At 47.8% G+C, this 62,835-nt stretch overlaps 1 long non-coding RNA gene across 1 annotated transcript; it reads right to left on the bottom strand.

Annotated features, from left to right (window-relative positions):
- Window positions 1-3,300: 3,300 nt before the first annotated feature.
- Window positions 3,301-33,520, bottom strand: LOC139277489 (uncharacterized). Its single transcript, XR_011596091.1, has 3 exons — window positions 33,440-33,520; window positions 17,455-17,586; window positions 3,301-3,458 (listed from the first exon to the last, which is right to left on the bottom strand). It is a non-coding gene; the product is annotated as an uncharacterized lncRNA (long non-coding RNA).
- Window positions 33,521-62,835: the final 29,315 nt, after the last annotated feature.

Raw genomic sequence — 62,835 nt, 5'->3', positions numbered from 1 at the left:
AAAGGGTTGACGATGGATAGGCAATGGCAAACATTTATAGATCACATGGATGAACTTCAACAATTGTACATCCCTGGCTGGAGTAAAAATGAAACAGGGAAGGTGGCTCAACCATGGCTAACAAGGGAAATTAAGGATAGTGTTAGATCCAAGGAAAAGGCATATAAATTGGCCAAAAAAAGCAGCAAACCTGAGGACTGGGAGAAATTTAGAATTCAGCAGAGGAGGACAAAGGGTTTGATTAGGAGGAGGAAAATAGAGTACGAGAGGAAGCTTGCCGGGAACATAAAAACTGACTTCACATATCTATCGAAGCTTTTGCAGAGAAAAAGATTAGTGAAGACAAACGTAGGTCGCTTTCAGTCGGACTCAGGTGAATTTATAATGGGGAACAAATAAATGGCAGACCAATTGAACAAATACTTTGGTTCTGTCTTCACGAAGGAAGACACCTTCCGGATGTACTAGGGGACCGAGGGTCTAGAGAGAAGGAGGAACTGAAGGATATCCTTATTAGGCGGGAAATTGTGTTGGGGATAAATCCCAGGGGCCTGATTGTCTGCATCCCAGAGTACTTAAGGAAGTGGCCCTCGAAATAGTGGATGCATTGGTGCTCATTTTCCAACAGTCTATCATCTTGGGATCAGTTCCTATGGACTGGAGGGTAGCTAATGTAACACCACTTTTTTTAAAAAGGAGGAAGAAAACAAAACAGCTAATTGTAGATCGGTTAGCCTGACATCAATAGTGGAGAAAATGTTGGAATCAATTATTAAGAATGAAATAGCAGCGCATTTGGAAAGCAGTGCAAGGATCGGTCCAAGTCAGCATGGATTTATGAAGGGAAAATCATGCTTGACAAATCTTCTGGAATTTTTTGAGGATGTAACTAGTAGAGTGGACGAGGGAGAACTAGTGGATGTGGTATATTTGGACTTTCAAAAGGCTTTTGGCAAGGTCCCACATAAGAGATTGGTGTGCAAAATCAAAGCACATGGTATTGGAGGTAATATACTGGCGTGGATAGAGCATTGGTTGGCAGACAGGAAGCAGAGAGTAGGGATAAACGGGTCCTTTTCGGAATGGAAGGCAGTGACTAGTGGAGTGCCGCAGGGCTCAGTGCTGGGACCCAGCTTTTTACAATATACATTAATGATTTGGATGAAGGAATTGAATGTAATATCTCCAAGTTTGCAGATGACACTAAACTGGGTGGCAGTATGAGCTGTGAGGAGGATGCTCAGAGGCTGCAGGGTGATTTGGACAGGTTAGGTGAGTGGCCTGACCAATACCCTATACAACTGTAGCAAGCCTTCCCTGCTTTTATACTCGATCCCCTTTGCAATAAAGCCAAGATTCCATTGGTCTTCCTGATCACTTGCTGTACCTGCATACTAACCTTGTGTGTTTCATGCACAAGTACCCCAAGTTCTCGCTGTACTGCGGCACTTTGCAATCTTTCTCCATTTAAATAATAACTTGCTCTTTGATTTTTTCTGCCAAAGTGCATGACCTCACACTTTCCAACATTATACTCCATCTGCCAAATTTTTGCCCACTCACTTAGCCTGTCTGTCCTTTTGCAAATTTTGTGTGTCTTCCTCACACATTGCTTTTCCTACCATCTTTGTATCATCGGCAAACTTGGCTACGTTACTCTCAGTCCCTACCTCCAAGTCGTTGATATAGATTAGTTGGGGTCCCATCACTGATCTCTGTGGCATCCTACTGGCTACTGTTTGCCAACCCGAGAATTAACCATTTATCCCTACTCTCTGTTTTCTGTTCGTTAGCCAATCCTCTATCCATGCTAATATATTATCCCCAAACCTGTGATCTTTTATCTTGTGCAGTAACCTTTTAAGTGGCACCTTGTCAAATGCCTCTGGAAGTCCAAATACACTTCATCCACTGGTTCCCCTTTATCCACCCTGTTCATTACATCCTCAAAGAATTCTAGCAAATTTATCAAACATGATTCCCCCTTCATAAATCCATGCGGACTCTGCTTGACCGAATTTCGCTTTTCCAAATGTCCTGCTACTGCTTCTTTAATAATGGACTCCAAAATCTTCCCAACCACAGATGTTAGGCTAATTGGTCTATAGTTTCCTGCTTTATGTCTGCCTCCTTTTTTAAATAGGGGCGTTAGATTGGGTCGACTAGGCCTATATTAACTAGAGTTTAGAAGAATGAGAGGAGATCTCATTGAAACATATATAAAATTCTGACTGGGTTGGATAGACTGGATGCGGGGAGGATGTTTCCCCTGGCTGGGAAGTCTAGAACAAGGGGTCACAGTCTCAGGATACGGGGTAGGAAATTTAGGACAGAGATGAGGAGAAATTTTTTCACTCAGAGGGTGGTGAACCTGTGGAATTCTCTACCACGGAAGGCTGTGGAGGCCAAGTCACTGAACATATTTAAGAGGGAGATATAGATTTCTCGAAACAAAAGGCATCAAGGGGTATGGGAAAAAAGCGGAAAAATGGTGTTGAGATAGAGGATCAGCCATGATCATATTGAATGGTGGTGCAGACTAGAAGGCTGAATGGTCTACGACTGCTCCTATTTTCTATATTTTCCATCGTCTGTCCTTTAATTGTGCATATAATTTCTCCACAATTTGAGGGAATGTTATTCATGCAGGCAGGTGAGGAATGCCCTTTGTTTGGGTCGTAGCATGGAGTAGGTGTCTGTGCCCTTTTCAACTGACTTACTGTTGTTCTTCCCAAAAAGCTATGTTAAAGGACATTAAATCCAGCTATGAAAAAAATCATAAAATGGATTATTAAAATTATTTGTATATATTAATTATTCAACAGATGCTGCAATTCTACCACCAATATTAGATTAAAACATACGCCTCTTTTAAATGAGTCATGATGATTAAAACCACAAGCATATGCATAATGGCTAAATTAGATTTTAGGTTAGTGCTTCCAGTAATCCACAGTAAACTTGTAGAGAGGCACTGTGGCATTTTTTTAAGTTCATATTAGTATAAAAGCATAGGAAACCAAAAGCTAATTGCTTTATATATTTTATCTACAAATTCCACCCCTCCTCCAAGAAGAAATACTTAAAACTGCTATCCAAAAGCAATTGACTTAGCAACTTGTTTCTTTTCGATTATAAAATCACCAAAACATTTATGGTTTAGCTATACGAATTAAGATGACTATTAGAAATACTTTAGCTTTTTCTCACGCAGTTAAACAAACTGAAAAGTAAACTTCTATTGAACCAGTAGCTATTTATATTTTCAAACAAAAGAGCTGACAGAATACCTTTTGGCTTATTGCTGCATGTTTCATCTGCACCCCACCAATCAAAGCAATCCATCCATGGCAAGGGATGTTGGAAGGAAGCAAATAAATAGTACACACTGTAGCATATAATGCAGTTGTAGTAGAGGGACACAACTGCTGACGTAAAGACCATAGCGACACCCACACCTTAAAATGCATGGAGAAAAAAGGAGCTTAGGTTAGAGTATTAGAAGTAAATTATTTAATGACAGCAAATCTTGTCACAAACATTTACCTGGTCAGAAAAATCAATTATTTAGCTCAATGATGATTACTGCCACTTAATTTTTGTCTTCACAATACCTTATATTCAGTTTATGCAATTAATTATTCTTTAAACCAAATATTACAAATTGAAACTTGTGGGGGATAAATTCGGTTGCGCCTCTGTTGCGGCGTTAACCCAGTCAGAGCAGTAAATTTTACGCCGGTAAATGGTTTGCGTCTGCTGTTGCAAAATTCATCAGATGGGCCCGGAGTTTGGAGCGGAGTGCTAAGCGAGGCGTTGCACACCTCTTTTAGGGCACTAGGCCAGCTGAGCAAATGAAAATCCTGAGCTAAACAGCCGGCCTTGGAGTGACCTAAGAGAGGCCTCGGGGGGGAAAGAAAAATGAAAAAAAACACCAAAAACATTCCCAATAAATAACTCATGCCACCATAACATAAATTGCAAAAAAAAAAATTAAAACCAATCACACTTACCTCAGGTTGACATTACTTACCTCACTGCAGCTACTATAGCTTGGCATGCCAGCTTCCACAGACATTCCCACCAGGGCGCGCTACAGGGCACTAAGGGTCAGACGCGATCCATATATCAAGCCTGTGTTGCAACCAGAGGCATTACACACTGCCACTTCCAGGTGGTAATGCCCCCTCGAAATCGGCACCGAATATCCCGGGGGTGTGTTGGAAGCTGGCCGTCCGCCCGAAGAGCTTACCACCACCATTGTCACTCCTCCAGAATGCTAACAGGGGTGGCAGTAGACCAAAAATATAGCCCGATGTTTATAGTGCAAAACTGTTTCTCCTATTTCTAACTATGCTTTCAGGTTTCAATATTTAGAAACTATTTTACTGCAATATATTCACGAGTGTCGTAAATTAGGTTGGTGAGCTGCAGGAAGAAGACAAGAAGCCACATGGGATTATGATATAGTGGCAATAACAAAGTTAAGGGGAGGAATGGGGACTTAACATTCCTGGCTACAATGGTACAGACTAGACATTCCCACAAGGAGAAAAGGACATCCAAAGCTAGAGCTCCCTGGAAAACTAACGATTTTGGCCGGAATTTTCTGGGGTCCGTTTAGGCAGACGGGAATGGAAGCAGGTCGGGTGGGAAATTTGAAAAAAGTCGGAGTGGGTCGGGAAACTGCCGTCATCCTGTCCCCACATGCCTTTCCCTCAGGTGGGTTTGCCAGTATGGGATCTGACCAGCAGAGGCAGGCAACCTAATTGAAATCATTATAAGCTTGTTTTAAGACTGTCTCCCCACCCCCCCACACACCCACTACATTTCAAATTTCCCTAAATGGCCATGGGATTCACGCAGCTCGGGAACCACGTCAGTCAACCTGAGACAGGAGTTGAGTGGCCATTGCTGATTAGTTGACAGCATGAAAGGTAGTATAAAAGCTCCCAGCTGATCACTTTCCTCAGGCAGACACTGTTGCTGACTGCATTCTTAGCACAGAATGAGCTTTCTGCAGGCTGCAAGTCTTTCCAGCAAAGTCTCCATCCAGTGTCACTTCATTGGAAAAACCTCTCTCACCACTGACATATTGCTTCTGTCAATTATGCTTGCCTAGCCATCTATTTCATCAGCATAGGTGTAGTTTATATTGTCTCACCTTGGTCCTCAGAATCTGACCACGATATGCCCCAACACCAGCAGAATTAGGCACACCAGAAGCACCAACACACCACCAACCTTCTTCTCAATGCCCTTAATGCTCCACAGGGACTGAGGGCATCTGTGCAGGGCTGCACAGCACCAGAGGCGATATCCCCAACATAAAGTACACAGGCAGATGATGAGCTTCCTCAACATAACTGCGCAGCAGTGCCAAAGGAGGCTCAGGCTATCGCACCAGGTCGTTGCAGACATTTGCGCATTGCTCGAGCAAGCCCTGCAGCCCAGAGGAGCGGGTGTACATGCCTTACTAGTGAAATGCCCTCAACTTCTTCGCCTCAGGCTCTTTCCAGGGATCTGCAGCAGATATTTGCAGCATCTTGCAGTCGACCACCCACAGATGCATCACATAAGTTAACAATTCCCTTCTTGACAAGTCAGCTAATTATATCAACTTTGCCACTAATGAAGCCAGTGTTGCTGAGCGAGCACTCGGCTTTGCCACTTTGGCTGGCTTCCGACGAGTGCAGGGCGTCATCGACTGCACATATGTAGTCATCAGAGCACCCCATCATAATTCATTAATCTTTGTTAATCGCAAGGGCTTCCACTCCCTCAATGTGCAGCTCATCTGCAACCATAAGATGATCATCATGCATAGGTGGGCCAAATTCACGGCAGCTGCCAAGACTCATTCGTCCTTCACCACTCCACCCTCTCGCAGCTCTTCACACCTCTAAACAGACTTTCCAGCTGGCTGCTTGGAGACAAGGGCTATTCACTGAAAATGTGGCTCATGACATCCTTGAGGAGGCCAAGTATTGAGGCCAAGGAGAGATATAATGGAAGTCACATCACCACCATATGTGTTACAGAGCAGACAATAGGCATGCTCAAAATGCGCATCAGATGCCTTGACAGATCTGGAGGAGCCCTTCAGTATGCACTAGCCAGGTTCTTCAAAATTGTCATGGCCTGCTGCTCCCTGCACAACAGCGAAGATTAGTGATCCATGAGAAGCACAACCTCTTGAGGAGAAGCAGGAGGAGGAACAGGAGCTGGAGGAACCTATAGTGCACATGGCACCAGCACTCGAGCATGTTGCTAGCCAGGAGGTCAAGGATCGCCTCATCATGGCCAGATTTACTTAACTTTATGAAGTAGACCCATATGGCTGCCACATCCTTCACCAGGTTGGCAACACCCCACAGACGCACCATAAAGTATCCCGACAATGACCAATCCATTTATTCACAGTCACCTGGAGGTAATGTTATGTCTGACCTTTCATTCCAACTAACTAAGCCACTTCTAAACGTACACACAATTTTGTCCAAGACTAGAAAGTTTTGAAAATAAGCAAATTTATGGTTCACATCACATTAACTAAAACGTCACATTAACATTGAATAAAACACCCAAGTGGTTACCCTTGTGAATCTACTTGTGTGGCATCTTTCTATTCCACTTGCTTCTGCGTGGTGTGACCCCAATAGCTTCAGCAGAGGTAGAGGCAGCTTGCTCACTTCCCTGCTGTGACTGCTTAGACACTTTTGTCGGTTGTCCTCTGGGTTTTGGAGCCTGTGACGGCACCGCCAAAGTCTGCTCCTCCTGCAACCGTGCAGGGGCTGACTCGGCCATTGCTTTCCGGGGAAACATCTGGGGCTCAAAATGAAGGGAGTCTCCTTTCACCATCTCTCCCAAGAGCCACCCACATTTCCCTGCTATCAAGGAGCTGGAGAGCACCTTGCTGCACATTAGTGAGGCCTTGAGGACCCACATCGACACTGACAACCCTTGGAGAGGAGGTCTATGAGCCTCTGCCATCTATTCTCCATAGCCATCTATGCTCCAGAGAGACCATGTGCTCCTGTGAGTGGTGCATTAGCTGCTCCATGTAGATGGCCATCTTATCCATGGCAGAGCCTACAGTCGCCAATCCCTGTGACACTGTGGTGCTCATGTTGGAGATGGACTCTGAAATGTTCTCTGAACATTTGCAGATATTGCACTTGCAAAACCTGTCAGAACCTCCTGCACTTATTGTGGATGGCACCTCGAGGTTCAGTGTCGACATGCATCTGAGCAGAGCTGGTAGAGTCCTGCGCCCTCCAACGAGGAGTCTCCACTGCTATCGCTGTCTTCACCATCTGCTCTTGCTCACATGTGACGGACCCAGTGACAACACTAATCTATCTTGCATGCGACCCACTGAGGTATGCATCTCTGCGGTGGTGCTGGGTGCACTTCTGTCTGGTGACGGTGTGCCCTCAAAGGCTGGAGGCTCCTCTGAGGAAACATCTTTGTCTTGCTCCTGGACAGTGGTGGGTGACTCTTGATGGGCCTGTGGGAGAGTAAAAAGATGGAGTGAGATATGTCAAATGTAGATTGGGTACATACCATTATTCACATGATAACTATCGAGTGATATATATGTCATGTAGCTGTCTGATTATGCAATTCCATCACCAGGTTGCTGAGATGTCTCCCCCTCTCAGTCTCTGACCTACAGCTGCTCAACCACTCCAGAGACTTCCAATGCAGCCTCCTATGCTGTTGAGGGTCACAAAATAGGGAGGTCCACCTCCATTTCTTTCCTTCTCCCTCCTATTGTGTATACTTTTCTCCTGCAAGGAGGGAAAGAGGTTGAGTGAGAGTGGTGAAATGAGTGTAATGAATGGATAGGTTACATCTTTAGAAGGAGACTATAATGGATTGGGGTGGCAATGCCAAGTGGGCTCGATGAGTCTTGTTAGTTGCTATAATTGCATTCTTCTCTTTTTAGGCAGTCCCTCGTATCGAGGATGACTTGCTTCCACGCCAAAAAGGGACGAGTTCACAGGTGTTTCAATGAAGGAACTAATATTCCAGGTCCCGAACTAATGTTGAAGGGTGAAAGATGCCTGTGCATGGATTTTTTTTTTTTTTTTTTTAAAACATGTGGTGGCTGTTGCACACCAGCCACGACACAGGCTTGACAAAAGCTAGATCTTCGTCCGGTGGCAAGGATTAACCAAGACAACTAGGGACCAGCTCTGCGTACGGACCTAGTGCGCACACATATCACAGTATGGGCTGGCCTGTGCTGCCGCTGGGCCCTCGCCTCTTCTGGGCCCCGAACTCACGCCTCTCCAGGACCTCGATCACGTTGCTCTGCAATCTCTTGCTGCTCCTTCTCTCTGACCTTGCCGCTCCTCCTGAACCTGCCCACGCTCCAATCACCGACCTGGATTATGGTGACGTCCATTATGATTGCATTAGGATGAGGGCGAGTGATAGAGAGGGATGGGTGGACACACAAGGCATGTTGGTGTAAGGATGTGCAGTAGGTTGGGAATGTGATGAAAGGCACAGCAGGATGAAGGTGAATGTGGCTTTGGACTCACCTTTCCTGATCTAACAAGATAATTGAAATTTCTGCAGAATTGCATCCAGGTCCTCCTGATGACATCTCTGCTATTGACCACCTCTGCAATTTGGAGCTGACTTGGTCTGCTGGGGAGGTCCCCTCTAGCCATCATCTAAGCATATGGAGGAAGTCATCAGAGAACCTGGGTGCAGCCCTCTGCCTCTGTAGCCGCAGAGAATACAGAAAGTACAGAGGAGAACTGAAAAAAGAAATAAGTGGGACAAAGAAAGCATATGAGAATAGATTAGCGGGTAACTTAAGAGAACTAAAAGTCTTTTATACACATAAATAGAAAGAATAAAGACGTATATATTCAAAAGGGAGTTAGATGTGGTCCTTTACGGCTAAAGGGATCAAGGGATATGGAGAGAAAGCAGGAATGGGATACTAAAGTTGCATGATCAGTCATGATCATATTGAATGCTGGTGCAGGCGCGAAGGGCCGAATGACCGACTCCTGCACCTATTTTTATGTTTCTATATTGCCTATCACAACCTCAGGACATCACAAAGTGCTTTTTAGCCAAACTAGCAGAGACCCACAAAACATTTGTTTTCAAATTAGTATTTTTATTCCAACAGTACTTATTTAATAAGAAATACGAACAGGAGTAGGCCATACAGCCCCTTGAGCTTGTTCCGCCAGTCAATAAGATGATGGCTGATCTGATCCTGGACTTAGCTCCACTTCCCTGCCCGCTCCCCATAATCTCTTATCCCCTTATCATTTAAGATACTGTCTATTTCGGTCTTAAATATATTCAATGTCGCAGCTTCCACATCTCTGAGGCAACAAATTCCACAGATTTACAACCCACAGGAGAAGAAATTTCTCCTCATCTCAGTTTTAAATGGGTGGCCCCTTATTCTAAGATTGTGCCCTCTAGTTCTAGTTTCCCCCATCAGTGGAAACATCCTCTCTGCACCCACCTTGTCAAGCCCCCTCATAATCTTATACGTTTCGATAAGATCACACCTCATTCTTCTGAATTCCAATGAATAGAGGCCCAACCTACTCAACCTTTCCTCATACTCAACCTCCTCATCCCCAGAATCAATCTAGTGAACCTTCTCTGAACTGCCTCCAAAGCAAGTATATCCTTTTGTAAATATGGAAACCAAAACTGCACGCAGTATTCCAGGTGTGGCCTCACCAATACCTCATATAGCTGTAGTAAGACTTCCCTGCTTTTATACTCCATCCCAAGATACCATTGGCCTTCCTGATCACTTGCTGTACCTGCAAACTATCCTTTTGTGTTTCATGCACAAGTACCCCCAGTCCCGCTGCACTGCGGCACTTTGCAATCTTTCTCCATTTAAATTATAATTTGCTCTTTGATTTTTTCTGCCAAAGTGCATGCCCCCACACTTTCCAACATTATTCTATCGACGGTTATCATCTAAAGAATCAATGATGATGTCATCCCTCCCCCTCCCTCCCGTTCCCACCCTCCCTCTCCCTCCTACCCTCTCTCCCCTCGTTCCTACTCCTCCTACTCTTTCTCTCCCTCCCACCCTCTCGCTCTCCCCTCCCTCTATCTTTCTCTTTCTGACCGCCCACTCCCACCATGCGCTCTTATCAGCTCCGCAGCAACGCCCGGGGAGCCCCCCCTGCCCCATGTCCATTGGCCCCACTGCATCCACTGCTGCCTCCTCATTGGAGCAGACACATCGCTCCCCACCCTGATTGGTTGCAAGGCTGGGTGGGCCCTGAGCGCCCATTGGTCCGTGCAATTGCCACACAGTCCAGATCTTGTGCTACCAGCCCCTGGTCCCGCCCCAGGACAGACAAAAACTGATTATTATTATTAATATAGATGAAGTACTTTTGAAGTGTAATCACTGATGTAATGTAGGAAACACGGCAGTCAGACTGTGCACAACAAGCTCCCACAAATAGCAATGTGATAGTGATCAGATATTCTGTTATTTGTGATGTTGACTGAGGCATACATATTGACCAAGACACTGGGGGTAACTCCCCACTCTTCTTCGGAATAGTACTATGGAATCCTTTCATCGAATAGTACATGTGATCATTGCTGTCCTCCTGAGAGAGTAGACAGAACCCCAGTTTAACATCTCATCTGAAAGGCAGCACCTCTGACAGTGAAGCACTCCCTCAGTACTGTGTCAGTCTGGATTTTTGTGCTCAAGACTCTGGAGTGGCACTTGACCCTACAACCTGCTGACTCAAACTGTGAGAGTGCTACCAACTAAGCTGTAGCTGAAACTTTAAATAATAAAAGGGTAGTCAAAGGGGCCTATTAGGGACCAAAAAAGAGATCTTGTGGAGGCAGAGGGCATGGCTGAGGTACTAAATGAATACTTTGCATCTATCTTCACGAAAGAGGATACTGCCAATATCAGGAAGTAGTAGAGAAATTAGATAGGATAAAAATAGATAAAGAGGAAGTACTTAAAAGGTTGGCAATGCTGAAAGTCACCCAAGATGAGATACATACTAGGTTACTCAGGGAAGCAAGGGTAGAGATTGTGCAGGCTTTGACCACAATCTCCCTATCGTCTTTAGATATGCGAATGGTGCCAGAGGACGGGAGGTTACAAATGTTACAACCCTGTTCAAAAAATGGGAGCGAGATGAATCCGGCAACTACAGGCCAGTCAGCCGAATGTGGGGAAACCTTTTGACACACTAGCCTGGGACAAACTTAATTGGCACTTGGTAAAATATGGGTTAATAAATGAAAATCAGCACAGATTTATTAAAGGCAAATCATGTTTGACTAACTTGATCAAGTTATTTGATGATGTAATGGAAAGGGTTGATGAGGGTAGTGTGGTTGATGTTGTGTGTATGGATTTTTTTTTTTAAAAAGGCGTTTGATAAAGTAGCACATAATAAACTTGTTAGAAAAACTGAAGCCCGTAAGATTAAAGGGGCAGTGGCTACATGGACACAAATTTAACTAAGGGACAGAAAGCAGAAAGTGAATGATTATTTTTCAGAATGGAGAGAAGTGTACATTGGTGACCCCCTCGGGGTCGGTGTTGGATCACTGCTCTTTTTGATATGACCTGGATTTGGGTATACAGCACATAATTTCCAAGTTTGCAGATGACACAAAACTCGGAAATGTAGTAAACAGTGAGGAGGCTAGTAACAGACTTCAGGAGGATTGGTGAAATGGGGCAGATAGTGTGAAATGATTTATTTTGGTAGGAAGAATGTAGAGAGGCAAGATAAACTAAATTGTACAATTTTAAAGGGAATGCAGGAACAGAGAAGCTTGGGGGATGGACGTACACATCTTTGAAGATGGCAGGACAAGTTAAGAAGGCTGTTAAAAAGGCATATCGGCAGAGCGTACAAAAGCAAGGAAGTTATGCCAAATCTTATTACAACATTGGTTAGGCTCCAGCTGGAGTATTGTTTAATTCTAGACTCCACACTTTAGGAAGGATGTCAAGGCCTTAGAGAGTGCAGAGAGATTTGCTAGAATGGTACCAGGGATCCAGTTGTGTGTGGGAGAAAATCAGACAATCTTATACTGTAGCATAGTATGTGAGGGAATCAGACTTCAATTACATGGAGAGACTAAAGAAGTTGGGTTATTCTCTTTAGAGCAGAGATGGTTAAGGTGAGATTTTGATAGAGGTATTCAAAATCCTGAAGGGTTTTAAAAAGTGTAATTTTGTAGCAAGCTGACTTGCTCCAAGGGAAGTATGTGAAGTATGGAAGCATTATCAAACATGATGTCCATTAACAATCATCTTGATTGGTCTTGTGTTTCATTTATAGGGCTGTTGACCAAGAAGTAGGTGATACCACAGAAGCCCAGCCACTGTCTGATATTTCATTATCAAGGCTGTGGACCAACAAGGTATGAGATGTGATAGAGGCTCAATAGATGGAATGCGCGAGGAGGCAGTTCTATTCACAGTTCCCACTTCTACAGCAAGAATTTATGAGTAGCCAACTGATTTCATAGACAACATATTACACTTACAAAAGCAGTAATAGACACACATGCGTATTATTCAGGTTAGCAAAAGTTTGATAAAATTACTACTACAACTGAGCTGAAGAGTATTTGTTCAAAAGCTCAATTAATTTACGTTCATTTTTTGAATAAGAAATCATGAAAATCTCCAGCATTAATAATGTTATTATTTAACACTTCAGTTTGTGGTCAATGTTTCACAATGTTATTTAACAACAATAATGGCAGAAATAATTGTTGAATCTTAGGGACACTTCAAACAAATGAGCAGTAAATTATTCAAAAGCCCTCGTGCTACTTAATGGCATAGGAAATAAAAAAAATCTCCTAAATTGAATATTTAAATAAATCACTACAAAGAACTAACCAACTAATAGATACATTTAATTTTCAGTACCGTCTGCATTAGCGGGCAATGCACACAATTTTTAAAACTGGAATCATAGTTTTCTTTCTGATATCAAAACTAGAATATTCATTATAATGCAAAAGCAAATACATTGGTTCTAATGCCATGAATCCATAAATCAGACTTTCACATTCATTGCTGAATTTAAATTACCGACAATTTCCTGCAATCCAGAGCTGGATCACTGTCCTTACCTGTTGCTGAACTTGTCAAGTGCTTGGTAATACAACTGAATGTGCAAAATGATAATTATTGTGGACAAATCCTGACTAATTTTATTGGCAAAAACCTGACCAAAGAAATTCTGTATGTATCCAGCAGAAAACAGAATTAGCATTTCTAGTTGTTAGAAACATAGAAAATAGGTGCAGGAGTAGGCCATTCGGCCCTTCTAGCCTGCACCGCCATTCAATGAGTTCATGGCTGAACATGCAACTTCAGTACCCCATTCTTGCTTTCTCACCATACCCCTTGATCCCCCTAGTAGTAAGGACTTCATCTAACTCCTTTTTGAATATATTTAGTGAATTGGCCTCAACAACTTTCTGTGGTAGAGAATTCCACAGGTTCACCACTCTCTGGGTGAAGAAATTCCTCCTCATCTCGGTCCTAAATGGCTTACCCCTTATCCTTAGATTGTGTCCCCTGGTTCTGGACTTCCCCAACATTGGGAACATTCTTCCTGCATCTAACCTGTCTAACCCTGTCAGAATTTTAAACGTTTCTATGAGGTCCCCTCTCATTCTTCTGAACTCCAGTAAATACAAGCCCAGTTGATCGAGTCTTTCTTGATAGGTCAGTCCCGCCATCCCGGGAATCAGTCTGATGAACCTTCGCTGCACTCCCTCAATAGCAAGAATGTCCTTCCTCAGGTTAGGCGACCAAAACTGTACACAATACTCCAGGTGTGGCCTCACACCAAGGCCCTGTACAACTGTAGCAACACCTCCCTGCCCCTGTACTCAAATCCCCTCGCTATGAAAGCCAACATGCCATTTGCTTTCTTAACTGCCTGCTGTACCTGCATGCCAACCTTCAATGACTGATGTACCATGACACCCAGGTCTCTTTGCACCTCCCCTTTTCCTAATCTGTCACCATTCAGATAATAGTCTGTCTCTCTGTTTTTACCACCAAAGTGGATAACCTCACATTTATCCACATTATACTTCATCTGCCATGCATTTGCCAACTCACCTAACCTATCCAAGTCGCTCTGCAGCCTCATAGCATCCTCCTCGCAGCTCACACTGCCACCCAACTTAGTGTCATCTGCAAATTTGGAGATACTACATTTAATCCCCTCGTCTAAATCATTAATGTACAGTGTAAACAGCTGGGACCCCAGCACAGAACCTTGCGGTACCCCACTAGTCACTGCCTGCCATTCTGAAAAGTCCCCATTTACTCCTACTCTTTGCTTCCTGTCTGACAACCAGTTCTCAATCCATGTCAGCACACTACCCCCAATCCCATGTGCTTTAACTTTGCACATTAATCTCTTGTGTGGGACCTTGTCGAAAGCCTTCTGAAAGTCCAAATATACCACATCAATGGTTCTCCCTTGTCCACTCTACTGGAAACATCCTCAAAAAATTCCAGAAGATTTGTCAAGCATGATTTCCCTTTCACAAATCCATGCTGACTTGGACCTATCAGGTCACCTCTTTCCAAATGCGCTGCTATGACATCCTTAATAATTGATTCCATCATTTTACCCACTACCGACGTCAGGCTGACCGGTCTATAATTCCCTGTTATCTCTCTCCCTCCTTTTTTTAAAAAAGTGGGGTTACATTGGCTACCCTCCACTCCATCGGAACTGATCCAGAGTCAATGGAATGTTGGAAAATGACTGTCAATGCATCCGCTATTTCCAAGGCCACCTCCTTAAGTACTCTGGGATGCAGGCCATCAGGCCCTGGGGATTTATCGGCCTTCAATCCCATCAATTTCCCCAACACAATTTCCCGACTAATAAGGATTTCCCTCAGTTCCTCCTCCTTACTAGACCCTCCGACCCCTTTTATATCCGGAAGGTTGTTTGTGTCCTCCTTCGTGAATACCGAACCAAAGTACTTGTTCAATTGTTCCGCCATTTCTTTGTTCCCCGTTATGACTTCCCCTGATTCTGACTGCAGGGGACCTACGTTTGTCTTTACTAACCTTTTTCTCTTTACATACCTATAGAAACTTTTGCAATCTGTCTTAATGTTCCCTGCAACCTTCTTCTCGTACTCCATTTTCCCTGCCCTAATCAAACCCTTTGTCCTCCTCTGCTGAGTTCTAAATCTCTCCCAGTCCCCGGGTTCGCTGCTATTTCTAGCTAATTTGTATGCCACTTCCTTGGCTTTAATACTATCCCTGATTTCCCTTGATAGCCACGGTTGAGCCACCTTTCCTTTTTAATTTTTACGCCAGACAGGAATGTACAATTGTTGTAGTTCATCCATGCGGTCTCTAAATGTCTGCCATTGCCCATCCATAGTCAACCCCTTAAGTATCATTCGCCAATCTATCCTAGCCAATTCACGCCTCATACCTTCAAAGTTACCCTTCTTTAAGTTCTGGACCATGGTCTCTGAATTAACTGTTTCATTCTCCATCCTAATGCAGAATGCCACCATATTATGGTCACTCTTCCCCAAGGGGCCTCGCACAACGAGATTGCTAATTAATCCTCTCTCATTACACAACACCCAGTCTAAGATGGCCTCCCCCCTAGTTGGTTCCTCGACATATTGGTCTAGAAAACCATCCCTTATGCATTGCAGGAAATCCTCCTCCACCGTATTGCTTCCAATTTGGTTAACCCAATCTATGTGCATATTAAAGTCACCCATTATAACTGCTGCACCTTTATTGCACGCACCCCTAATTTCATGTTTGATGCCCTCCCCAACATCACTACTACTGTTTGGAGGTCTGTACACAACTCCCACTAACGTTTTTTGTCCTTTGGTGTTCTGCAGCTCTACCGATATAGATTCCACATCATCCAAGCTAATGTCCTTCCGAACTATTGCCTTAATTTCCTCCTTAACCAGCAATGCTACCCCACCTCCTTTTCCTTTTATTCTATCTTTCCTGAATGTTGAATACCCCTGGATGTTGAGTTCCCAGCCCTGATCATCCTGGAGCCACGTCTCCGTAATCCCAATCACATCATATTTGTTAACGTCTATTTGCACAGTTAATTCATCCACCTTATTGCGGATACTCCTTGCATTAAGACACAAATCCTTCAGGCTTGTTTTTTTAACACCCTTTGTCCTTTTAGAATTTTGCTGTACAATGGCCCTTTTTGTTCTTTGCCTTGGGTTTCTCTGCCCTCCACTTTTCCTCATCTCCTTTCTGTCTTTTGCTTTTGCCTCCTTTTTGTTTCCCTCTGGCTCCCTGCATTGGTTCCCATCCCCCTGCCATATTAGTTTAACTCCTCCCCAACAGCACTAGCAAACACTCCCCCGAGGACATTGGTTCCAGTCCTGCCCAGGTGCAGACCGTCCGGTTTGTACTGGTCCCACCTCCCCCAGAACCTGTTCCAATGCCCCAGGAATTTGAATCCCTCCCTGCTGCACCACTGCTCAAGCCACATATTCATCTGCGCTATCCTGCGATTCCTACTCTGACTAGCACGTGGCACTGGTAGCAATCCCGAGATTACTACTTTTGAGGTCCTACTTTTTAATTTAGCTCCAAGTTCCTTAAATTCGTTTCGTAGGACCTCATCCCTTTTTTTACCAATGCCGTTGGTACCAATGTGCACCACGACAACTGGCTTATGTCCCTCCCTTTTTAGAATGTCCTGCACCCGCTCCGAGACATCCTTGACCCTTGCACCAGGGAGGCAACATACCATCCTGGAGTCTCGGTTGCGGCCGCAGAAACGCCTATTTATTCCCCTTACAATTGAATCCCCTATCACTATCGTTCTCCCACTCTTTTTCCTGCCCTCCTGTGCAACAGAGCCAGCCACGGTGCCATGAACTTGGCTGCTGCTGCCCTCCCCTGATGAGTCATCCCCCTCAACAGTACCCAAAGCAGTGTATCTGTTTTGCAGGGGGATGACCACAGGGGACTCCTGCACTACCTTCCTTGCACTGCTCTTCCTGTTGGTCTTCCATTCCCTATCTGGCTGTGGACCCTTTCCCTGCGGTACAACCAACTCGCTACACATGATACTCACGTCATTCTCAGCATCGTGGATGCTCCAGAGTGAATCCACCCTCAGCTCCAACTCCGCAACGCGGACTGTCAGGAACTGGAGGTGGATACACTTCCTGCACACATAGTCGTCAGGGACACTGGAGTCGTCCCTGAGTTCCCACATGGTACAGGAGAAGCATAACACCCGACCGCGCTCTCCTGCCATGACTTAACCCTTAGATACACTTAAATTGGCAACAATTATTCTCATTGAAATAAACAGAAAACAGCAGAATTTAACACTGATGTTTCTAAAAACATAAAATATCTCCCCATGTTGCTACATAAACACCAACCTGTCAGGATTGGCACAGCTTTCCACACTAAAACAGGTCCCGTGCTGCAAAATTGCCCAAGTGAACATTCCAAGAAAAACATTGGCAATCCTGTAAATGCCAGCATGATTACATATGGAATAAGGAAAGCACCTGTACATCATAAAAAAGGTGAAGCAAATCAGATAAATATTGTGTGAATAGGTTTACAATTTTAGAATATAAAATTAGAAATATCATTGCCATATTAACACAACAGTACAAATGTATATTGAAAATGTATTCAACAGCAAAATGATGTCCCACCCCAGCACCACCAGCCACAGAAAGATGCAATTCAGTTGTTTTGTATTTTTACTACTTTTAAAATTTAAACAATCAAGTACTTAAGTTTTACATGACATCTTTGCACTGGAAGATTCTTATAAAGCTGCCAGCACCCAACAAAATGATCTATTTCACCAAAGCCAAGTAATTTATATAGAAATAATGATGGGGCTGTTGCTGGAGGTCAAAGGACAAGCTCTGTTCAGAACTCACTACAAAAGAAATGGCACTAAACATAGCATTACATTTTAAAAGTAGTACCAGTAGTACTGAAACAATGAGAGCTCAAAGTTCACAATTATGTTTTTCTTGCATAATAAAAAGCATCATTAATTCAGTTAAACAGTACAATATGTTCATACCCCTAGGTAGCTTGTGCAGTATCATGGCATACTGTTAAAAATGTAATGTTACTTAATTATAGTGACAAACAATTGCTATATAACTTTCCCCCTCTACATCAAATATTATTATATTCCTACAGATACAGACATCCCCAAACGCATATCCTCCTACCTCCCCCTGGACCATAACCCCACTACCGAACATCAAGCCATCATTTCCCAGACCGTCACCAACCTCACAGTTCCCCAACCCCACACAGCCTGCTTCTACCTCCTTCCCAAGATCCACAAACAGGTCTGCCCTGGTAGACCCATCATATCAGCCTGTTCTTGCCCCACAGAACTGATTTCTTCCTATCTTGACTATTTTTTTTCCCCTTGTCTATTCTCTTCCCATCTACATCCACGACTCCTCCAGCACTTTAACAGTTTCCAGTTTCCTGGCCCCAACCATCTCCTTTTCACTATGGTCATCCAATCCCTCTGCACTTCCATCCCCCACCAGGATGGCCTGAGGGTGCTCTACTTGTTCCTTGAGCAGAGGCCTAACCAGTCCTCATCAACCATCACCCTCCTCTACCTGGCTGAACTTGTTCTCACATTGAACAACTTCTCCTTTAACTCCACTCATTTCCTCCAAATTAAAGGTGTTGATATGGGAACGCACATGGGTCCCAGCTATGCCTGCCTTTTCGTGGAATATGTGAAACATTCTTTGTTCCAGTCCTTAATCGGGTCCCCTCCCTCACCTCTTTTTATGATGCTATGATGACTGTATCGGTGCCATTTCCTGCTCTCGCCCTGAACTAGAAAATTTAATTCACTTTACATCCAATTTCCACCCTTCCCTCTGTGGAAATGTATTTTTATCTAAGCTGATACCACACGGTATTTTTGTGCCCTTTGCATTATATAACAAAATGGAGTCCTGGTCCTTCCAGAAATTTCTGCATAAAGCAATCGGCTTGCATAAACAGCTAAACCTGGCTTGAAATGGCTGATAGCCACCAGACAGCTAGGAGGCAAGTCCTGCTGAGACAAGTACCACCCCATGGTGCTCGCCTATTGTCTATACGACATCAGTTCCACTCCACCCCACCCTTTTCGAAGTACTCAAACCACCAGTCATTATCTCTTGTAGAGACCTCATCCATTTGATGCAAAAAGATAACTGACTAGGAAACTGGACCATCCTGACACAATGCAAGGCAGGTAATAGCTCATTACCATACTCTCATCGAGTAATGGCTGGCTGGCCAACTAATAACCCTGACAAAAGGAAATATCTGGAAACCATGTCAGGACAAGGATGTAGTAATTAACTCTTTATCTGTATTCACTGACTGCGAGACAGAGCCAATACACAGGGAGAGGCCATAACTTGGATTTTACTGTATAAATATCTCGTGAAATTGTACTATCGCGGAGGTGTTCACTTAGCCATTGACTGAGTGTGACCTTTCCCTTGGTAGCAAGTAACTTAAAGAAACTTCTGCCGGAGCTGAAGGTGTCTGAGTCATTTATCGGAGGTCAAGATTTCGACACCTCACCTTCACATGGTCCATCTCCGACTTTTCCCTTCCCTTCTTCGACTTCTCTGTCTCCATTTCTGGGGAAAGACTATTGATAAACATTCACTGTAAGCCCACTGACTCCCACAGCTACCTGGACTACACTTCCTCCCACCCCGCATCCTGCAAGGACACCATTCCATTCTCCCAGTTTCTCCATCTCCGTTGCATCTGCTCTAACAACGCTAGCTTCCATACTAGTGCCTCTGATATGTCTTCCTTTTTCCTCAATCGAGGATTCCCCTCCACCGTGGTTAACATGGCCCTCGACCTTGTCCATTCTATTTCCAGCACCTCTGCTCTCACCCCTTCCCCTAATTCTCAGAACCACGACACGGTTTCCCTTGTCTTCACCTTTCACCCCACAGCCTCTATTTTCAATGGATCATCCTCTGCCATTTCCACTACCTCCAGCGTGATCCCAACACCAATCACATCTTCCTCTCCCCTCTCAGCATTCCAAAGGGACTGTTCTCTCTGCGACACCTTGGTCCATTCTCAGTCACCCCTAGCACCCACTCCCCTTCCCATGGCACCTTCCCGTGCAAGTGCAGCAGATGCAACACCTGCCCTTTTACCTCCTCCCTTCCCACTATCCAGGGCCCCAAATATTCCTTCCAGGTGAAACAGCGATTTACTTGTACTTCTTTCAATTTAGTATACTGTATTCGCTGCTCATGATGTGGTCTCCTCTACATCGGGGAGACCAAACACAGATTGGGTGACCGCTTTGTAGAATACCTTCATTCAGTCCGTAAGCGTGACCCTGAACTTCCGGTCACCTGTCACTTTAATTCTCCATCCACTCCCACTCTGATATCTCCATCCTTGAACTCCTGTACTGTTCGAATGAAGCTTAACGCAAGCTCCAAGAACAGCACCTCATCTTTCATTTAGACACTTTAGAGTCTTCTCGACAACATCGAGTTGAACAACTTCAGACCTTAACCTCTGCCCACATTTTGCTCTGATTTATTTTTTCTCGCTTTGTTTTCCATGGCAGCTGATAATTATCCTGCCATTCACAGCCTATTTAAACTAATCTTTTTCTAACTTCTGCTACTACCATCTCAAGTCAGCCCATCATCCCTTTTGTTTCTCAAATCTCACCTGTCTTCCACCCTATCACAGACCTTCCCTCCCCCTTTCTGTTCTTTCCTCCCCTCCCCCTTTCAGTGCTCCTTAAAAATCTGTTCATTTCGAACATTCCTCAGTTCTGATGAAGGGTCATCGACCCCAAACGTTAACTCTGCTTCTCTCTCTACAGATGCTGCCTGACCCACTGAGATTTCCAGCTTTTTTTTCAGATTCCAGCATCTGCAGTGTTTTGCTTTTGTATCTGCTCACGAAGATGCATGGACACTTTTGAAAGAGACTCCTTTGTTACATTTGGACAGGCTTAGAAAGATAGGAGGAAAGTGCTGGAAAGTAAATAAGTACATAAGTAATAGGAGCAAGAGTAGGCCATTTGGCCCCTCGAGCCTGCTCCGCCATTCAATAAGATCATGGCTGATCTGATCATGGACTCAGTTCCACTTCCCTGCCCGCTCCCTCTAATCCTTTACTCCCTTATCGATCAAAAATCTGTCTATCTCTGCCTTAAATATACTCAATGACACAGCCTCCACAGCTCTCTGGGGCCGAGAATTCCATAGAATTACAACCCTTTGAGAAAAGAAATTTCTCCTCATCTCAGTTTTAAATGGGTGGCCCCTTATTCTCAGACTATGTCCCCTGGTTTTAGTTTCCCCGATGAATGGAAATATCCTCTGTACATCCACCTTGCCGAGCCCCCTCATTATATTATAAGTTTCAAAAAGATCACCTCTCATTCTTCTGAACTCCAATGTGTATAGGCCCAACCAAATTAACCTCTCATGTCAAGCCCATCATCTTGTGGAATCAAGCTAGTGAACCTTCTCTGAACAGCCTCCAATGCAAGTATATCCTTCCTTAAATACGGAGATCAAAACTGTACGCAGTACTCCAGGTGTGGCCTCACCAATACCTTATACAGTTGTATCAGGACTTCTATGCTTTTATACTCTATCCCCTTGCAATAAAGGCCAGCATTCCATTTGCCTTCCTGATTACTTGCTGTACCTGCATACCAACGTTTTGTGTTTTATGCACAAGGACCCCCAGGTCTCTCTGTACTGCAGCACTTCACAATTTTTCTCCATTTGAATAATAATTTGCTTTTCTATTATTTCTGCCAAAGTGGATAACCTCACATTTTCCCACATTATACTCCATCTGCCAAACTCACTTAGCCTGTCTATATCCCTTTGCAGATTTTTTGTGTCCTCCTCACAAATTTGCTTTCCCATCCATCTTTGTATCATCAGCAAAATTGGCTAAATTACACTCGGTCCCTTCATCCAAGTCATTAATATAGATTATAAATAGTTGAGGTCCCAGCACCGATCCCTGTGGCACACACTAATTACTGTTTGCCAACTGGAAAATGACCTATTTATCCCGACTCTCTGTTAGTTAGCCAATCCTCTATCCATGCTAATATATTACCCCCAACCCCGTGAACTTTTATCTTGTGCAGTAACCTCTTATGTGGCACCTTATCGAATGCCTTCTGGAAATCCAAATGCATCACATCCACTGGTTCCCCTTTATCCACCCTACTCGTTACATCCTCAAAGAACTCCAGCAAATTTGTCAAACATGATTTCCCTTTCATAAAACCATGCTGACTGCTTGATTGAATTATGCTTTTCCAAATGTCCTGCTACTGCTTCCTTCATAATGGATTGCAACATTTTCCCAACAATAGATGTTAGCCTAACTGGTCTATAGTCTCCTGCTTTATGTCTGCCTCCTTTTTTAAATAGGGGAGTTACATTTGCGGTTTTCCAATCTGCTGGCACTGTCCCAGAATCCAGGGAATTTTGGTAGATTACAACCAATGCATCCACTATCTCTGCAGCCACTTCTCGTAAGACCCTAGGATGTAAGGCATCAGGTCCAGGCGACTTGTCCGCCTTTAGTCCCATTATTTTACCAAGTACTACTTCATTAGTGATAGTGATTGTATTAAGTTCCTCCCTACCTACAGTCCCTTTATTATCCACCATGAGGATGTTTTTAGTGTCTTCTACCATGAAGACCGATACAAAATATTTGTTCAACGTCTCTGCCATTTTCCTGTTCTCCATTATTAATTCCCCAGTCATCCTCCAGGGGATCAACATTTACTTTAGCCACTCTTCCTTTTTATGTACCTGTAGAAACTGTTACTATCTCTTGCCCCGCATATGCGCTCTCGCTCTCTCTTCCCCCACCCCCCGCCCTTAGGCGTTCTCACTCTCTCTTTCCCTGGCGCATGCTCTCCCTCTTCCCCCTCATCCCACGCACGCTCTCTTTGCCCTCGCATGTGTTCTCGCTCTCTCTTCCCCCACACGCACGCTCTCATTCCCTCTTTCCCGCTTCTCCCCCACTACCCCCGCCATGCGCGCTCTCGGTCTATTCACCCCGCTCCCCAAACCTGTGCGTGCTCTCACTGTTTCTTCCCTCCGCGTACGAGCTCTCTCTTCCTACCCATCCCTTGCACTATTGCCCTCTCCCTCTTTGCCCACACGGCGCGCTCGCTTTCTCTTTCCACCCATACGTGCTCTCCCCGCACGCACATTCTCGCTCTTCCCTCCCACCTCCCCCCGTGCGCTTTCGCTCTCTTTTTCCCCGGCATGCACTCTCTCTTCCCACTCATCACGCGCGCATTCTCTCTCTCTTTGCCCTCGCACACGCTCTCGCTCCCTCTTCCCCCTGCGCGCCGCTCTTGCTCTCTCTTTCTCACCGTGTGTCTCTCGCTCTCTCCACCCACCATCCCTGCACGCTCTTGCTCTCTTCCTCCAGGACGCGCTCGCTCTCTCTTTCCACCGCCCCCCCTTCGCACGCGCTCTCCCTTCCCACTGGCATGTGCTCACTCTCTACCCACCGTGGCACGTGCTCTCATTCACCATTTTCCCCAGCGCATGATCTTGCTGTCTTTTCCCCATGCACGTGGTATCGCTCTCTGTCTTCCTCAGATGCACACTCTTGCTCTTTCTCTCTTCGCCGCGCTCTCGCTCTCTCTTCTGACCTGTGCACATTCTCACTCTCTCTTCCGTCCCCCACGCAGATTCCTTCCCCTCACGCGCACTCTCTCTCCCCTCCGCACGTGCTCTCACTTTTTTTCTCTTCCCACCCATAGCGCGCGTGCTCTCGCCCTTTCGCTCTCTTCCCACCTGTATGCGCTCTCCCTCTCTCCGCGCGTGCTCTTGCTCTCTCCCCTCCCACCCCCACACGCTCTCGCTCTCTCTTCCTCCAACATGCGCTCGCTGTCTCTCTCTTCCTCACCCATCCCCGCGCACATGCTGTCGCTTTCTCTCTCTTTCCACCCATACCGTGTGCGCTCTCACAGTGCTCTCTTTGCCCATGCGCCGCTTTTTCTTTCTCTTTCCATCCATGCACGCTCTCATTCTCTCTCCGCATGCGCACTCTTGCTATCTCTCCTGCGCCCCCCCTCACAAGCTCTCACTCTCTCCCTACCTCCGGCACGCACTCTCTCTCTCTCTCTCTTCCCCATCCCATGCACACTCTCGCTTCCCCTCTCGTCGACTCTCCCACTCTCTTCCCCAACCCCCTCCCCCGCACGCTCTTGCTCTCTATCTCTTGCTCTTGCTCTTCTACCGGCGTGCACTCTCGCTCTCTTCCCCCTCACCCACTTTCTCTCTTTCCCTCTTCCCATTCTGGCATGCGTTCTTGCTCACTGTCTTCCCCCCCCCAGCGCGTACACGTCCTCTTTTCCCCACCGTGCACGGTATTATTCTCTTCCCAACTGCACCCTATCGCTCTCTTCCCCCCGCACCTTCGCACTCTCTCTTTCCCCCACCCCCCCCCCTCATCCTCTCGCTCACTCTTCTGCCCTGCACCCTCCCTGTCTTCCTCATGCACGCGCTCTCGCTCTCTCTTCATCCCCGTGCACTCTTGCTCTGTCTCTCTTCCCCGCCATGTGGTGTCGCTTTCTCTCTTCACCTCCCAGCATGCTCTCATTCACTCGCTCCACTCCCACCCGATCCCACCACCGCACACTTTCGCTCTTTATCCCTCTTCCTCCCTGTGCACTCTCGCTCTCTTCCCTCCCTCCACGCGGTTTCGTTCTCTCTCTTCTGCGCCCCACCCCCACACCACGTGCGCTCTTGCTCCCCCCACACCACGTGCGCTCTTGCTCCCTCTCTTCCCCTCGTACTCTCTCTCCTGCCCCTCCCCCACACACGCGCTCTCAATTTCTTTTCCCCCGCCCCACGCGCTCTTGCTCGCGCTTCCCTGCCACGCAGTCTCGCTCTCTCTTCCGCCCTGCACACTCTCACTCTCCCGCTCTTTGAGCCTGCGTATGCTCTCACTGTCACTTTCACCCGCGCGTGGTCTCACTCTCTCTCCACACCCCGGCACGCGTTCTCACTCTCTCTTTCCCCCCCCCACCAACGTTCTTGTGCTCTCTTCCACGTTGCTCTCACTCTAACTTTTCTTCCCATGCACTCTTGCGCTCTCTTCCCCTCCACGCGCTCGTTGTCTCTCTTCCCCGCATGTTCGCTCTCTTCCTACCCCCGCACGCTATATCTCTTCCCCCCCGCAAGCGCTGTCGCTTTCTTCCCCACCTGCCGCGCACATCCTTGCTCCCTCTTTCCTCCTACTTGCACGCACTCTCACTCTCTTCCCCGTCCCCTCACGTGCACTCACTCCCTTCCCCCCTCACCCAGCATGCGCTCTCGCTCTCCCCTCCCCCCTCTCCCCACCCCCGCAGTGTGCATTCTCGCTCTCTCTCTCTCCACCCCCCCCGCACATTCTTGCTCTCTCTCTCTCTCTCTCTCTCTTCTCCCCTGCGTGTGCTCTTGCTCTCTTCTCGCTCTCTCTTCACCTGCCCCACCCCCTACGCATGAGCTCTTGCTCCCTCTTCCCCCCCCCATGTGAGCTCACCCCCCTTGCGTGCGCATGCTCTCGCTCTCTTCCAACCCCCCCTCCCGTGTGCGCTCTCGCTCTCTCTTGCCCCCACCGCTCTCTTATCCCCTGTGCACTTTTGCTCTCTTTTTCTTCCCCCGCTGCGAGCGCTCTTTCTTCCCCACCGAGCTCTTGCCCCTTCTTCACCTCCTTACGATCTCTCCCTTTCTCCCCCCCCGTGCGCACTCTCTCTCTCTTCGCCCCTCCGTGCTCACTCTTTTTCTTCCTCCCCTTGCGCGCTAATTTTCTCTTCCACGCCCCTCCCATGCACGCCCCCCACCCCCCCGGTATGGTCTCGCTCCCTCTCTCTTGTCCCCCGAATTCTGTCTAGCTCTCCCTCTCTTTCCCCCCGCAGGCGCTCTCATCCTCTTCTCCCCCACTTGTTCTCGCTTTCTCTTTCTCTCCACCCCCACCAGCTCTCGTTCACGCTCTCTTCCCACCACCCCCCTCGCTCTCTTGCTCCCTCTTCCCCGCCGCACACTGTTTCGCTCGCTCCCTCTTCCTTCCCGAGCACACTCACTCTCTTGCGCTCTCCCACACTCGCGCACGTTCTCGCTTTCTATTCCCTTGCGCACTCGCTCTCTCTCTTCCTACCCGCCATGCTCCAGCTCTCGCTCTTCCCCCTGCCCTGCCCTGGTGGTGTCGCATTCTCTCTTGCCCACGCATTCTGTCTAGCTCTCTCTTCCCCCGCCACCCCCCGCCCCCTCCCCCGGACGCACTCACTCTCACTCTCTTTTCCCCCTCGCACGCTCTCACTCTCTCTTTCTCCTCCTCCCCCCACCCTCCGCTTGCTCTCTTGCTCTCTTCCCCGCCGCACACGGTCTCGCGCTCTCTCTTCCTCCCCGCGCTCTCTCTCTCTCTCTTCCCCACCCCTTCGCATGCGCTCTTGCTTTCTCTTCCACCACCCCCCAGCCCCCCATGTATGCTCTTGTTCTCTTTTCCCCGCCGCGTATGGTCTCGCTCTCCCTCTTCCACCCCCGCCCGGTGCGATCTCACTTTCTCTCTCCCCCCCATCCCATGCTCAATCTCTTTCTTCCTCGCTCTCCCGCCCAGTGTGCTCTCTCTTCCCCTCCCCGGCACAGTCTTGCTCTCTCTCTCGCTCCAGCTCTCTCTACCACCTAACCTCTTCCACACATGGTCTCACTCTCTCCCTCTTCCTCCCTGCGCACTCTCGTTCTTCCCCACCGTCTCGCACGCGCTCTCGCTTTCCCCACCACCCACGAGCTCTTTCTCTCTCTTTCCCGCCTCGCATGGTCTCGGCTCTCTGTTCCTCGCCGCACATTCTCTCTCTCTCTCCGCCCCCCACCCCTTCTAACTCTCTCTCTTCCCCCACTCTCTTGCTCTCCCTTCGTCGTGCACTCTCGCTCCCTTTCTCTTCACTGCCCGCAACCGCCCCCCAACCACCGTGCACACGCTCGCTCTCTCTATTCCCTACCCCCCTCGCAAGCTTGCTTTACACCAGCGTGCACTCTCTACCGTCTCCCCACACGTGTTCTCTCATCTCCCCCCCACCCCATGTGCGTTCTCGCTCTCTTCCACCAGCTCTCTTCCTCCTATCGCGCACTCTCGCTCTCTCTCTTCCCCTGCGCATGTACGTGCATTCTTCCCCACCGCGCGCACTCTTGCTCCCTCTTCCCTTCCTGCGTGCTCTCGCTCTCTCGTCCCCCTCTCGCACGCTCTTGCTCTCTCTCCCCAGCCCCCCGCATGCGCTCTGTCTCTCTTCCTCCCGCTCTTGCTCTCTCTTCTCCCACCCCCACGCACTCTCTCTTCCCCCACCCACTTACTCTCGTTCTTTCTTATCCCGCTGCACATGCTCTCTCTCTCTCTCTCTCTACCCTATGCGCACAGTCTCGCTCGCTCGCTTTCTCTTCACCCCATCCGCAGTCTCGCTCTCTCTCCCCAGCCCTTCGCACCCGCTCTCGTTCTCTCTTCCTCCCACTCGCGCTCTTGCTCTCTTCCACCCGCCCCCACCTCCCCGCGCACTCGCTCTTCCCCGCGCGTGCTCTCGCTCTCTCTTCCCCCGTGCACGATCTCGCTTTCTCTCTCTCTTCCTTCTCACGCACTCTCGCTCCCTCTCGATTTCCCCCCCCTCCCCCGTGCATGATCTCACTCGCTCTTCCTCTCCACGCACTCTCGCTCCCTCTCTGTTTCCCCCCCACCGCACACACACTCTTCCCCTACATGCTCTCACCCTCTTTCCACCCTCCACACCGCACTCTCTCTCTCTCTTCCTCGCTTCCCCGTGCGCGCCCTCTCGCTCTTCCGCCCCACTCTGCAACCGCCCCACTCTGCCCCAGCACGGTGTTGTTCTCTCGCCCGCTTCCCCCCATTGTGTCTCAATCTAGCTCTCTCTTCCACCCAATCTCCCCCACGGCATGCTCTCGCTCTCTGTCTTCCCTTCACATGAACTCTCGGTTTCTTCCCACTAGCGCACGCGGTCTTGCTCTCTCTTCCTCCCAGCGCACTCTTGCTCCCTCTCTATTCCTCCTCTACCCCCACACACTCTCGCGCTCTCTTCCCCCTGCCCGCGCTCTCGATCTCTCTCCCCCCACCGGCATGCTCTCATTCACTCTCCCCCAATCCCCCGCCACCCCCGTCGCATGATCTCGCTCTCTCTCTTCCCGCCAAATTTTCACGCTGTGTGTGCTCTCATTCTCTTCCCCCCATGCACGCTCTCACTATCTTTTCCTCCACACATGCGCTCTTGCTCTCTCCTATCCCCGCATCCCACGTGCGCGCTCTCTCTTTCCCCTCCCTTCGCCCGCACTCTCGCTTTCTCTTCCGCCCCATCCCCCGTGTGCTCACGCCCTCGCGCACTTTAGCTTTCTTTTCCCACCCCCAAGCGCGCATTCTCTGGAGCAGAAATTGCCCCTTTCCGTAAGGCATGTTAACACCGGAAATTGGCAGTCACGCTACAGAGTGCAATGGCCGCTAGTTTTTCGTGTAATGGTCACTATTATCAAAATTCCGTTCCTGCAGTATCCCAGCGGTGATCCACTCCCCCGCCTACCGCTCCGCTGCTGCTGATCCATCCTAAGTGCATCACCAGAGTACGCACCGCCGATATTCTCCTCCCCCCACCCCGATGGCGAAATTCCACCACAAAAATCTTCCTCCCGCCGGGTGGTGCCAAAACATGCTTTATTTGTGGCCTTCTGAAATGGTGGTGCGGCTCCCATTAACTGCCGCTGCCATAGAGTTTTTTTTTTATTGACCGACTGCCATGTCGGGCTGATAATTATGCCCCCAGGTTTCGGCCGGGCTGCCAACAGGGTGCCAGGCCGCTGGACGGCCGAAACCCTCCCTTTGGCCCAGTGGGCCAAACTTTTTAAATCGCGCAGGCTCTCCCCTTTAAGTGAAGGGGTGACACCTGGTGACACAGCTACACTGATGACTGACAGCAGCAGCCACTACACCACCGTCACCCCCCAACTTTGGCCCCTCAAGTGTGCTCACTACTGCATATCCGCCTCCATTATGAGCAACTTCCAGTCCACCGGGAAAAAAAAGCCAAAGAGCGGAATTTCGCTCAAGAGACCACTTCAACCACCACGGCAGTAAAAACACTAGAAACAGGGTGCTTGCATCCTGTTTCCAGTGGTGGGCAATTTCTGCCTCTCTCTCTATTTCCCCCCGCCCGTGCTCTTGCTCTCTCTCACATCCACCCCCCTCCCCCCCGCGCGCGCTCTCGCTCTGTCTTCCCCCAGTGTGTGCTCTCGCTCTCTCTCTTCGCCCCCGTGTGCGCCCTCGCTCTCTCTCTTCGCCCTGCGCGCAAGTTCTCGCTCCCTCTTGCCCCATGCGTGCACTCGCTTTCGCTTCCTCTGCACGTGCGCACTCGCTCTCTGTTCCCCTGGCATGCACTCACTCTCTTTCCCCCATCCCGCATACACTCTCTTCCCTTGCACGCGCGCACTCTCATTCCCCGCACCCACCACCTCCCTCCCCCCACATCCCGAGAGTACTCTCTATCTTCCCCCGTACATGCGCTCTCTTCCCCCACACACATGCGCTCGTTCTCTCTTCGCGCCCCCCCCCCCCCCCACACCCTCACTCTTTCCCTCCCATCCCGCGTGCACTCTCTTCGGCCATGTGCAAGCTTTCGCTTTCTCTTCCCCCGTATGCGTGCTCTTGCTCTCTCTTGCTCCCTTCCCCACTCTCGCTCAAGTTCTCTCTTCCCCTCTGAAGGGCTCTAGCTTTCTTTTTGTCCCCGGCCTCTCTTTCCCCGTGCGTGCTCTTCTCCCCTGCGCGCGCTCTCATATTCTTTCTCCCTCATTCTCTCCTTCGTTCTCCCTCCCTCGCCACCCAAGAGGATTGGGAAATTTTTTTAAGCCAGCAGAGAACGACTAAAAAAATGATTAAGAGGGAAGATAGATTATAAAAATAAACCAGCATGAAATATAAAAACAGATAGTAAGAGTTTCTACAGGTACATAAAAAGGAAGAGTGGCTAAAGTAAAGGTTGGTCCCCTGGAGGATGACTGGGGAATTAATAATGGAGAACAGGGAAATGGACGTTGAACAAATATTTTGTATCAGTCTTCATGGTAGAAGACACTAAAAACATCCCCATAGTGGATAATCAAGGGGCTATAGGTAGGGAGGAATCACTATCACTAATGTAGTAGTACTAGGTAAAATAATGGGACTAAAGGCGGACAAGTCCCCTGGACCTGATGCTCTACATCCTAGGGTCTTAAGAGAAGTGGCTGCAGAGATAGTGGATGCATTGGTTGTAATCCACCAAAATTCCCTCGATTCTGGAGCGGTCCCAGCAGATTGGAAAACTGCAAATGTAACTCCCCTATTTAAAAAAGGAGGCAAGCAAAAAGCAGGAAACTATAGACTAGTTAGCTTAACATCTGTCGTTGGAAAAATGCTGGAGTCCATTATTAAGGAAGCAGTAAGCAGGACATTTGGAAAAGCATAGTTCAATCAAGCAGAGTCAGCATGGTTTTATGAAAGGGAAATCATGTTTGACAAATGTGCTGGAGTTCTTTGAGGATGTAACGAGCAGTGTGGATAAGGGGGAACCAGTGGATGTGGTGTATTTGGATTTCCAGAAGGCATTCGATAAGGTGCCACGGTTTTGGTTTCCGATTTAAGGAAGGATATACTTGCATCAGAGGCTGTTCAGAAAAGGTTCACTAGGTTGATTCTGGAGATGAGGGGTTTGACTTATGAGGATAGGTCGAGTTGGTTGGGCCTGTTCAGAAGAATGAGAGGTGAACTTATTGAAACTTATAAGATAATGAGGGGGCTCGACAAGGTAGATGCAGAGAGGTCATTTCCACTCAGGGGAAACTAAAACTCAAGGACATAGTCTTAGAATAAGCGGCTGCCCATTTAAAATTGAGATGAGGAGAAATTTCTTCTCAGAGGGTTCTAAATTTATGGAATTCTATGTCCGAGAGACCTGTGGAGGCTGGGATTTTTGAGCGAATAGGGAGTAAAGGGTTGTGGGGAGCAGGCAGGGAAGTGGAGCTGAGTTCATGATCAGATCAGCAATGATCTTATTGAATAACAGAGCAGGCTCGCGGGGCCAATAGGCCTAATCCTGTTCCTATTTCTTATGTAAGAGAGCGCGAGAGCGCATGTGGATGGGAAGAGATAGAGCAAGAATGTGCGCGGGATGGGGTAAAGAGAGTGCGTGCCAGGGGAAGAGAGAACACGAGGGGGGTGGGAAAGAGAGGGTGAGAGCGCATGCCAGAGGAAAACGGAGCGCGAGAGGGTGCGGGGAGAGAGAAAGAGAGAGCACGTGGGGGAAAAGAGTGTGTGCGGGACGAAGAGAGAATGAGCGAGAGCACACGGGGAGGGGGGGGAAAGAGAGCGTGCGGGAGGGGCAGAGAAGAGAGCACACGGGGGGAAAAATAGAGCGAGTGCGCGGGAGGGAAGAGAAAATGAGTGATAGCGTCTCGGGGGGGGGGGGGGGTTGGGGAAAGAGAGAGAGCGAGACTGGACGATGGGGGAATAAAGACCCTGCGTAAGGTTGTAGAGAGCAAACGAGAGAGTGCGCGGTATGTGGGGTGGGGGGGGGGGGGGAAAGAGACAGAGTGCGTGTCAGAGATAGGGAGAGAGAGCACGAGAGCGTGCGGGGAGGGGGGGAAATAAATAGTGAGAATGTACATGCAGGGAGAGATCAGGGGCCCAGGGAAGGCATGTGTTCGGGGCCAGAGGCCAGGCTTGACTGAGCTCGGTCTTAGTCCAGTGGTAAGGATTACCCAAGACTGCGATATGTGTGGGCACTAGGTCCGTGCAGCAGAGCTGGTCTCCTGTCGTGTTGGGTATCCCTTACTACTGGACCAAGACCTAGCTGTGTCAAGCCTGTGTGGTGGTTGGTGTACAATGGCCACCACGTTAAAAAAATCCACGCACAGCCATCTTCCACCCTTCAGGATGTAGGTCAGGTCCTTCATTCGAAACACCTGCGAACTCATCCTTTTTTGGAATGGAAATAAGTCATCCTTGTTTCGAGGGACTGCTATGAGTGAGTGAGCAGCGAGAGCATGCACGGGTGAGAAGAGAAAGCAAGCGCGTGGGTGAAGAGATGGTAAGATTGGGGGGGGGGGTGGGGGGAAAAAGAGAGAGAGAGAGAGAGAGCGCATGGGGCAGGGAGGGAAGAGAGAGCGAGTGAGTGTGTGCATGGTAGGGAAGAGAGGGAGCAAAAGCACAGGGGTGAAGAGGGAGTGAGAGTGCGTGTGAGGGCAGAGAGAGAGAGCGGGTGCAAGCGGAATTGGTGGGAGGAGAGTGTGCGTGCCAGGGGGAAGAGAGCGAGAGCGCTTGTGGAGGGGGGGGCGGCGGCGGTGGGAGAAAGAGAGCGAGAGCGTGTGTGCGGCGAGAGAGCGACTTTGCGCGTTGGTGGGAAAGGAAAGCCAAAGTGCTACGTGGGCAAAGAGGGCGAGAGCGCGTGCGATATGGGGGAAAGAGAGCGAGAGCACGCATGCATTGGGAGGGGGGGGGGGGGGGGAAGAGGAAGCGAGAGCGAGAATACGTGCAAAGTCATAGTGAGTGAGGATAGTGAGGTGAGTATGCGTGCCAGGGGAAGAGGGAGTGAGAATGCCCAAGTGCGGGGCGGGGGAGGGGAGGTGGTGGAGAGCGCGCAAGCGCGTATGTGAGGCAAGAGAGCGAGAGCACACGCGGGTGGGAAAATGGGAAGAGACAAAGAGCAAGAGTGCATGCGGGATAGGGGAGAGAGTGCACGCCGGGGAATAGAGAACGAGAGCACACACGGGGGTGGGGGGAAAAGGAGGAGTGAGAGCATGCGAGAGGGGAAAAAAAAACATGCACGATGGGGAAGAGAGAAAAACAACATGTACGTGGGGGGGATGGGGAAAGACAAAGCGAGAACATACGAAGGGGGAGGCCAGAGCAAGAGCGCACACCAGGGGAGGAAGAGTTAGATAACCAGAGCGCAGGGTGGGCAGAGGGAAATAGAGAATGAGAGTACGCTTGGGGGTGGGGGGAGAGAGAGCGAGAGTGTGGGTGGAGGGGAATAGGAGAGAGTGAGACCGCATGCTGGGTGGAAGAGCAGAGAACGGGAGCGCATGCGGTGGGGGGAAAGAGAGAGCAAGATCGCACGCGGGGGGAAAGAGAGAAATAGCACGGGAAAGAGAACGTGTGGGGGGAAAGAGAGATCGCAAGTGAGCATTCGGGCGCGAACGAGGCAGGACGCGATCAAGAGGGGGAAGAGAGTACCTCGAGTTTTATAAATACATTTTTAATTTGAAAATAATTCTCTGAGATACTCTTTGCTCATCAAATTTATTACATCACCTCCTCCATTTATGTATGTCAGATAAGGGAATCGCCAGAAGTTGCCCAGTCCCACCGCAAAGCCTATCATTGAAAGTAAGTACTCAGCTTTCGAATACCAGGTAATTCGGCTCGGACTCGCAGAACCTTCAAGGGTTGATTCACCAGGATGCTGGAGAAAGTAAAAATAATTCAAGCAAAGCAGTAAGATTTTTCTACACTATAACTCAAACTACTACCTGTTAGAAATTGGGGCATGTTGAAAATTGAGGAGAGACTAGCTTAGTAAGAACATAAGAAATAGAAACAGGAGAAGGCCGTACGGCCCTTTGAGCCTGCTCCGCCGTTCAATAAGATCATGGCTGATCTGATCATGGACTCAGCTCCACTTACCCGCACACTCCCCATAAACCCTTAGCGTTTAAGAAACTGTCTATTTCTGTCTTAAATTTATTCAATGTCCCAGCTTCGACAGCTCTCTGAGGCAGCGAATTCCATAGATTAACAACTCTCAGGAGAAGAAATTTCTCATCTCGGTTTTAAATGGGCAGCCCCTTATTCTAAGATCATGCCCTCTAGTTCTAGTCTCCATGAGTGGAAACATCCTCTCTGCATCCACCTCGTCAAGGCCCCTCATAATTTTATACGTTTCAATAAGATTACCTCTCATCCTTCTGAAGTCCAATGAGTAGAGGCCCAACCTACTCAACCTTTCCTCATAAGTCAACCTCCTCATCCCCGGAATCAACCTAGTGAACCTTCTTTGAACTGCCTCCAAAGCAAATATATCCTTTCGTAAATATGGAAGCCAAAACTGCACGAAGTATTCCAGGTGTGGCCTCATCTTATATAGCTGCAGTAAGACTTCCCTGCTTTTATATTCCATTCCTTTTGTAATAAAGGCCAAGATACCGTTGGCCTTCCTGATCACTTGCTGTCCCTGCATACTATCCTTTTGTGTTTCATGCACAAGGACCCCAGGTCCCGCTGTACTGCGGCACTTTGCAATCTTTCTCCATTTAAATAATAACTTGCTTTTTGATTTTTTCTGCCAAAGTGCATGACCTCACACTTTCCGACATTATACTCCATCTGCCAAATGTTTGCCCACTCACTTCCCCTGTCTATGTCCCTTTTCAGGTTTATTGTGTCCTCCTCACATATTGCTTTTTCTCCCATCTTTGTATCATCAGCAAACTTGGCTACATTACAATCTATATTAGCGATTTGGAAGAAGGGACTGAGTGGAAGTAGTTGGGTTCCCAGCACTGATCCTTGCGACACCCCAACAGTTACGAGTTGACAACGAGAGAATGTACCATTTATCCCGACTCTCTGTTCTCTGTTAGTTAGCCAATCCTCTATCCATGCTAATATATTACACCCCCAACCCCGTGAACTTTTATCTTGTGCAGTAACCTCTTTCTTATGTGGCACCTGTCATGTATCTTACATTATTATATATAACTTACATTATTATATATAACACGCTATACATGACTGTAATAAGATATGTCCTGTAACCACAGCATACCTTACCACCAGGGGTGCACTTGCAAGAGACAGGTATACAAGGACAGGTCTCAGGCAAGTGCAGCATTCCAGAGCTGTGAAATAAAGGTGCAGGTCCAGAGTGATCTTGACTTCACTACATGCCTCGTGTGAATCTGTACTGAGGGGACAGGACTTTACAGTGGCGACGAGTTCCAGGATTACAGAATCCACAGAATGGCGAACAACGGATCAGATGAAAAGTACAATGCGGTAGACAATTGGGAGGACTTTAGAGAATGGTTACAAAGCTTTGCTGGAGCCTAAGGCTGGTTAGGCGACCATAAGGCAGACAAGAGAAGAGCCCATCTCTTGACCAGCTGTGGCTCGAAAACATACGCTTTAATGATGAAGGATCTGTTGGCACCCGAGAAACCAGAAAGCAAGTCGTTTGAAGAATTAAGCACACTGGTAAGAAACCACCTGAAGCCAGTGAGCAGCCTACACATGGCCAGACACAGGTTCTACAACTACAGACGCTGTGTGGGCCAAAGCATACCCGACTTCGTGGTAGAACTGAGGAGGTTGGCTAGTTTATGTGCATTCTCCGATGAACTGAGGAGAGAAATGTTGACTTTTTCATTGAAGGAATAGGTCACGCAGGCATATTCCGAAAGCTCATAGAGACCAAGAACCTGACCTTAGAGGCAGCAGCACTGGTTGCACAGACATTCTTGGTAGGGGAAGAAGAAATTAGGTTGATTTACAATGCAGGCACAGACAACTGTGCCGACACGCTCAGCAGGCTAACCCTGGCGACCACGGAAGGGTCTGACGAACAAGACTGAGAGATAGTCATGGCAATCAATGCCTTTGAGTCCACAGGTTCGCCCATGACGGCTCGCCAAATCAGAGCCTGGACGGCCAGCGACCCCACGTTACCCTTAGTAAAAAGATGTGTCCTAACCGGTGACTGGGCAGAGGCGCGCGATGCCTGCCCCGAGGAATTAAAACACTTTCACAGGCGCATGCATGAGCTATCACTACAAGCAGACTGCCTAATGTGGGACAGCCGAGTAGTCATGCCTCTGTGAGGCAGAGGCGCATTTGTCCGGGAGCTCCACCGCGAGCACTCGGGGATCATTCTCATGAAGGCCATAGCCAGATCCCACGTCTGGTGGCCTGGTATTGACGCGGACTTGGAGCTCTGCGTCCGAAGGTGCACCATTTGTGCCCAACTCAGCAATGCCCCCAGGGAGGCTCCACTGAGCCCCTGGCCTACCAAACCGTGGTCGCGGGTGCACGTAGACTATGCGGGCCCATTCATGGGCAAAATGTTCCTCGTAGTTGTAGATGCATTTTCAAAGTGGATTAAATGCACCATTTTAAACTCGAGCACAACCTCCACCACTGTGGAGAGCCTCGCAACCATGTTTGCAACGCATGGAATCCCTGACATATTGGTCAGTGACAATGGTCCGTGCTTCACCAGCGCAGAATTCCAACACTTTCTAATTGACCACGGCATAAATCACGTCAAGACGGCACCGTTCAAGCCGGCCTCCAACAGCCAGGCGGAGAGAGCAGTGCAAATCATTAAACAAGGCATGCTTAAAATCCAAGGTCCCACACTGCAGGGTCGCCTGTCGCGACTGCTGCTGGCATACAGATCTCGTCCTCACTCACTGACTGGGATCCCCCCTGCGCAACTGTTGATGAAAAGGACTTTAAAAACAAGGCTCTCATTAATCCTCCCAGACATGCACGAAATCGTTGAGACAAAGCGCCGTAAGCTGACTGAGTACCATGACAGAAATTCAAGGATCAGATGGAATGAGATAGGGTACAAAGTGTTTGTACTAAACTATGGCAGGGGTCCCAAATGGCTTACAGGGACAGTAACGGGCAAGGAAGGAAACAGGCTACTGGTCGTACAAATGGACGATGGCAAAACCTGCCGGAGGCATGTAGACCAAGTCAAAAGCAGATTTACCAACAACACTGCGGAACCAGAGGCAGACTACAATGTGGAACTCGCACCACACCTGGTGGACAGACAGACAGACAGACAGAGGGAACAACCTGAGGAAAGGGCAATCCCAGCAGACAGCCCAGACGAGTCAACAACAATCACACCAATCGAAACAGACAGCCCAGGCAAGATACCAGCAACCACACCCAAAGAAAAACAGACACCAAGGCAAACAACTGAACCACAACTCAGACGCTCCACGCGAGAGCGTAGACACCCGAGAGACTGAACCTATAAAGACAATAAGACCTTGGGGGAGGGTGATGTCATGTATCTTATATTATTATATATAACTGTATCCTAACATGCTATACATGACTGTAATAAGATATGACCTGTAACCACCAGCATACCTTACCACCAGGGGTGCACTTGCAAGAGACAGGTATATAAGGACAGGTCTCAGGCAAATGCAGCATTCCAGAGCTGTGAAATAAAGGTGCAGGTCCAGAGTGACCTTGACTTCACTACATGCCTCGTGTGAATCTGTACTGAGGGGACAGGACTTTACAGCACCTTGTCAATATACTCCAGTAAATTTGTCAAACATGACTTCCCTTTCATAAATCTATGCTGACTATGCCTAACCCAATTTTGCTTTTCTAAATGTCATGCTTCTTTAATAATGGACTTCAACATTTTCCCAACCACAGATGTTAGGCTAACTGGTCTATAGTTTCCTACTTTTTGTCTGCCTCCTTTTTTTAAATAGGGGCGTTACATTTGCAGTTTTCCAATCTGCTGGGACCTCCCCAGAATCCAGGGAATTTTGGTAAATTACAACCAATGTATCCACAATCCCTGCCGCTACTTCTCTTAAGACCCTAGGGAGCAGCGTGCAGAGGCCCGGCCTGGAAATCGGTGCGGTCCCAGCCTGCAAGACCATCAGCAGGCCAGGGCCATTGGAGGGAGTAGCGTGCAGCGGCCTGGCCCGGAAATCGGCACGGTCCCGGCCTACGAGGCCATCAGCCGGCTGGGGCCATTTCAGGGCGTAGCGTGCGGCGGGAGGGCGACGGCTGCGAAGCTGGGTCGCTGATTGCAGTGCGGGCAAGCATAGTTGGAGGGGCAAAGGACGGGCAAGAGTCTATAGAGGGAAGTGATCGGGGCCCAGGAGAGGCGTGAATCTGGGGCCCAGAAGAGGCGAGGACCCAGGGGCAGCACGGGCCAGCCCACACTGTGATATGTGTGCATGCTCGGTCTGTGCAGCAGAGCTGGTTTCCAGTTAGTCTTGGCTAATCCTTGCCACTGGACAAAGACCTAGCTGTGTCAAGCCCATGTCGTGGCTGGTGTGCATCGGCCACCACAAGTTTAAAAAAATCCAAGCACAGGCATCTTCCACCCTTCTCGATGTAGTTCGGGATCTGGAACTTCATTGGAACACCTGTGAACTCATCCCTTTTTTGGCGTGGAAGCAAGTCATCCTCGCTTCAAGGGACTGCCTATGATGATATGATTGTTAGTGTAATCTACCGTGAAGACTGAAACAAATACTATAGGAAACAAACACAAGATGTTTAATAACATGTATTTTCTTTATATATTCACACAGGTAATGACAATAAACCTGTGAAGCAACTTAGCAGAGAGCTTGCTTGGAAATTAGAAGTTAGCTTTGCACGCAAAATAAAATTAGGTCACTGAGACATTAAGAACATGAGAATTAGGAGCAGGAGGAGGCCATTCGGCCCCTTGAGCCTGTTCCGCTGTTAAATAGCTGATCTTTTACCTCAACTCCACTATCCCCATATCCCTCGATATCCAAAAATCTATTAATCTCGGTCTTGAATATAAAAGACTGAGCCTCCACAGCCCTCTGGGATAGGGAATTCCAAAGATTCACTACCCTCAGTGAAAAAAAGTTTCTCCTCATCGCAGTCCTAAATGGTCGACCCCTTATTCTGAGACAGTAACCCCTGATCTCTAGACTACCAGCCAGAGAAAACATCCTTCCTGCATCTACATAAGAAATAGGAACAGGAGTAGGCCATTTGGTCCCTCGATCCTGCTCCACCATTCAATATCATGGCTGATCTGATCCTGGCCTCAACTCCAATTCCCCGCCCACTCCCCATAACCCTCGACACCCTTATTGAAAAATCTATCTATCTCCACCTTAAATATATTCAAAGACCCAGCCTCCACAGCTCTCTGGGGTAGAGAATTCCAAAGATTCGAGTCAGAGAAGAAATTCCTCCTCATTTGTGTTTTAAATGTATGACCCCTTATTCTGAAACTATGCCACCTAGTTCTAGATTTCCCCATGAGGGGAAAGATCCCCCTGTCAAACCCTGTAAGAATTTTCTATGTTTCAATGAGATCACCTGTCTTTCTTCTAAACGCTAGAGAATATAAGCCTACTCTACTCAATCTCTCCTCATAGGACAATCCCCCTATCCCAGGAATCAGTCTGATGAACCTTCGTTGCACTCCCTCAATGGCAAGTATATAATTTCTTAGATAAGGAGATCAAAACTGTACACAATACTCCAGGTTCAGGGGGCAGAAATTGCCCTCCTCTTGAAACGAGGCGCATATACTGCATTTGAGCGTCCATTACTGTCGAGATGGATGGTGTGGTGTTTAAGAAGGAAATTCTGCTTTTTCGGGCCCAAAACGGAGCGGATTGGTAATGACTGATGTTATGGACTGCTTTCAGTGGTGTGGCAGCGGAGTGGGGTTTGGACCGCGAAATTCCGCTTCGAACCATTTGATGCTAACGATGCAGCTACTCCCTGGCCTTCTGAAAGGGTATCTTTTGCAGCTGTATCTTGACTGCGTTGTGACTTGCATCCGAGGAGATGGCTGCAAGGGGAAGTTTGAGAAGAGCCAGCCGCTTCAGCTGTGGAGGGAAAGAGTCGGCTACTCTTCCCTGAAAGTGGTGGGAGACCAAGTCAAACCTGTCATGTATCTTACATGGCCACTGTTGGTACTATATCAAGATGTGCCACCAGAGGGCACACAGCAGTAGGAGACTCTTAGGTCACCTGTACAGGTGTGCCTGGCCTAGTATAAAAGACAGGCCACCAGGTGTGATCCTCACTCTGGAGTGATCCTCACTCTGGAGTTAACTAATAAAGGACTAAGGTCACTACAGTTCAAGTACTACATACTGCCTCGTGGAATCATTGTTAGAGCATCTAAGGACAACAACTGGCGACAAGAATACGAAATTTCACGCGAAAATGGCTACCCTTGGTACATTGCAGCAGTTCGCCGATGGTGATGATTGGGATGCCTTTGTGGAGAGGCCAGAACACTTTTTTTTTTACAGCAAATGACCTGGCAGGAATAGACCCGGCCACGCTGGCTGATAAGCGCCGCGCTATCCTACTGATCAGTTGTGGGCCCAACATCTACGGCCTCGTCAGGGACTTGCTGGCACCAGCAAAGACAACGACCAAGTCGTACAAGGAGCTCGTAACCCTGATTCAGGAGCAACTCAAGCCCAAGGAGAGCATCCACACAGCCAGACAACGGTTCTATACCCACCGACGGCCCGAAGGTCAGGAAATCACAAAGTACGTCGCCGACCTCAGGAGGCTGGCGGCATCGTGCGAGTTCAGCACCCACCTCAACGAAGCGCTGCGGGACATTTTTGTCATTGGCATTGGCCATCAGGGCCTTCTTCATAAGCTGCTGTCGGCGGATACCACAGTCACACTGCAGAAGGCCATCACTGATCCAGGCAGACGTCTCACCCTCAGGACTCAAACACGGCAAGTACTGTGCAGAGAGTGGCGCCGTTCTGGAGCTGGACTGTAGAGCGCGCATCCTCTCAGGGGAGAGAGAGAGAGAGAGAGAGAGAGAGAGAGAGAGAGAGAGAGAGAGAGAGAGAGAGAGAGAGAGAGAGAGCCCCCAAGTCCCTTAACCCACAAGTCCGCCGAGGGGGGCTAACCGAGTAGACTCATGCTGGCGTTGTGAAGGGAATCACAGGGCTCCCCAGTGCCGTTTTAAAGTCTATGTTTGCAAAGACTGCGGCACAAAGGGCCACCTCCAGCAAATGTGTAAGGGAAATAGGACTCTTGTCGACGAGGAGACTGCAGATGGCCATGAATCCAACGTGGATTATGAATCATTAGACAGAGAGGCAGCTCAGCCCCATGATGAGGTATATAGCATGTTTACCGAGTGTTCCCCGTTGAGGATGGAAGTCGAGATAAATGGCATTCCAGTCTTCATGGAAGTGGACACGGGGGCGAGCCAGTCTGTAATGAATCAAGAAGCTTTTGAGCGGCTTTGGGACAATCCGGCTGAACGACCAGAGTTGTCCCCGGTTGAGGCAAAGCTGTGCACCTACACCGATGAACTTATCCCAGTCATTGGTAGTGCGAATGTAAAGGTACTCCATGATGAAGCGGTGCACAAGTTACCTCTGTGGATTATTGCAGGTGATGGACCAACGCTGCTCGGAAGATTTCACCCCTCCAGCGATCGAAGCCCTCTGCACTCAGAGGCAAAGCAAACCTTCACCTGAGGGACCCAGCACCGGAGAGCAGACCAGCACGGCACCCGAGACACAGACCGCTCAGCACGAATGCATGGAGATGATCCAGCTGAGACGACCCAAACGGACCTTCCAGGCTTCAGTGGCAAGACTCAGGAGGGAGAAAATTGGATCCAGCAGCAAACTCCCTACTGTGGTGGCAGAACCCAGGAAGAGGATCACCGCAGTCTACATCGTGGACGAAGAAAAGATGGCGCCCGAACCATGAGGCGATGGCCACGAGGTGTAGTGCTGATGGAGCAACACGTGGCACCAAACGGAGAAGCAGATTGGGGTAAAGCAAGCAAGACTCTTAAAGGAGGCCAGCAACTCGCCACAATTAAAGGGACAGTTTAAGCAATGCAACAAGAATTATAAGTTAGAGAATAAAGGTGCAACAGATTATGTAAAACGTATAACTGACCATGTCAAATGTGTAACGGATGATCGGAATTGTATACATGCAACCAGCGAGGAAAAGTCACGCGATTATGTACAATGTGTAATTGATAATTTGAACTGTGCATATGCAACCAGCAAGGAAAAGTCACGAGATTGTGTTCAGACCCCTAGAGTGTCCATCATAAGCAAGGAAAAGCTGTTCGATGTAGGATTCCCACTGCATGCAGCCAATGCAGCGGGCAGACAGCCGTCGGGTGCACACAGGTCCAGCAGGCTACCCAAGGCTGTAGCCTGCGTCCCGGGGACAGAGTCAGCCACCAAGGAGTGTGGCCACAAGCAGCCAACACACATGACAGATGAAGTATAATGTGGATAAATGTGAAGTTATCCACTTTGGTGGTAAAAACAGAAAGACAGACTATTATCTGAATGGTGACAGATTAGGAAAAGGGAGGTGCAACGAGACCTGGGTGTCATGGTACATCAGTCATTGAAGGTTGGCATGCAGGTACAGCAGGCGGTTAAGAAAGCAAATGGCATGTTGGCCTTCATAGCGAGGGGATTTGAGTACAGGGACAGGGAGGTGTTGCTACAGTTGTACAGGGCCTTGGTGAGGCCACACCTGGAGTATTGTGTACAGTTTTGGTCTCCTAACCTGAGGAAGGACATTCTTGCTATTGAGGGAGTGCAGCGAAGGTTCACCAGACTGATTCCCGGGATGGCGGGACTGACCTATCAAGAAAGACTGGATCAACTGGGCTTGTATTCACTGGAGTTCAGAAGAATGAGAGGGGACCTCATAGAAACGTTTAAAATTCTGATGGGTTTAGACAGGTTAGATGCAGGAAGAATGTTCCCAATGTTGGGGAAGTCCAGAACCAGAGGTCACAGTCGAAGGATAAGTGGTAAGCCATTTAGGACCGAGATGAGGAGAAACTTCTTCACCCAGAGAGTGGTGAACCTGTGGAATTCTCTACCACAGAAAGTAGTTGAGGCCAATTCACTAAATATATTCAAAAAGGAGTTAGATGAAGTCCTCACTACTAGGGGGATCAAGGGGTATGGCGAGAAAGCAGAATGGGGTACTGAAGTTGCATGCTCAGCCATGAATTCATTGAATGGCGGTGCAGGCTAGAAGGGCCGAATGGCCTACTCCTGCACCTATTTTCTATGTTTCTATGACCTGCGAGGCAAGCAACCTCAGCAGGGCAAAGGCACCGGCAGTGATACCATACCCTGGGTTGGCTCCATCGCTCAGGCAACCAACGGCACCAACTGCCATGAGTCTGAAGGCCATACCCCTAGATGTAGAGTCACCCGCCAATGTTTCCCCAAAGGAAACAAGCACCAGCCAGGATTACGAATGTCATATACTCTGTATATACTATGCTGGTACCACTAGAGGGTGCAACTGTGGGAGGTCCAGGCAGGAGCTGTATAAAAGGCTGGTCACCACATTGCTGCCTCACTCTAGGTCACAATAAAGCGACTAAGATCACAGCAGTTCAAGCACAGCACTAGGCCTCGTGGAGTTATTCTACAGATAAGTAGAGACATATTAACTGGCAACGAGAACAGATCACAGACTTACACGCAGAGATGGCTGCCATTGGTAGTTTACAGAGGGTGAAGCCTTTACTTGGGTTTCGCTGGCCAGGTATAGTTTCTACACACACCGCCGCACCGAGGGCCAGGATTTAGCAGAATATGTCGCAGACCTACGAAGACTGGCGGAACCGTGCAAATTTGGCGAACTCCTCAACAATGTGTTGCGGGACGTTTTTGCGACGGGACAGGACGTGAAGCGAATCATCACCCTAAGCCAGGCAATCACGACCTCAATGTTGCGATTCTCCCAGAATCAAAACTCACTGGCAAGTACTGTGCAGAAAATAACTGTTGATCAAAGAATTAGTCCGACTCAGAGTCCGCCAAGGGGTATAAATGTGAATCATTTAACATGCCGGCATCTGTGTCGATTCAGACACTATGTGTGCAAAGGCTGCGGCCAAAAGGACCACCCACAGCGAATGTGCAGAAGAACTGCGACTCAAAATGTGGCAGAGTCGTCGGCAGGAGGTTTCCGATCCAGCAAGGATCATAAAGTACAAGCTGAAGAGGTGACTCAGCCCGAGGAAGCAATGCACGGGGTACACACCTTCACTACCAAAAGTCTCCCCAAAATGATGAAAGTCAAGATAAATGGCATTCTTGTTTCCATGGAGTTGGACACGGGGGCGAGTCAGTCACTTATGAGCCAGAAGGCATTTGAGAAGCTGTGGGGCAGCAAAGAACAAAGACCCAAGCTGAGCCCGATTCAGACAAAGCTGCGCACTTATACCAAGGAACTGATCCCAGTTATCGGCAGTGCGAACGTAAAGGTATCCTGTGATGGAGAGATACACGAATTGCCACTGTGGATTATACCAGGCGATGGGCCAATGCTGCTTGGCAGAAGCTGGATGAGGAAGATTCGGTGGAACTGGGAAGATATTAAAGCACTATCTTCAGTGGATGATGCTTCCTGTGCTCAAGTGCTGTTTGAACCAAGCATCGGCAACTTCACAGGCGCCAAAGTGCAGATCCACTTGGTCCCTGAGGCACAGCCTGTTCATCACAAGGCTCGAGCGGTCCCTTACATGATGAGGGAGAAAGTGGAGATTGAATTGAACAGACTTCAATGCGAGGGAATCATATCACCAGTTGAATTCAACGAGTGGGCCAGCCCGATTGTTCCGGTACTTAAGAGCGATGGTACGGTCAGAATCTGCGGCAACTACAAGGTATTGATCAACCGAGTTTCATTACAGGACCAGTACCTGCTACCTAAAGCCGAATCTCTTTGCGACATTAGCATTCACCAAGCTGGATCTAACCTCTGCTTACATGACCCAGGAGCTGGCTGAGTCGTCGAAAAAAATTAACGTGCATTAACACAGACAAGGAACTGTTTTTGCATCACAGGTGCCCATTCGGGATCTGCTGGGTTGCAGACATCTTCCAAAGGAACATGGAGAGTCTGTTTATTGTGTTCCTAACACAGATGAGACTGCACAAAGGGAGGTTAAAGTAACAGTGACCTCAGTCTTTATTAAGACACTCCAGAGTGAGGAACAGGCCTTAGGGGCCGGCTTATATATAGCGCTCCCAAGGATGCTGGGACCCCTTGGGACTTCAGGGGATGCACTCCCTGGTGGCGGAACATGGGAACGCATGCTTTACAGATACACAACACTGTTGAAATCGGTTCCACGCACCATTGTATTTCAGGATGACATCCTAATCACTGGTCGCGACACCACTGAACACCTGCACAACCTGCAAGAGGCTTTAAGTCGACTAAACAGAGTCAGACTCTGGCTGAAATGATCCAAGTGTGTCTTCCTGCCACCAGAGGTAGAATTTCTGGGGAGGAAGATTGTGGCAGGCGGCATCAGACCCACGGACTCGAATGCAGAGGCCATCAAGAACCCAGACCACGAAATGTAATGGACCTGCGCTCATTCCTGGGACTCCTCAACTATTTCAGTAACTTTCTTCCAACACCTTGCTCGAACCGTTGCACAAGTTGCTACGCAAGGGAGAAGACTGGGTTTGGGAACAAAATCAAGAGGCCACCTTCAACAAGGCCAGAAACTCGCTATGTTCGAATAAGTTGCTTGTATTGTATGACCCAGGCAAACATCTAGTTTTAGCACGTGACGCGTCGTCGTATGGTGTCGTGTGTGTTTTATAGCAAGCAAATGTAGCAGGCAAACTCCAACCGGTTGCATATGCACCTAGAAGTCTATCCAAGGCCGAAAGAGCCTACAGTACGGTCGAGAAGGAGGCCTGTGTCTATGGGGTAAAAAATGCACTAGTATTTGTTCGGACTCGGGTTCGAGTTAGAATCCGACCACAAGCCCCTAATCTCACTGTTTTCGGAAAGCAAAGGCATAAACACCAATGCTTTGTCGCGACATTCTGGTCAGTGACAATGGTCCGTGTTTCACCAGCTCAGAATTCAATGAATTCATGATGTGCAATGGCATCAAGCACGTCAGGTCTGCCCTGCTCAAGACCACATCCAACAGCCAAGTGGAGTGTCCAAACCATAAAGCAGAGCTTGAAATGTGTCACGGAAGGCTCCTTACAAACCCGCCTATTCCAAGTGATCAATTACAGGACACGACCCCACTCGCTTACCGGGGTCCCCCCTGCGGAGTTACTAATGAAACGTGCACTCAAAACCAGGCTCTCCTTAGTCCACCCTGACCACAACGATCAGGTGGAAACCAGGCGTTATCGGCAAAACATGTACCATGATCGCGCGGCTGTATCATGCGACATCACTTTAAAATGACACGGTGTTTGTGCTGAATCACGGTCATGACCCCAAATGGGCCGCTGGCACTGTTTTCCCCAAGGAGGGGAATAGAGTGTCTATTGTCAAACTGCTAAATGGATAAACGTGCAGAATGTATTTGGACCAGACCAAACTGCGATTTACGGGTAACCAGGAACTACCGAGAGAGGACCTTACCTTCAGCTATCCACCTACACACCCCCAATCAGCAACAGACCTAGCTGCCAACCACGAGGATGATCCCACCGTCTCCAACAGTCCAGTCTGACCAACAGCGCTGCAAGACAGCAATGGCCCGACCAACTCACCCATGCCAGAAGTGACACTCGGACGATCAACCAGGGAGCGCAGTGTTCCGGATCGCCTCAACCTGTAACTAACTTGAATCAAAGACTTTGGGGGGGGCGGTGGAGGGGAAATGTTGTCATATATGTATACTCTGTATATACTATGCTGGTACCACTAGAGGGTGCAACTGTGGGAGGCCCAGGCAGGAACTGTATAAAAGGCTGGTCACCACATTATTGTAACCTAGAGTGAGGCAGCAAAGAGACTAAGGTCACAGCTGTTCAAGCACAGCACGAGGCCTCGTGGAGTTATTCTACAGATAAAGAGAGACATATTAACGAACTAAGCGATGCTCAGGCCAGCGAGTCAGCAGTTCCCTGTGCACTGCCAGACAACAGCTCCTCAAGGAGCTACTGGGACTCAGGGCATAAAGAAAGGATGGGGGGGGGGGGTCATAGACATCTGTGAACCTGCCGACTGCAAAGGAGCATGGCAACAGCCCCGAGAGCAGGCTATGCAAGCCAACCGGCTTCCCACTGCCAGCACCGGGCACTGAATTGCCACCAGACTGCAGGGACACCACTCAGCAGCTCTGAAACTAGCCATCCTTACGCACCGATCACCACCTCAACAAGGCATCTAACGCTCTTGTCGCATCACGGAACCACAAAAAAACCCAAAGAAATGCAAAACCCACTCATCTGAACTTGCAGGTGCATGAATGCCAGGAACCTCCGCCACACCAACGTGTTGGGGGGGGGGCGGAGAGTGGAGTGGTCAAGATCTCACAGACACACACACACACACACAACAGCAACCACCAGCAAGCTACTGCACCAATGACCCACCCAAGGTTAAGCCGGCCCGCCAGAGGTCCATCAGACAGAACCCATATAGAGCTAAGCCCAGAGCATAGTTAATGCAGAGGTGATTTGCAGAAGGTTCGGGGAGGGGGGGGGGGGTATGATGTCATGTATCTTACATGGCCACTATTGGTACTATATCAAGGTGTGCCACCAAAGGGCACAACAGTGGGAGACTCTTAGGTTACCTATACAGGTATGCCTGACCTCGTATAAAAGACAGGCCACCAGGTGTGATCCTCACTCTGGAGTTAACTAATAAAGGACTAAGGTCACTACAGTTCAAGTACTACATACTGCCTAGAGTCATTGTTCGAGCATCTTAGGACACAACAGAACCATCTTCACCGAAGCCTGGAGGGAGATTGTGGAGGAGGTTTTGAGTACATCAATTCACCAGCAGACCCCCAACCAACTTATTCGAGTGATGAAAGTAAGTACATCTTCCCCTAATTCTTCACATAATATCTGCCACACTCTCTTTCACCTTATCTTCTTTCTCACCAACATTACATAGCAGCTGAAGTGCCTGTTGATTGCTAGGACTGTATGTGTGCACACTCACAATGGAGGATGCCTTGCATCGGACATTCACAACTGCATGTAATTGACACAGAGGTCAATGTAATCATTGCCGAGGCCTCTTAAAGCAACAAAGGGTTGGTAAGTGGCAGTTTCATGGCCACGGTGGCGCACAACCGTGCTGACTAACAAGCCACTGGTGGGGGCGACTCACAAAATGTGCAGCTCATAGATCTTGAGGAGAAGGTGCAGTGGCTAGTGGGCGTATACATGGTCTCTCTGTGCTGCTAGTTGTTCCGATGGTGCTGGGAGCAGTATGGGTAAGTGAAGGTCTTTTGCAATGCCATCTCCCCCTCAGTGCAATGGCCCATCTGGCTATTGCTTATGCTTCAGTGCAAGCTGCTTGTTGCATGCTGCAATGCGGCTCCTCACCCTCACGCTCCCCTGCTTGCTTTTATGATTCCAGATGAGACCCTGAGTGGGAGCCCTCCGATGGTGCTGGGGGCAGCATGGGTAAGTGAAGGCCTTTGTTCAATGCCATCTCTCCTTCAGTGCAATGGCCTACCTGGCTATTGCTTATGCTTCTGTGCAAGCTGCTTGCTATATTCAAAAGGGAGTTAGATGAAGTCCTTACTACTCGAGGGATCAAGGGGTATGGCGAGAAAGCAGGAAGGGGGTACTGAAGTTGCATGTTCAGCCATGAACTCATTGAATGGCGGTGCAGGCTAGAAGGGCTGAATGGCCTACTCCTGCACCTATTTTCTATGTTTCTATGTTTCTATGATGCAACGCAGCACCTCACCCTCACGGCACTCCATTTATGATTCCAGATGATACCCAGAGTGTCGTAATAAGCGACAGAGACCTTTGACGTGACTGGCAGCAACAGTCAGGAGGAGAAGTTGACACCCTGGATGATCTTGGCGGCATTTCGGATGAGGGAAATGGAGAGGGGGAGAACTCTGCCAGCAACAGTGTGTCACTGCTCCACATCAGCTCAGATACTGGGAGTCTGCAATCGAGTGACATAGAATTAGGAGAGGAGTTTGCACTGGGTGAGCACCAAGGCCTAGCTGGCTGAAGCATGGTGCAGGGCCAAGGGAACCTCGGGTGCCATCTCTCCGGGGTGGGAGGGCGCGACTGCGCAGCCAAGTCCTGCTGAGGAGGACTCAGACGAGCCCATCGATGTTGGGCCTTATGAACAAAGAGTGGAGGCCATGTAATCAGAGCTATTGGCAGCGATGCAAGGTGTGCCCGAGAAGCTGTCATAAATGGTGAGGAGCGTGGAGGAGTCCGCCTCCTGCATTGTGGACAGCTTTGTGCACACCATGGGGACCATCATTGCCAGTATGGAGACGATGGTGGAATCCCAAAGTGATCGTATGGATCCAGCTGCGATGACATGTCTCTTGGCGGGGGTAACAACTGCCATTGCAGCACAGGCGCAAGGGAACAAGCATGGCTGTGTTTCTTTGGACAGGATGGCCGCTGCCCTAGAAGCTCAGAATGCTCTCATGCACTCTGGGCAACAGGCCATGGAGCGTCTGACTGCTGTCATCTCTGATGGCTTCCAAAGCGTAGCTGCTCTCATGCAGTCTCAGCTGGAGGCGACGCGAGATCTGACTGCAGCCAATGCGGCTTGGTTCACCATGGTCCACCAGGGGCCTAACAGTGCCACCACACCCAGCCGACCTGTGCTCCAGCAACTTGGTGGATGTAATATATATAGCTCCACTTGTGGACTACTGTGGCACTGCAGCCAGTCCTGTGTACAAACAAAGAGGGAACAGGTCACCTGACAAAAGTTCCAGAGTGTTCTGCCATCTTAAGTGTGTGTTTTTGTGAGTTGTACTGAAGATAACAGTGAGAGAGATGGGGTACTGCCCCGGGGAAGTAGCACTGGCTCCTCGGACCAGGATACTGATGTGGGCTCTTCGGTTCACAGCAGCCCTGAGCCAAGACCTACCACTCCGCAATTGCTACCAACAATGTCATCGTCCCAGCCACATCCGACTGACTAGGCGTTCTGGAGTGTTCTGCCATCTTAAGGTAGTGTGTGTGTTTGTGAGTTGTATTGAAGATATAACAATGACGACAAGGATGAGATAATCGGGAAAAAAGCTGCAATTTTTGTTGGTGGAGGATTCAGCCAACCGACAGACTTTGAGAGCTTTTCTGTTTTGATTACCAGCTACAAATCCAAGGTAAATTACAAGCACACTTGTTTGAAGTGCCAGAATCCAGATGGTCACACCTATGGGAATAATAGGGCATTTGGGGGAGTTTCAACGTGACCATGAAAGTTTTGGAGCGTATGTGGAGAGGCTAGAAATGTTTATCACCACAAATATCATCAGCGAAGTCCCCAATGATGAAAAACCATAACCGGGTGGTGTTGGAAAGACAATGGGCGATTTTCTTAACTGAAGCAGGGCCCAAGGTATATGAAACCCTGAAAAATTTGCTTGTGCCTGTCAAGCCAAAGGACACAACTCTTAAGCAGATTCTAAGTTGAACAGCACGACAGTCCTGAGCCCCTGGAAATTGCTGACAGTTATCGTTTCGGAATAAGAGATCAGTTAACCGAAGAAAATATCAGTGAGTACATGTTGCATTGTACACTGTAATTTCAGAAACTTTCAGGACCAAGCATTGCATGACCGCTATGGTTGTGGGATGAAAAAATGATATGATCAGAAGAAAGTTATTGACGCCTAACTTGACTATTGATTCAGCGCGTCAGATGGCAATGTCAATTGACATGGCCGACCAATATTCCCGAGAATTTCATGCTATTTCCAGTCGTCAGACAACCGAGGTGAATCGCCTGCAGGTTAAATGAAAAAGGCAGTTGGGGCCCAAGGTCTCAGAAACTGGCAATGGTAACAGAGCTTTGAAGTCCTGCTAATGGTGCCTGGGACAACACATTGCTCAAAGTTGTCCATAAGTGAAGGCAGTGTTTCATCTGCAGGAAAAATGGGCATCTTGCGAAGGCATGCCGACTGAAGGGTAAACCAGCTTTCAAAGCTATAAGTAGAACTCCCCAGAGACTATATAGCATGGAGGAAAAACAAGAGGATGAGGAGGTTTTAGAGCTACACATCATCGAGGTTAACTAACAGCGATTCAAAAAGTATCATAATCCACACAGATGTTGCAGGAACCAAGATACCCAAGGAAATCGACACTGGTGCATCCGTGAATGTAGTACTGGAGTCACTATACCTCGACAAATTGCGTGATTTCCCACTGGGGAAATTCAAGATAGAGCTGCGAGGCTACTCAGGAGAAAACATTCCTGTGGTAGGTCGCATCACCGTACTGGTGAAATACAAGGATCAATTTCAGAGCTTGCCTCTATTAGTAGTGGCAGAAGACAAGCCTGCCTTACTAGGAAGAAATTGGTTGGAATCACTGAAGCTGGATTGGAGTGAGATTTTTCATGTTGAAACGAGATTTGCATCAAAGGATGTTGTCATCAAGAATTATCTTGAAGGTGTTCTGCGAAACAGGCTCCGATCCAAGGCTTCAAGGCGAGTGTCAGGGTACAGAAGGATCCTAGATCGGTTTTACATTTCGTACCATATGCACTCAAGGAGAAAGTTGAGCAAGAACTTAAAAGTCTAGAGACTGAGAACATTATTTCTAAGATAGATCTATGTAATTGGGCTACACCCATTGTTGTTGTACGCAAGTCTGATGGTAAGATAAGATTGTGGGGTGATTATAAAGTAACCGTAAACCAGGTTCTGGAGGGTAATCTCTCCAATACATTGCCAAATGTAGAAGATTTGTTCACAACACTGGCAGGTGGTCAAATCTTCTCAAAGTTGGATCTTACAAATGCCTACTTACAACTCAAACGAGATGAGGAGTCCAAGTCATGCTTGACTATAAATGCTCATCAAGGCCTATATCAATTTAGTAGGCTACCATTTTGAATGTCTTCCACCCCTGCCATATTTCGAGGGGTGATGAACCAGATTTTGCAAGGTATTGAAGGGGTAGTATGTTATTTAGAGGACATAATAACATATTGAACCAAGTCCTCAAACGTCTAGAGAAGCACAGAGTACGAGTGTCTGCTCACAAGTGAGAGTTATTTCAAAACTCAGTGGAGTACTTAGGGTACAGAGTAGACAAAGATGGTTTACATCCAACCAAGGGAAAGCTGGATGCAATCAAAAATGCACCCACTCCCAAGAATGTCACTGAACTTCGATCATTTTTGGGTCTTTTGAACTATTATGGGAAGTTCCTACCAAAGTTGGCGACAGTATTACATCCACTGAATGATCTATTGAAAAAACGGGTCCATTGGAAGTGGTCAGAAAAATGAATTCAAGGAGTGTAAAAGCAAATTGGTAGAGAGCATCATGTTAGTTCATTATGACATATCTAAGGAGATCAAGCTAGCATGTGATGCCTCCTCATATGGGGCCCAAGTTTCCACAAGAAAAAAAACGGGCGCCCCTCCGAGCTGGGCGCCCGTTTTTCGCGCCTAAAAAAATCCTCTGTATTCTCCACCGACTTACAGGTCCTGTGGCACTCGGCGTAGCCAGCACGAGCTGTGGGGGGGCGGAGCCAGGTCCCGGCGCTGAAAACAGTGCCGGGACCTCTGCACATGCGCGCTACAGTCGGCACGCAAGTGCAGTAGCTCCAGGCGCCGAACTGTGTGGGAGGGGCCCGAAGCACGCAGCCCCTAGCCCTGGCCCAATGGCCTCACTGGGGCTGCGTGAATAAGGCTCCTCCCACGGCCAGCTCCTGCTCCCCGCCCGACCAGACCCGACACTCGCTACCCCCCCCGACCAGACCCGACCCGACACCCGCTCCGACCCCCGCTCGCCCTGACCCCCGCTCTCCCCCCCCCCCGCCCCGAGACCCGCTCCCCCCCCCCCGCCCCGACCGAGACCCGACACCCGCTTCCCCCCCCCCGACCGAGACCCGACACCCGCTCCCCCCCCCGACCAGTGGCCCGCTTCCCCCCCCCCCCGACCCGAGGCCCGCTCCCCCCCGACCCGAGATCCGACCCGACACCCGCTCCCCCCGACCCAACACCCGCTCCTGTTCCCCGACTTCCCCCCCCCCTCTCTCCCCCCTCTCCCCTCTCTCCCTCGCTCAGCGGCACGAACAGCTGCAGAATTCTCCCTGGCTGAAGCACTTTCACACAGGTAGGAAGATGGTTTATTTAATCTTTTCTTGGCTTATAAATGTTTATTCAGGTTGGATTTATTTGTATAATATTTGTAGAAGTATAAATAAGGATTTATTGTCGAATTTAATGAGTTCCCTTCCCCCCCCACCTCGTTCTGGACGCCTAATTTGTAACCTGCGCCTGATTTTTTAATGTGTAGAACAGGTTTTTTCAGTTCTACAAAAATCTTCACTGGCGCCATTTTACTTTAGTTTGGAGTACATTTTCACTGTGGAAACTTTCAAATCAGGCGTCAGTGGCCGGACACGCCCCCTTTTGAAGAAAAAATTCTGTTCTAAACTAGAACTGTTCTACCTGACTAGAACTGCAGAAAAAAAAATGTGGAGAATTGCGATTTCTAAAATAGTCCGTTCTCCACCAGTTGCTCCTAAAAATCAGGCGCGAATCATGTGGAAACTTGGGCCCATGGAGTTGGGGCAGTGATCTCTCATGTATTACATAGTGGGAAGGAGAGACCAATTGCTTTTTCTTCATGCACTCAGTGCCAGTGAGCGTAATAATACGCAAATCGAAAGGAAAGCTTTGGCATTAATTTTTGGGGTCAAGAAGTTCAACAAATACTTGTAAGGTCGGAAGTTTACCATCATTATGGACCTTAAGCCACTGACAGCAATCCTCCATCCAAAGTCCCCAGTTCCAACATTAGCTGCAGCCCAAATGCAGAGATGTGCTTTGATTTTGTCAGCATATACATATGATATTGAATACAGACGATCAGCTAATCACAGTAATGCTGATGCTATGTCTAGATTGTCTTCCCCATCACAAGTTACACCAGATAGGGAAGAAGTGTTCTATTTTTCATACATTGATGACCTGCCAGTCACAGCTGAAGAGATTGGTAGAGTAACAAAATGTGACTCAGTTATAATCAAAGGTGTATGATTATATTGCAAATGGCTGGCCAAACCAGATAACAGACAAAGATATTCATCCATTCCTCATTCATAGGAATGAATTACCAGTCGATAAAGATTGTATCATGTGGGGTGCAAGAGTGGTTATACCAAATAAATTCAGGTCCAAATTATTAGGAGACCTCCATGACCAGCACCTGGGAATATGCTTGACCAAGCGTTTTGCACACAATAACTTATGGTGGTCAGGTCTAGATAAAGATAGAGAGTACATCATCAGCCAGTGTATGACATGTCAATCAGTAAGCAAGAAACCATCATCAGTACCATTACAGCCATGGAAATGGCCTCCCAGGGTGTGGCAAAGGCTACATATCAATTTTGCTGGGCGAGAAGGACAACAATTGTTCATTGTGATTGATAGCCATTCGAAGTGGTTCGAAGTGTTTCCAATGTGGAAAACAACAACAAGTAAAACATTAGACATTTTATAAAGATTATTTTCTTCATTTGGCCTCCAAGAAATTGTTTCTGATAATGGACCACAATTTAGTTCAGAAGAATTTGCACAGTTCAAACAAAAATGGTGTGAAACAGACCAAGGTTCCACCATACCACCCTGCTTCAAATGGTGCAGCAGAGCACACAGTGCAAATTGTAAAACGTACCCTCTCAAACAGATGTTAGATCCAAACCCAAAGAAACAATAGTTGTCATTGGACCACAAATTGGCTAATTTTCTAACTGCGTATCGTAATACTCCTCATACAACTACTGGTAGAACACCAGCAGAGTTGTTTCTCAAACGACAGCCACGAACCAGATTCTCGTTATTAAATCCAAACTTGCATACTCTTGCGGTTGTGGTTGGAAACAAGTTTAACATTGAGGGAGAGAAAGCCCTTGCGGTTTCTGAATTGCTTGGGTGTTTGTTGGGGTGCCCTGAGAGCAACATGGGTACAGTCAGTGACCCCTGGACCCTGGGGAAGACTGCAATGTGCAGGAATGCAGACTGTCGCTCCAAATGCTTGTCCCTGGTCATGAGGAAGGAAATGTAATTAGCCCTCCTCCTATACAGAGCATTTGTGACCTCCCATATTGATGTATAGGCTACAAACTGCGAGATGTTACATATGCCTGGAAGGATCCAGTCGCATAAAAGTTCAGCGCGATAGGCACCTTGGATGTCACGCTCAGGGCTGTCTTCGCCAGTGTTTGTGGATCCAATTCTGCCTGAAGCAAATTGCACAGCTCCGTCATAACGTCTGCGCAGACACTGATCATCATTCAGATCCCTGCATGAGAATTGCTGGCAGAAGACTCTTTCTTGATTATGGCCTGGCGCCCTCACGTCTGCGTAGCCGTGTTGCTCAGTGAAGTGGCTCATTGGCTTCTCCCTGCTGCTCTGCTGTCTCCTCCACATCCGCAGGCTGCTGCTGCCCAGCATCTGGCTCCACTGCAGGCTGCCTCCTAGATACAAAGAAACATAGAAAATAGGTGCAGGAGTAGGCCATTCGGCCCTTCGAGCCTGCATCACAATTCAATATGATCATGGCTGATCATGCAACTTCAGTACCCCATTCCGGCTTTCTCTCCATACCCCTTGATCCCTGTAGCCGTAAGGGCCACATCTAACTCCCTTTTGAATATATCTAACAAACTGGCCTCAACAACTTTCTGTGGTAGAGAATTCCACAGGTTCACAATTCTGAGTGAAGAAGTTTCTCTTCATCTCGGTCCGAAATGGCTTACCCCTTATCCTTAGACTGTGACGCCTGGTTCTGGACTTCCCCAACATCGGGAACATTCTTCCTGCATCTAACCTGTCCAATTGTTAGAATTTTGTATGGTTCAATGAGAACCCCTCTCATTCTTTTAAATTCCATTGAATACAAGCCTAGTCGATCCAGTCTTTCTTCATATGTCAGTTCTGTCATCCCGGGAATCAGTCTGGTGAACTTCACTGCACTCCCTCAATAGCAAGAATGTCTTTCCTCAGATTAGGAGACCAAAATTGTATACAATATTCAAGGTGTCGCCTTACCAAGGCCCTGTACAACTGTAGCAAGACCTCCCTCCTCCTTTAATCGAATCCTCTCGCTTTGAAGTCCAACATGCCATTTGCCTTCTTCACCGCCTGCTGCACCTGTATGCCAATCTTCAATGACTGATGTACCATGACACCCAGGTCTCGTTGAAACTCTCCCTTTACCAATCTGTCGCCATTCAGATAATAATCAGCCCTCCTGATTTTGCCACCAAAGTGGATAACCTCACATTTATCCACATTATACCGCATCTGCCATGTATTTTGCCCACTCACCTAACCGGTCCAAGTCACCCTGCAGCCTCTTAATATTCTCCTCCCAGTTCACGCTGCCACCCAGCTTAGTGTCATCTGCAAACTTGGAGATATTACATTCAATTCCTTCGTCTAAATCATTAATGTATATTGTAAATAGCTGGGGTCCAAGCACTGAACCTTGTAGTACCCCATTAGTCACTGTCTGCCATTCTGAAAAGGACCCGTTTATTCCTATTCTCTGCTTCCTGTCTGCCAACCAGTTCTCTATCCACATCAGTACATTACCCCCAATACCACGTGCTTTAATTTTGCACACTAATCTCTTGTTTGGGATCTTGTCAAAAGCCTTTTGAAAGTCTAAATACACCACATCCACTGGCACCCCCTTATCCACTCTACTAGTTACAGCCTCAAAAAATTCTACAAGATTTAATCAAGCATGATTTCTCTTTTACAAATCCATGTTGACTTGGACTGATCCTGTCACTGCTTTCTAAATGCGCTGCTATTACATCTTTAATCATTGATTCCAACATTTTCCCCACCACTGATGTCAGGCTGACCGGTCTATAATTTCCTGTTTTCTCTCTCACTCCTTTTTTAAAAAGTGGAGTTACATTAGCTACCCTCCAGTCCATAGGAACTGATCCAGAGTCTATAGAATGCTGGAAAAAGACCACCAATGCATCCACTATTTCTAGGGCCACTTCCTTAAGTACTCTGGGATGCAGGTTATCAGGCCTTGGGGATTTATCGGCCTTCAATCCCATCAATTTTCCTAACACAATTTGCTGACTGATAAGGATTTCCTTTAGTTCCTCCTTCTCGTTCCCCTAGTATTTCTGGAAGGTTATTTGTGTCTTCCTTAGTGGAGACAGAACCAAAGTATTTGTTCAATTGGTCTGCCATTTCTTTGTTCCCCATTATGACTTCACCTGATTCTGACTATAAGGAACCTACATTTGTCTTCACTAATATTTTTCTCTTCGTGTATCTGTAGACGTTTTTGCAGTCAGTTTTTATGTTCCCTGCAAGCTTACTATTTATTCTATTTTCTATTCTCCACCTCCAAATTAAACCCTTTCTCCTCCTCTGCTGAATTCTAAATTTCTCCCAGTCCTCAGACTTGCTGCTTTTTTTGGCTAATTTATATGCCTCTTCCTTGGATTTAACACTATCCCTAATTTCCCTTGTAAACCACGGTTGAGCCACCTTCCCGGTTTTATTTTTACGCCAGACAGGGATGTACAATTGTTGAAGTTCATCCATGTGATCTTTAAATGTCTGCCATTGTCTATCCACTGTCAACCCTTTAAGTATCATTCACCAGTTTAACACTCTTTGTCCTTTTAGAATTATGCTGTAATGTGGTCCTTTTGGATCTTGCTTTTGATTTTTCTGCCCTCCACTTTTACTTTTCTCCTTTCTACCTTTTGCTTCTGACCTCATTTTACTTCCCTCTGTCTCCTTGCATAGGTTCCCATTCCCCTGTCCTGTTAGTTTAAATCCTCCCCAACAGCACTAGCAAACCCTCCCCCTAGGACATTGGTTCCAGTCCTGCCCAGGTGCAGACCGTCAGGTTTGTACTGGTCCCACCTCTCCCAGAACCGGTTCCAATGTCCCAGGAATTTGAATCCCTCCCTCTTGCACCATTCCTCAAGCCAAATATTCATCTTAACTATCCTGGCCCAGTATCTGATTGTGGGTTGGTCCACGTACCACAATTTCCTCCTTTGGGGACGCCCTTGCTGACAGTCTTCCTGTGGCACCTCTCTTGCCTCCCCCTCTGTTGCCATCTCCCTGGCCCTCTCCATGGTGGGCCACAATGATGCCCTTGCCTGCTGTCTCTGCAGCCGTTGCCTGCAACACCGCCTTCTCCTCCTTGCCAGGGCAGAATGTGCAGGAAGCCTAGGCCTGAAAGCACTACCCCCATTTCAAAGTCCAGCCTTTTCAAAGTGGCCTCCCTGTTCTGCAGGTGGAAGGCGCCTCTAGCACTCGCAAAACAGTGTATGTTTGCACTGCTAGTGAAACAACAGGAAAAAGTCGCCGACACACCTTTAAGGCACTCCAGCGGTGTGCATCAGGAACTATGCACCATCCGAAAAAAAACTCTTGACACCTCCGAGCTGAGGGACGACTTGTTTAGGGCAATGTCACTTCCAGCCCGGAAGTGGGGAGGAAGCAATGAGGTGATGCTCACCACCACGGAAGAGCAATTGGGCTATTGGTGGCTATTCCATGAAAAGTCGGCGACGGTTTCCAGTGGTAACAGGCCTTAAGGGAAGGGCAATTTCGGACACCAGCTGTGGTCTCACCAGGGTCCTATATAATTTCAGGAAGACATCTTAGGCCGAAATTGCCTCTTCCCTCAAGGCCTGTTACGGCCAGAAATCGGCGGCCACGCTGCCGAGTGTAATAGAAACATAGAAAATAGGTGAGGAGCAGGCCATTCAGCCCTTCGAGCCTGCACCACCATTCAATAAGATCATGGCTGATCATTCACCTCAGTACTCCTTTCCTGCTTTCTCTCCATACCACTTGATCCCTTTAGCCGTAAGGGCCATATCCAACTCCCTCTTGAATATATCTAACAAACTAGCATCAGCAACTCTCTGCAGAAGAGAATTCCACAGGTTAACAAGTGAAAAAGTTTCTCCTCATCTCAGTCCTAAATGGCTTACCCCTTATCCTTAGGCTGTGACCCCTGGATGTGGACTCCAACATCGGGAACATTCTTCCTGCCTCTAACCTGTCCAGTCCCGTCAGAATTTTATATCTTTGTGAGTTTTCCTCTCATCCTTCTAAACTCCAGTGAATACAGGCCCAGTCGATCCAGTCTCTCCTCATAGGTCAGTCCTGCAAGAACGTCTTTCCTCAGATTAGGAGACCAAAGCTGAACACAATATTCCAGGTGAGGCCTCACCAAGGCCCTGTACAGCTGTAGCAAGACCTCCCTGCTCCTATACTCAAATCCCCTAGCTATGAAGGCCAACATGACATTTGCCTTCTTCACCGCCTGCTGTACCTGCATGCCAACCTTCAATGACTGATGTACCATGACACCCAGGTCTCGTTGCACCTCCCTTTTTCATAATCTGCCGCCATTCAGATAATATTCTGCCTTCGTGTTTTTGCCACCAAAGTGGATAACCTCACATTTATCCACATTATACTGCATCTGCCATGCATTTGCCCACTCACCTAACCTGTCCAAGTCACCCTGCAGCCTCTTAGCATCCTCCTCACAGCTCACACCGCCACCCAGCTTAGTGTCATCCACAAACTTGGAGATATTACTCTCAATTCCTTCATCTAAATTGTTGGTGTATTGTAAATAGCTGGGGTCCCAGCACTGAACCCTGCGACACCCCACTAGTCACTGCTTGCCATTCTGAAAAGGACCAGTTTATCCTGACTCTCTGCTTCCTGTCTGCCAACCAGTTCTCTAGCCGATTTTTCGTGTAATGGCCGCCATTTTGAAAATTCCGCTGCTGTGGTATTCCGGCGGTGACCCGCTCCTCCCACTACCGTTCCGCTGCTGCCAATCCATCCTAAGTGCATCATCAGGGTGCACCACCGATGTTTCCCCCGCCCCCCGATAGCGAAATTCCGCAAAAAGTATCTTGCTCCCGCTGCTTGCTGCCACCAGCAACTTTTTCTGCTGGTGCACTGAGCTTGGAGTCTTTCTAAAATGGCGGCGCGGCTCCCATTAAAGGGGAGGACACACTGCTGCTGTCGCTATTTTTTTTTTCTTGGCCGACTATCGGGTCGGCCCGACAATTATGCCCTCCGGGTTCAGCAGGGCCGCCAGCAGACAACCTGGCACCCCCTCTTGGATGCCAGGCCGCTGGCTTGGCCAAAATTCTCCCTGGTGGTTCAGTGGACCGAACTGAAAGAATCGCGCAGGCCTCCCCTTTAAGTGAAGGAGAGAGCAGTGGTGACGCAGCACCGTGAATGATGTCATCAGCACTACACTGATGACAGACATCATCGGCCACTACACCCGTCTCCAACTTCCACCCCTCTAGACTGCAAACTTCCACTTACTGCTGCACATGCGCCCCCATTATGACTGACATCCGGTCCACTGAAAAAAAAGGCCAAAGAGCGGAATTTTGGTCAAGACGCCAATGCATCCACCACGCTAGTAAAAACAACAGAAACAGGGTAGGTACACCCAGTTTCCAGCGATGGGCAACTTCGGCCCCCTTCACTCTTATACTCAAAGCCTCTTGTAATAAAGGCCAACATACCATTTGCTTTCTTAATTGTTTGCTGTAGCTGCATGTTAACTTTCAGTGATTCGTGTACAAGGACACCCAAGTCCCCCTGAATGAACACCAACATTTCCCAATCTCTCACCATTTAAAAAATACTCTGTTTTTCTATCTTATTACCAAAGTGGATAACTTCACATTTCTCCACATTATATTCCATTTGCCATGTTCTTGCTCACTCACTTAGCCTGTCTATATCCACTTGAAGTCTCTTGCATCCAACTCACAACTTACATTCGCACCTAACTTTGTATCAACAAACTTGGATATATTACATTTGGTCCCCTCATCCAAATCATTGATGTGGATTGTGAATAGCTGAGACTCAAGCATCGATCATTGCGGCACCCCACTAGTTACAGCCTGCTGACCCAAAAATTACCTATTTATTCCTACTCTCTGTTTTCTGTCCGTTAACCAATCCTCAATCCATGCTAGTATACTACCCCCAATCCCATGATCCCTTATTTTGTTCAATAACCTCACCTTATCGAATGACTTCTGAAAATCCAAATATACATCCACTGGTCTCCCTTATCTATTCTGCTTAATTACAACCTCAAAACTCTTAACAGATTTGTTAAACATGATTTCCCTTTCATAAATTCATGTTGACTATGCTCAATCCTAATATTTTCTAAGTGGCCAGTCACTACATCCTTAATAATAGATTTTAGCATTTTCCCTACTACTGATGTCAGGCCAACTAGTCTGTAGTTCCCCATTTTCTCTCTCCCTCCTTTCTTAAATAGCGGAGTTACATTAGCTACCTTCCAATCTGCGGGAACCGTTCTAGCATCTATGGAAGTTTGGAAGAGGACAACCAATGCATCCACTATCTCTCTAGCAACCTCTTTCAAAGCCCTAGGATGTAGGCTATCAGGTCCGGAGGATTTATCGACTTTCAGTCTCATTAATTTCCCCAGTACTATTTTTTTTTTTAAACTAATACTAATTTCTTTCAGTTCCTTATACTCCAATATTTCCAGGAGGTTTTTCGTGTCTTCTTCCGTTAAGACAGACACAAAGTATTTGATTAATTGCTTTGCCATTTCATTATACCCAGTTATAATTTCTCAGGACCCACATTTACTTTTGCTAATCTTTTTCTTTTTACATACCTATAGAAACTTTTACAGTTTGTTTTTATGTCTCTTGCGAGTTTACTCTCATATTCTATTTTCCCTTTCTTTGTCAATTTCTTGGTCCTCCTTTGCTGGATTCTAAAATCTTCCCAATCCTCAGGCTTACTGTTCTTTTTGGCAACATTATCAGCCTCTTCCTTTGATCTAATACTATCTTTAATTTTTCTTGTTAGCCACAATTGAACTACTTTTCTTGTGGAGTTTTTGTGCCTTAAAAGGAATGTATGTTTGTTGCAAATTATGTATAAATTCTTTAAATGCTAGTCATTGCTTGTCTACAGTCATATCTTTTAATGCAGTTTCCCAATCTACCTCAGCCAACTCTCCCCTCATACCAACATAGTTTCCTTTGATTAGATTTAAGGCCCTAGTTTCAGATTTAACTAAAGCCTTTCAAACTTAATGTAAAATTCTATCATATTATGGTCACTCTTCCCTAAGGGCCCCTTTACACAAAAAGTTATTCATTAACCCTTTCTCACTGCACAATACTAGATCTAAAATAGCCTGTTCTCTAGTTGATTCCTCAACATATTGATCTAGAAAAACATTTTGTATACGTTCCATGAATTCGTCTTCCACACTATTACTGCAAATTTGGTTTGCATAGTCAATATTTAGATTTAAGTCCCCCGTGGTTACATGCACCTCTAATTTCCTGATTTATACTGTGCTCTACATTACCACGACTCTTTGGGGGCCTATAAACAACTCCCACCAATGTTTTCTGCCCCGAGCTGCTTCTTAGCTCCACCCAAATTGAATCTATTTCTTGAGTTTCCGAGCTAAGATCCTTTCTCTCTATTGTCTTTATCCTACCTTTTATTATCAGGGACACCCCTCCTGCCTATCTCTTTTAAAAGTCAAGTATCCTGGAATATTTAGTTCCCAACCGTAGTCAATTTGTTACCACGTCTCCGTAATGACTATTAGATCAAACCTATTCATTTCTATCTGCGCTATTAATTCATCTATTTTGTTGTGAATGCTTTGCGCAGATATAGTGCCTTTACCTTTGGGTTTTTTCTATTTTTCCCTGATGTCACGTTAGTCAGTAATGCCCTATTACCTTTGTTTCTCTCTCTGTCCCTTCCTAGCCCACTCTGCTTATTTTTACTCAAACTTCTGCTCTGATCTCAAGCCTTGACATTTCATTTGCTGCTTTAAATGTACTCTTCCCTGAATCATCCCA

Source organism: Pristiophorus japonicus, chromosome 12, assembly GCF_044704955.1.
Source record: "Pristiophorus japonicus isolate sPriJap1 chromosome 12, sPriJap1.hap1, whole genome shotgun sequence".
NCBI lineage: Eukaryota > Metazoa > Chordata > Chondrichthyes > Pristiophoridae > Pristiophorus > Pristiophorus japonicus.
The sequence above is the reverse complement of the archived record's forward strand: the minus strand, read 5'-3'. Positions and strand labels throughout refer to the sequence as shown.